We start from the raw sequence: 72,089 nt of genomic DNA, 5'->3' as shown, positions 1-72,089 counted from the left end.
GACAACCCACCATGGTATGATCGTTCCTTTTCCAATTTTAATTTTATTTAGTTTTGTTTGTTTTTGAATTTTATTTTATTTTATTGAACCTGGAATCATGCATAGCATTCACATTAAGCACTGTATTCTGCATATTGCATTCTGCATATTGCATTCCGCATTCTGCATATATAAAAAAAAGGGTACGCAACGCAACCGCATGCCCCATGCGATCGCGTCAAATGGCGAACTACACTTCCCACCATTGTGCGTCTAGCACAAAATGGCCCACGCGATCGCATGCCCCATGCGATCGCGTCACTTGCAAATAATCAATCCCACGCGACCGCGTGAGCGACGCGACCGCGTCGCATGGATTGCACGAACACCCCCAAAGAGACAGAGAGTTGCGCTGAAACGACGCTGGATTCGTGCGTTTAGCACAAATTCCAGCGACGCGATCGCATGCCCCACGCGATCGCGTCATTTACTCTTTTTTCCCTCCGCGCGATCGCGTCACCCACGTGATCGCGTCAACCACCTTTTTCGCTCCAGCTACGCGACCGCGTGCTCCACGCGGCTGCGTGGATTCAAAAATATAACACCCCAGTCACGCGAAACCCCATCAGTCGCGACACCCCCCCAACTCTTCTTCTCCCTCTCTTCTCCCCCAACCCTCAACCACCACCACCCAGCCACCACCGTGCCACCACCCAGACGCCGCCGACCACCCAGACGTCGCCGCCACCTACCCCCCTTCCTCCTTCCCCCTTCTTTCTTCTTCTTTCTTCTTTCTCCCTCCTCCTCCGCCACTGCTCACCACCGCACCACCACCCACCGCCGCCAACCATCCCACTGCACCCCACCAGCAACACCACCTCTTTCCCGAACAGCCGTGCCGCTGTGCCCACCACTGCCAGCCGCCGTGCCCACCACCGGACGCCACCATCATCACCACCCCCAGCCACCTTTCTGCCTATTCTCATTATTCGGCCTTCCAGGTTCCGCAACACGCAATCCCTTTTATCCGTTCGTAGTTTATTCTTATTTTTCCGTTTATGTTCATGTTTAGGCTAGTTAGATATGCATGTTGTAGTGGATTTTAGGTTGTTAGGTAGCCTAGGATGTGGTTAGTGGATTTAGGTATGTTTACTTGCAGTGTTCATGTTTCTCTTTTATCAAATCTGCTGTTGCTGTGATCTTGTTCATATGCTGTATTTCTTGTATATTGCTGCTCTTTACACTGAATTTTCATGTTTATATTCATTATATGTAACTACAGCTTGATTTTTTAATTCATATGAACTGTTTGATTGCTGTTTATTTTCCGGGAAAATCCAATTTTAGCCAGAATGCTGCCCAAATTTTTATAAATCTTTTTGACTTTCATTCATGTTTTGATTTTGGAATCTTGAACTCTGTTTTCCTCTGCTTTAACCCAACCATTCATGAATGCCAGGGCATGCATTCTTATCCTCTTTGATTTCCTGGTTCCTAAACTGCAATTTTGATGTTTGATTCCTATTTTTGCTTTCTTTATCTCTATTTGAATCATCATCAAATTGTTTTACTTGTTTGAATATGAGTTACCTATAGCTTCTACCTGTGATTACTTGTTACTTGGACTACTTTCATTATGCCTCTTACCTTAACCCATTTTTCACTAACTCACTAATTTTAACTCTAACTAACCTAACCTTTTCAAAACTTCTTTATTTTTTTTTTGCTTTTCTTTCACTTTCTTTTAACATTCTAACCAAGGCGTGATGTTAATTTTTCTATTTAATTTGCATTCAATTACATTTTGGATTGTGATTTCTTCTTTTCAGACTTTTCACTCCTATACAATCCTAAATGCACATTTTACTTAACTCATATTCATTATCCTATTGCTCCTTTGCCACTTTGTGTTTTCTTTGATTATTTGCCTATTTGCTTTCCTATTTTTATTATATCCTGGTTTTCTATTTTTCAGAATGTCAGATTCCCAGAGAAAGGGAAAAGGCAAGGCCACTACTGGCAAAAGGAAAAGAGGAGAAGCCTCAGTGTCTATCATCGACCTCATGCATGATGCCTCCTTGCGGGAGAAAGCCTTTACCCCGAAGGAGAAGGCCGACCAGCTACTTCCCGCCAATGACTCAGTAAAGTTTGCAAACCGATACTATGAGCTGAAGTATCCGGTGTTTGCAAACTCCAGAAACCTATACCTGGAGCAGACTTTGAAGATCCCAGAAGAACTCCAGCAATACACCTCTGATCAGATCAAACAAAGAGGCTGGTTCTTTCTGGAGAGACCTCTGACTGAGGTTAATGCATCTTGGGTTAGGGAATTCTACTGTAACTACTTCAAAACTTCCCTAGATGCAGTGAACCTCAGAGGAAAGCAGATTCTGGTTACTGAAGAGGTAATAGAAGAGGTTCTGAAACTTTTGCCTAAGACTGATCAGACAGATGGCTATCAGAAAGCTGAGGAGGATATGCGCTTTATGCGTTTTGACTGGGATGCAGTCAAGGCGAGGATCGCCCTTGACCCGTCAGTTCCTTGGATCATGGGTCAGAACACCACCATGCCCAAGGGGATCAAGCGGATTTACCTGAACGATGAGGCTCGGCTATGGCATCAGATATTCAGCAACTACAGTATGCCGAGTACTCAGAGACTGAGATACCAGCCGCTATGATCACCCTCATTTGGTGTGTGATGGAGGGTAAGGACCTATACCTGCCACGCTTTATCCGGCACTATATGGCCAAGGTCCACGTCCAAGGCACTCTTCCCTTTCCCTATCTGGTTACACAGCTGGGCCGTCGAGCTGACGTGCCATGGGAGGATGCTGATGAGAGGCCACCTGCTGCGGAATGCAAGAAGATTATCCCGCACAGCAGGAACTTCCTGGCCTTGGGCTACAAACCTCCATTCCTGACTGCCACTGCTAATGATACAGCTAAACCATCTGCCGGTCCATCTTCCTCCACTGTTGCACCACCTACCCCTGCCACCACCACTGCACCTCCACCTGCCACAGAGCCTGTCTATCATCTGGTGCACCGCTTGTTTTGACGACTTGACCAGATGGAGCGTCGCAACAAGCGACGCTATGAGCACCTGAAGCTGATGATACGATCCGGCGACATCCCCTCCGAGCCTGACACACCATCCGAGGCATCTGAGGAGGAGGCGGATGCGCCCGAGGCAGAGACCCATCCCCAGGGAGAGGCAGAGCAGGCTGCACCACAGGCAGAGGTCCCACATCAGATCCAGGCTGTAGATCCTGAGATCCCCATTCAGACAGCACCTCCTCTACAGCAGCCAGACCCCCAGCCAGCCACCACAGAGACCCTAGCTACCATCCCCTCCAGTGATGACACTCCTTCACACCCTGCTTGAGTGAGTATCGGGGACGATGCTATATTTTAAGTGTGGGGAGGTCGCCATCCCTGGCGTATTATTTTGGTTAACCACTACAGACTCTTTTTTTTTTATTTTGGATATTTTTCTGTATTTTTCTCTTTATTTTTATTTTTTTTATGAGTACTTATACATTGCTACTTTTATGTATTTTTACTCTATTTCTGCATTTTGCACTTTAGTTCATATTTTTAGTTATTTAGTTTAGTTGCAATTCTAAGTTATTAGTTATAGAAAATTGTGGATTAATTAGTATAATTTACACTTTTTAGCATAAGATAGCTTAGTTTAAATTGAAAATATAAAAAGGAAGTAAACTAGAAACTTGAACTTAATAGAAACAATCCACACACCTTGTATATATAGAATTACATGTTAGTTAGTTAACAACATTTCATCAAGGAGGAACACTAGAACTTTAAAGCCACCTTAAGTTTTACATTGAGAATAATGGGAATTTTTAACTAAACATGCATGACATACATAACTGATAAATGATTTTTGAGCTAGAGAACATACAGCCTGTGAGTTTTGAGCTTAATTGTATGGTTACATTTAAACCATAATTTTTATTCCTGTGTGTTCCGCCCTTCTTATTTATTCTGATGTTCTTTACTTTGTTTTAATCTATATGTCCAATTATAGAATATAGAATATAGAATATAGATATGCATACCAAAAGAGTGATTGAGGCCGTCATTTGATTTTAGCTCACTTATCCCAAATTAACCTACCTTTCACATCACCCTTGTTAGCCCCATTGAGCCTTTAAATCTCCTTTTATTCTATTAGCCACACTACTAGCCTTAAGCAGAAAAACAAAATAAAATCCTAAGTTGAATCCTTGGTTAGCTTAAGATAGAAAATTATGAATAGTTTAAAATGTGGGAAACCTATTGGGAACATGGATGATAAAAACAAAAGGTAGAAGAGTTGAAAAGAATAAAATAACTCAAACTAAGAAATTTTTGGGAAGCATGCTCATGAGAAATCAAAGTGATTAAATTACCATGTGCATTAAAAAAAACATAAAAATTTCAGTATTTAATAAAGGGGATACAAAAAGAATTCCCCAAATGCAAAAATAAAAGCAATGCACATGGAATAAGAACAAAAGTTGAAACATGAGCATGTAGCATCAAGTGGGAAAATATGGGAAAATAGGTAAAGAAGTTTTGTTTTACTAAATATGTATGTTAGGTGAGATCTTAGTCTAATTAAGGATTCACTTATTAGCTCACTTAGCCTTATACATATATCCTTACCTTTACCTTGGCCCCATTACAACCTTAATTAAAGACCTCATGATTTTTGGTATGACTGTATTCTATAATTGTTGATTGGTTAGATGAAGAACAAAGTTATAGAAAGGAAGAATAAAAAGAGGAATAGAGTGATTAACCCAATAAACACTGAGTGACTAGAGAGTAAACACAAATCCAGTGAGGGTTCAATAGCTCATTAACATTTATCTCTGTTTGAATTATCTAATTGTCTTAAAAGTTCATAAAATGCTTTTTCTCCCATCTCAATTGTAAAAGTGCTTATTGATTATCTAAGGCTTGGCTATATATACATATATGAATCCTTGAGAATGTGAATTAATTTAACTACCTGTAAGCTTTATATATGAGTGAATAAATTAGAATTGCATAATGCATTTAGGTAGTTGCATTTAGATTAGATTGCATTGCATGACATTCCATCACTTTAACCTTACTTATTACCTTGGATTTAGCATGAGGACATGCTATTGTTTAAGTGTGGGGAGGTTGATAAACCCATATTTTATGATATATTTTGTGCTTAGTTTGAGTGATTTATTCAATCTTTCACCCACTTATTCATGTTAATTGCATGGTTTTACTTTCCCTTCCTTATTATGTGATGTATGTGAAAAACATGTTTCCTATGCTTTTAAATTAATTATTTTAATCACCTTTAATTCCATTCGATGCCGTGATTACTGTGTTGAGTAGTTTTCAGATCTTCTAAGGTAGGAATGACTTAAAGGATGGAAAGGAAACATACAAAAATGGAAGGAAAGCACAAAATGGAGCTTCTAAAGAAACTGGCATCCACGCGATCGCATAGGCGACGCGGACGCATGCCAAGCGCAAAGAAGCAGCGACGCGGCCGCATGACTGACGTGACCGCGTGGCAAAAAAAGCTCCGAATGACACGACCGCGTGACCCACGCGGACGCATGACAGAGGCCATGCACCAGAAATTGCAGAAAACGCTTCCAGCGATTTCTGAAGCCCTTTTTGGCCCAATCCAAGTCCAGAAGGCATAGACCAGAGGTTATAAAGTGTGGGAACTCATCCATTCAGAGAGAGCTCGCCAATTTAGTTATTTCCCATGTTTTAGATCTAGTTTTGAGAGAGGTTCTCTCCTCTCTCTCTTAGGAGTTAGGACTTCTCTTAGTTTTAGGAGTAACTCTCAATCCCAGGTTCTTTATTTTTATTTATTCTTCCAATTTAGTTTATGAACTCTTCATGTTAGATTATAACTTCCTTTATTAATGTTATTTGAGATATTTCAATTCATGATTGCTTTCCTTAATTTATGTTATTGTTGCTTTACATCTGAAGGCATTTTTATTCCAGCAAATTTACTTTTTCCTCTTTTGGTCTTGGTTAAGAAAGCAGTAACTCAGGAGTTATCTTATCTCAACATAATTGATAACTGTTATCTTTGCTAATTGAACTGAGCTTCAATAATCCCAACATTTTCTTAGGAAATAAATAGGATTCGAAGATCAAACTAATTAGTCCCTTGACTTTCCTTTACTTTAGTAAAGGTTGACTAAGTGGAATTAAGATTCAACTTTCATTGTTATTGATAAGAATAACTAAGTCTGGACTTCCAATTTCTCATACCTTGCCCAAAAGTTTGCTTTACAGTATTTATTTATTTTTAATTGCCATTTAAATTATTTGTCATATTTGTTCCTTATTCTTGAAACCCCAAATTTACAATCTCCATAACCAATAATAAGAACATACTTCCCTGCAGTTCCTTGAGAAGACGACCGGAGGTTTAAATACTCAGTTATCAATTTTAAGGGGTTTGTTACTTGTGACAACCAAAACTTTTGTAAGAAAGGTTAATTGCTTGGTTTAGTAACTATACTTGCAACGAGAGTTTACTATAACTTCTAAACCATCAATCCTCAGTTCTTCAAAGATGTATTGAAGCATGGATGAGAGCAAATTGGAACCAAGAGAAGACAAAAAAATGGATGACTATATTTTCTTTGCGATTGTGTGAGCAATTTTGATAAAAAAAATGAAATTGTAAAATATGCTATATTTTAATTAGTGAGCCAAATTTTTTTGGTCAATTATTTATTTTATAATTTTAAATATTAAATTATATATTTTAAATTCTAAATTTCCAAAAAAATAAAGGTTAGAAAAAATAATTTATAAAATAATAATATTAACTATTTAAAAATTGATTCTCTGTATTTTTTACTATAAATTCATTATTTCTTTTTGTTACGGCCCAGCCCAGCTGGTACGTTGGCCGACCCGGTCCGAGGACAACCCGACCTACTCGGTCGGGTCAACTCGCACGACCTGTCCGGTCTGCGACCCAGACACGCACTCCGTTACTAGCTGCATGACAGCTGTAGGGAAGGAAATTTCCAGGAAGGTGGCCTCCTCCTGTGGGGCCCGCCTACTGACAGGGCATATAAGGGGAGGGTCCTACCCCTCTCCCAAGGTACATCATCATACCCCCTACTCTTATACCACCTGCACAGTTTCTGACTTGAGCGTCGAAGTGTCCTTACAGGAGGCACCCCCCTTCACCTCTCGAAGAGCTCGGGAAATTGGCAACTTCCACATCTCATGCCCCAGACCCAGATCGAGGCCGGAACCCACCTTCAAACCCAGAAGTCATCTCCAAACCGTCCGGGACCCGACCAACCGAATATTGGCACAATCTGTTGGGAAAGCCTGAATGGACTTTCTGTTGGGCCCCGTGGAGGCAGGCGATGGAATCGAGACACGAGGGGAGAAGGAGAACCCCAAAGCGGTAGGCCAGCCTCTATAGCTTCCTCCTGCGAATGAACCAGATCCCCCCTCCGATAACCCGACCTACCCTCGCGATCCCAAGAGAGGCGCCCCTTCGGAGGGACAGGTAGTGACAGCGCTAGGATAACGCAGGAGCTGCGGCACAGGGTACAAAACCTAGAACGTGACCTGGAAAATTGAGACCACCGCCAACGAATTACCAGGCAAGACTACTCCCGATCTCCCCAGCAGAGAGGGAGAAATCCCAAAAGAACCCGCTCTAGGCACACGCGGAGCCCCCAAACGGAGTCAGAAAGTCAAGGGGAGAGCAGGGAGGCACCGAGACGACGACGAGACCCCGTGATCTACACCTGACCTCCGATGAGGCAAACGGTGGAAGAAAACCGAGAAGAAAACAAAAGGGCAAGGAGAACGAGTCGTCCCATAATCATGAGGGCGACCCCTTTTCACCACTCTATCCTCGAGGTCCGGCTACTGAAACATTTCGACAAGCCAACGGACATGAGGTATGACGATAAGACATTTGCCAGTAAATAATTTTGTAAAAATAATCGCGTTGTAAGTATAGTTTCTAAACCAACAGAAAATCCTTTCGTACAAAAGTTTGGTTGTCACAAGTAACAAAACCCAATAAAATTTATAACCGAAGTATTTAAACCTCGGGTCGTCTCTCAAGGAATTGCAGAGAGCTGTATTTATTATTGGTTATGGAAAGGTATATTTTGGGGTTTTTTTGTATAAGATAAAAAGCAACAATAGTAAATGGCAATGGAAACAAACTAACTATAAAAACTCTTGGCAAGGTATGAGAACTGGAAATCCCATCCCAGTTATCCTTATCTGGTGTGATGAGAATTGTTTATTGTTCCCACTTAGTTAACCCTTACTAAATAAAGGAAAGTCAAGTGGACAAATCAACTTGATTCCTCAAGTCCTAGTCAACTCCTATGGAAAGACTAGCTTTAGAGGGATCCAAATCTATCAGCAAGTTCCAATTTTCAATCAACAGCTGAGTTTGACAACTCAAGTGTCACCAATTACTCAACCAGAGCCAAAAGAGAAAAATCCAAATTATTTATATAATAAATAGAAGAAAGCAATCATAAATCTGAAATACCTCAAATTGCATTTAAACATAAATTCAAATCTAACATGGGAATGTTCATAAGCCAATTTGGCAACATAAGTAATTAACAATTAAAAGCATTAGAGTAAATAAAAGTAGAAGAGAAACATAAATTAAAGGAACATTGAACCTGGAATTAGAGAAAACAAAGGAATCCTAATCCTAAAATCTAAGAGAAATCCTAATCCTAAATCCTAAGAGAGAGGAGAGAGCCTCTCTCTCTCTAAAACTACATCTAAAACCTAAAATTGTAAATAATGAATGTTGTTTTATGTTATATAAAAATTGATCAAGTCCCCCACTTTATAGCCTCTAATCTGTATTTTCTGGGACGAAAACTGGGTCAAAAACAGCCCAGAAATTGCTGGGGGCGAATTTTAATATGCTGATTTTTGCAGATGCAACGTGTGCGCGTGATACATGCCTCCGTGTCATCTATCTTCAGGGCAACTATAGAAAATTATATATCATTTCGAAGCCCCAGATGATAGCTTTCCAACTCAACTAAAATCGCCTCATTTGGACCTCTGTAGCTCAAGTTATGACCGTTTGAGTGCGAAGAGGTTAGGCTAGACAGCTTAGCAATTTCTTCAACTTCTTGTATTCCTTCCACTTTTGCATACTTCCTTTCCATCCTCTAAGCCATTCCTGCCCTATAAACTCTGAAATCACTTAACACACATATCATGGCATTGAATGGTAATAAGAGAGAATTAAACATAGCAAATTTAAGGCCTAAAGAAGCATGTTTTCAATCATAGCATAAAATTAGGAAGGAATTGTAAAATCATGCAATTAGTATGAATAAGTGTGCAAAGACTTGATAAAAATCACTCAATTGAGCACAAGATAAACCATAAAATAGTGATTTATCAATCTCTGCACACTTAAACATTAGCATGTCCTCATGCTAAGTTCAAGAGAAGCTATAAGAGAGTGAAGGGGAATGGTAAAACTTATGAAATGCAACCTATCTACATGAATACAACTAAATGCAAAATATTTCTACCTACTTGGTGAAAAGTAAATAAATCTTTCAAGAACAAATATGAACTGAATTTCACTAATTTAAATCATAAAAATGAAGTACAAGTGAACTTGCAGAAGAAAATAGCTTATGAAAGCCGGAAACAAGGAATCGAGCATCGAACCCTCACTGGAAGTGTATACACTCTAATCACTCAAGTGTTTAAGGTTCGATCTCTCAATTCTCTACTAATCTTGCTTTCTAAGGCTTGCTCTTCTTCTACCAATCAACAGAGAATTAATGCACAGATACACATATCAAGAGGTCTTTTAAGGGTTGTAATGGGGTTAGGGTCAAGGTAGGATTGTATTTGGCCAAGTGGACTAAAATCTGAATCCTTAATTAACTTAAACTTTTCACCTAACTTTAGACAATCCATGTAATCATAATACCACATCTAACTATCTATTAACCATGTTTTCCACATATTCATGCATCCTAATTTCGAGTACAGTACATATGCATTGCTTTCACCATTTACTTTGGGGCATTTTGTCCCCTTTTACTTATTTGCTCTTTTTCTTTTCTTTTTCTCTTTTTCTTCTCTTCTTCTTTTTTTTTCTCAATGCATATGATTAAATTATTGAATGCATGAACATGTCCTAAACATTTCTTTCACATTTTCATAAAGAAGTTTAACATACTTAATTTTCAAAACCAAATGTTTCCAAACCCACTTTTCCCACACTTAATTCATGAGCACTCTCACTAGTTTAAGCTAACCAAGGATTCAAATTAAGGACATTATTGTTTTTCGCTTAGAGTTAATGATGTGCTAAAGTAAAGAACAAAGGGGTATAATAGGCTCAACATTGGTTTGCAAAGGATAATGAAAGGGTAAGGCCATATGGGTATGTAAGCTCAGTGAAACAAAGGCCTCAATCATATAAGTGCATGCATACATCAATCAATGGAAATATAGAATTAAGCAAGACAAAGATCACAATTTTAGAGAGAACAACACACACCAAAAATAAAATATTGCTTGATAGAATGCAACCAATTCAAATAGGCTCAAAATCTCACAGGTTTTGTATGTCCGAGCTCTAAACCATGTTCCAGTATAATATTCCTTCAAACAAGTTTATCAAAAATTTTAAATCAAATTAGTGAAATGTTATAAAAAGTTTCTTGAAAAAGAAAATACTATTTTAACCAAGTGGTGGTAAAATATGCACAAAATCAAACAAACATGCAATCAAACATGCAAATGCAACAACTAACAAATTAACATTGGTGTTGAAAAAGGAAGTAACTAACCCACGGAAGTCGGTATCGACCTCTCCACACTTAAAGATTGCACCATCCTCAGTGCATGCTGAGATGTGCAAGTGGACGGGTTGCTATACTGATGCTTTTCTCCAAGGATTGTGCAGATGGAACTTGTCTGTCGCCCCATGTAAACGTTTTCTGTTTCTCTTCCTCGGTGGCCATCCTGAAAAAAGAAGAAAAAGAAGGAAAGTAACCCAAAAACAAGGATAAAAAACAAATAAAATATGGTTGGTTTAATGCCAAATAGTGAGAGTCTCAGTTACATGGTAGCTACAACATGCAATTGGGAAAATAGTAGAAGCACATGGCATACCAATGGTGCAAAATTTACAACAATGAAAGGGAGTGTCTGGGTAATGCAAGGTAGTATAGGTGCATATCAATGCAAATGGAATGCAAGTATCATAAAAGAATAGCATTGACTTATGAATAATAATACCCAATCAAAATAAAATAAGTCATGAAGCACTAGGATAATTCAAGAGAAGATGCAACAGTTAAATAAGAATATTTAACACCAACAGAAAAATAATAAATTTAGAAAAGAAAATAAAAATATGCACAAAATTAAAATGCAATGAATGAAAGTATGCAAATAAATTAAGTAAAATAGAATGAAATTGAAGAAGGATGAGAAGTTAAAGAGATGAAGAAGAAGAAATTAAGAAATGAAGAAGAAAGAATAAGAAAAGATAGAAGAAAGAAGAAAGAATGATAATAGAAAGATAAGTAGGATTGGAGAAGGAGAGATAGGAATTCTGGCGCTGATCTGGATAAACTGTGCGGCGCAGGCGACGCGGACGCGTGGAGCAAGCGTTCGCGTGATTAGCGCTATGTTCAAGTGACGCGGACGCGTGGGTCACGCGTTCGCGTGAAATGAATTGTGCCATTGGCGCGAGAGCAGCCTCGCGTACGCACAACTTTCTGTTTCATTCGCATTTTGTAAAAATTTTGGGTGACGCGTGCGCGTGGGTGACGCGCACGCGTGAATGGACTCTTTTTGAAAAATGATGCGAACGCGTGGGGCACGCGTTCGCGTGATAGGGCTTGTGCTTCCATCATCATTCCAGCATCACAGCATCACAACTTTCTTTCTAAACACATTTTTACGCCGATTTGTAGGGTCACGCGTACGCGTGGGTGACGCATACGCGTGGAAGGCTGATTTTGCAAATTGACGCGAACGCGTCTGGGACGCGTTCACGTGGGCATGTTTGTGCCTAAGGCATGCCTCCAGCCACGCTCCCACGTGACTCTCTGCCTTTTTTCTTCTTGGTTTGAAAGCACATATGACGCAGACGCGTCAGCGACGCTTGCGCGCCGCGTGCAAATTTTTTTTTAATCTAAATGCAAAATGCAGAATGCAAATGCTGATGCAGGCACTATGAATGAACACTAAGAAAAAAATAAAATAAAATAGAACTAAAATTAAAACAAAATAAAATAAAACTAAGACTGAAAAAGAATGATCATACCATGGTGGGTTGTCTCCCACCTAGTACTTTTAGTTAAAGTCCTTAAGTTGGACATTTTATGAGCTCCCTGTTATGGTGACTTGTGCTTGAACTCATCCAAAAATCTCCACCAATGTTTGTGATTCCAATGGCCTCCGGGATCCCAAACTAGGTGTATAAAGCCTTCAAGAAAGTCAAAGCAAGTGACAAGGCCCGAAGAGTGTTGATTGCTAGACTGAATTCTAGGGTCCCAAACCTTGCTTTTGCACTCGTCTTCTTGTTGATCATCATTTTTCCACTTGGGTGGTGAACAGTCAGAATTCTCACGGAGACATCCAAACAATTTCCTAGACCCATTCAATTGAGAATTATACCAACCTTTGTACTTTAATTTGGAGCATACAACCATATTGAACCTTGCATGACAATTCTTACCACTAACCATCTCCCTCTTACTCTTATAGCCACAAAGAGCTCTAAGTTGCCCATCCGTCTCAAGCAAAGCATATTCAAGTGAGCTAATTAAGCTTAGAGATGAGAGATTTACCCACTTGAATGAAGGGATGGATGGTGATGGCTTTGGGGGAGAGGTCTCCAACAACTTTGGCAAGGTGATTTCCAGCTTCATTCCCTTGAGCTCTTCCTTGACAACTCCCACCTCTTCGCAAGCTTCTTCAATATCAACCTCTTTCTCTTGGTAGCTTTCTTCCAATTCGATCTCTTCTTTATTATTCACCAAGGGCATGGGAGGTTGTGCTTCTTCTTCTTTAATCTCCATGTCAAGTCCAATGGGAGAGGATTCAAATGTAGATAAGAATTCATCAATGATTGAATCTATCTCTTAATCATCCCTTTCAAAGTCTTCAACCATGATATGCCTTGGAGGTTGTACACCCTCCTCAATATCAAATTTAAACTCCTTAGAAGGGGCTCTATGACTAGGCTTTCCCATGGACGTTCCGCATCTCCTAAGTCTTTGACCACTTCTTTTTCTTTAACGATTACGGCTTCCTCCAATTGTTCCAATACAAAGTCATGATGCTCACTGTCTACCGGAGTTTCTAGTGTCTCATTGAGTGTCCGAACGTCTGGAAGGTAATTGATTTATTGCTTGCTCCAGTTGGTGAAGGGTTGCATGAAATTGATCTACTGTTTCCTTGAGGCGAGCCTGTGATTCCTGGGTCGATGGAGATGGACATGGTGCATATGGAAGTAGTGCTTCTTGGGGGTAATTGGATTGGAATTGGGGTGGATAAGGGTTAGGTTCATATGGAGGTGAATGGTTATTGGTGGCTTGTGAGTATGGTGGTTCATTGGCATATGGTGGGGCTTGTTGGTAACTACAAGGTGGTCCACCATATCTATCATCTTGGTATGCACCTCGAAATGGTTCTTGACCATAGTAATTTGGTGGAGGTGGTTTGTCACGAAGGGGTCCACCATAACTGTTGTCTTGGTATGCATCACAGAATGGTTGTTGGTTATAGTGCATTGGAGGGGGTTGTTGCTAAGAGGGTTGATCAAATCCTTGTGACTCCTCCCATCTTTGATTCTTCTAACCTCGATGCCTATTTTCATTATAGTTTCCATTCCTTACAACAACATTGGAACCAAACTTAAAACCAGAGGGGTGAGAATTCATATTAACTAATAAAAATTAAAAACAAAAATAAAAACAAATAAACAAGCAAAATAAAATATTTACAATAACCAATAATAAGGTACACAATTGCAATTCCCCGGCAACGGCGCCATTTTGACGATTGGATTTTCTGCTATTAAGAATTTTATGAAAATAATCGCGTTGTAAGTATAGTTTCTAAACCAACAAAAAATCCTGTCGTCCAAAATTTTGGTTGTCACAAGTAACAAAACCCAATAAAATTTATAACCGAAGTATTTAAACATCGGGTCGTCGCTCAAGAAATTGCAGGGAGGTGTATTTATTATTGGTTATGGAAAGGTATATTTTGGGATTTTTTTGTATAATATAAAAAGCAACAATAGTAAATGGCAATGGAAACAAACTAACTATAAAAACTCTTGGCAAGGTATGAGAACTGGAAATCCTATCCCAGTTATTCTTATCAGGTGTGATGAGAATTGTTTATTGCTCCCACTTAGTTAACCCTTACTAAATAAAGGAAAGTCAAGTGGACCAATCAACTTGATTCCTCAAATCCTAGTCAACTCCTATGGAAAGACTAGCTTTAGAGGGATCCAAATCAATCAGCAAGTTCCAATTCTCAATCAATAACTGAGTTTGATAACTCAAATGTCACCAATTACTCAACTAGAGCCAAAAGGGAAAAATCCAAACTATTGATATAATAAATAGAAGAAAGCAATCATAAATCTGAAATACCTCAAATTGCATTTAAACATAATTCAAATCTAACATGGGAAGGTTCATAAGCTAATTTGGCAACATAAGTAATTAACAAGTAAAAGCATTAGAGTAAATAAAAGTAGAAGAGAAACATAAATTAAAGGAACATTGAACCTGGAATTGGAGAAAACGAAGGAATCCTAATCCTAAAATCTAAGAGAAATCCTAATCTTAAATCCTAAGAGAGAGGAGAGAGCCCCTCTCTCTCTAAAACTACATCTAAAACCTAAAATTGTGAATAATGGATGTTGTTTTATATTGTATATGAATTGATTGAATCTCCCACTTTATAGCCTTTAATCTGTGTTTTCTGGGCTAAAAACTGGGTCAAAAATAGCCCAGAAATCGCTGGGGGCGAATTTTAATACGCTGATTTTCGCAGATGCGATGCGTGCGCGTGATGCACGCGTCCGCGTCGTCTATCCTCAGGGAAACTATAGAAAATTATATATCATTTTAAAGCCCCGGATGTTAGATTTCCAACGCAACTGGAACTGCTTCATTTGGACCTCTGTAGCTCAAGTTATGACCGTTTGAGTGCAAAGAGGTCAGGCTGGACAGCTTAGCAATTTCTTCAACTTCTTGTATTCCTTCCACTTTTGCATGCTTTCTTTCCATCCTCTAAGCCATTCCTGCCCTATAAACTCTGAAATTACTTAACACACATATCATGGCATCGAATGGTAATAAGAGAGAATTAAAATTAGGAAAGAATTGTAAAATCATGCAATTAGTATGAATAAGTGTGCAAAGACTTGATAAAAACTACTCAATTGAGCACAAGATAAATCATAAAATAGTGATTTATCAAGGTACGACGGGACCCAGGATCCCCAGGAGCATCTAACGGCCTTCGAGGCCAGGATGAACTTAGAAGGGGTCGGTGATGAGGTAAGATGTCGCGCCTTTCCCGTGACCCTAGCCGGCCCGGCAATATGCTGGTTCAACTCTCTTCCCTAAGGCTCTGTGACGACCTTTGGAGATATCACTCGTACTTTCCTAGCTCAGTTCACCACGTGGATTGCCAAGGCCAAGCACCCGATTAACCTGCTCGGGGTGACTTAAAGAAGCGGCGAGCCGACCAAAAAGTACCTGGACAGGTTCAATGATGAGTGCTTGGAAATTGATGGCTTAACTGACTCGGTGGCCAGTTTGTGCTTGACAAACGGATTGCTCAATGAGAATTTCAAAAAGCACCTGACCACTAAACCCGTGTGGACCATGCAGGAGATTCCAAACGTGGCCAGGGAGTATATTAATGATAAAGAAGTTAGTCAAGTTGTCGCGGCCAACAAACGGCAGCCCGCCTACATCCATACTCGTCAACACGGTAATGGAGAAAGGCTTAAGGAACACTCCAAGGATGGAGTTCCAGCTAGAATCTCCAGGCCATTTCCCCGGGTCGGTAGGTTTACCAATTACACCCCCTGGCAGCCCCGATTGTTGAGGTCTATCAGCAAATAGCCGATAAGGGCATTCTGTCGAAGCCCCGACCTCCAAAGGATAGGACCGGAGGGAACAAAAACCTCTATTGTGATTACCATAAGGGTTTTGGTCACAAGATCTAGGACTGTTTTGATCTCAAAGACGCCCTGGAATAGGCAATCCGAGATGGCAAGCTGGCATAACTCTCCCACCCTATAAGAGAACCGAGAAGGCGGGATAAGGACCGACCAGGTGACGACAAGGATTGGGCCGTGAGACAAAGACAGGAAACCGAGGAAGACAGTGAACGAGGACTCACGGTAGTGAATGTTGTAGTTGGAAGGGATGCCGCCCCCAGGTCAAGGTCGGCGTGTAGAAAGGACACCAAAGTCTTGGCAGTATCCTCATCTAGTGTCGCGCCTTCCCCCAGGAAAGTACCACTAATCTCGTTTGGACCTGAAGACCAATAGATTTAAGGCCTGCAAGAAAACCCTCCTATGGTGATCACGGCTAGGGTGGGAACCGGGCTGGTTAAGCGAATCCTAGTAGATACCAGCGCAGATTCGAACATCATGTTCCGCAACGTATTCGATGTCCTAGGTCTCCGAGATACCGACCTAAAGACCCACCAGCACGGTGTGGTCGGTCTTGGAGACAATTTTATTAATCCTGATGGGATAATCTCTTTGCCAGTCTCCATAGGAAGTGGCCGGGAAAGGAGGACTGTAATGACGGTGTTCGTTGTTCTGGGGGACTCCACGGCTTACAACATCATCATGGACAGAGAAACCATCAATGAGCTCAGAGCAATAATCTACACCAAGCTGCTGGTAATGAAGTTTGTTTCTGATAATGGGTCGATTGGATCTATCAAGGGAGATTTAGAAACGGCGGTCGCATGCGACAACGCTAGCCTCTCCCTAAGAAAGAAATCCAAGGAAGTAGCCGGGGTCTTCTTGGCCGACTTGGACGCAAGAGTCGATGAAAAGCCCAGGCCAGAGTCTGAGGGAGACCTCCAGAAAGTCAGGGTCGGTGATTCGGAAGCAAAGTTCACCTTTGTAAACAGAAACCTCCCCCATGAGTTAAAGGAATCACTGGTGGAGATAATCCGGAAAAATGGCGACCTGTTCGCCTGGACACCAGCTTACATGCCGGGGATTGACCCTATAGTCATGTCGCACCACCTAGTGGTGAGAGCGGAGGCTAAGCCAGTGGCGCAGATGAGGAGGAAAATATCCCAAGAAAGAGCCGACGAAGTGGCCAGGCAGACGGCCGGCCTCTTAGACGCGGGGTTCATCCGAGAGCTGGAATACTCAACATGGCTATCAAATGTTGTCCTGGTCAAGAAACCTAGCGGGAAATGGAGAATGTGCATAGACTATTCTGACCTCAACAAAGCATGCCCCAAGGACTCTTTCCCCTTCCCCAATATTGATGCACTGGTTGATGCGGCTTCGGGATACCGGTACCTGAGCTTCATGGACGCATATTCCAGCTACAACCGGATTCTGATGCATCGACTAGATGAAGAAAAGACGGCGTTCATAACGCAGGGGAATGTACTGCTACAAGGTGATGCCGTTTGGGCTAAAGAACACGGGAGCTACATACCAAAGGCTGATGAACAAGATATCTTGTGATCTCATCGATAAGTCGGTGGAGGTGTACGTGGACGACATTCTAGTAAAGACCATCAAGGCCGACGACCTCATTGGTAATCACTTCAAAAGCATCATCTCGTCATCGTCCATCCTCGGTAAGCCCAAAAGGGGGAAATACTATTCTTATACCTGTCGGTGACGGATGAGGCTTTGGCAACTGTCTTGGTACGAGAAGAAGGGAAAGTCCAGCAACCGGTTTACTTCGTAAGCAAGGTTCTACAAGGGGCAGAATTGAGATATAGCAAGTTAGAAAAGCTGGCTTACGCGCTCCTGACCTCATCCCGCAGGCTCCGGCAATATTTCCAAGGGCACCAGATAACAATCAGAATGTACTAGGCGATTCAATAGATACTGCAGAAACCCGACCTGGCGATCACACTTTTCACAACTCCGCACAACTAACCAACAAGTGCACTGGGTCATCCAAGTAATACCTTACGTGAGTAAGGGTCGATCACACGGAGATTGTCGGCTTGAAGCAAGCTATGGTCATCTTGTAAATCTTAGTCAGGTGGATTCAAACGATTATTAGGTTTTGATAATTAAAAGATAAATAAAACATAAAATAAGATAAAGATACTTATGTAATTCATTGGTGGGAATTTTAGATAAGCGTTTAGAGATGCTTTGTTGCTTTCGAACCTCTGCTTTCCTATTGCTTTTTTCCAACCATGCGTGCTCCCTTCCATGGCAAGCTGTATGATCATCTCAGTGAAAATGGTCCAACTACAGTTTCTGCACGGCTAATCAACTGTCGGATTTCTCGTCTCGGATGAAAAATACCAGGCACAGCTACTGCAAGGCTAATCATCTATCGGTTCTCACTTCTGTCGGAATAGGATCCATTGATCCTTTTGCACACTGTCACTGTGCCCAACAGCCGCGAGTTTGAAGCTCTTCACAGTCATCCCTTTCCAGATCCTACTCGGAATACCCCAGACAAGGTTTAGACTTTCCGGATCTCAGGAATGCTGCCATTGTTCTAGCCTATACCATGAAGATACTAATCTCACGGACTCGATCCGTGTATTAGATACCCAAGAGAATATACTCCGGCTGTCATCCAATGACTACGTTGAACATCATGTAGACCGCTTGTGGTTGTTAGGCACGCGGATCTTGGCTAAGCGAGTAATGAAGATAGTGGGTGATTGTCACTGGTCACCCCTTCAATCTGACTTAACTGAATTAAGTACAAGAGTATATCTTGGAGAAGAAGTAGGCATGAATTGAAAGAAAAATCATAGTACTTGCATTAATTCATGAAGAACAGCAGAGCTCCTCACCTTAATCTATGAGGTGTAGAAACTCCACCGTAGAAAATACATAAGAACAGAAGGTCTAGGCATGGCCGTGAGGCCAGCCTCCAAACGTGTATGATAGGTCTATGATAGCATAAGATGATCAAAAGATCAAAAGATGATCCAAAGATATAAAATAAATCTCTAAAAGTAGTTTTTATACTAAACTAGTTACTAGGATTTACAGAAAATGAGTAACTAAGTGCAGATATCCACTTTTGGAACCCACTTGGTGTGTGCTTGGGCTGAGCATTGAGCTTTACACGTGCATAGGCCATTCTTGGAGTTAAACACCAACTTGGGCGCCAGTTTGGGCATTTGACGCCAGTTTTAGTGCCAGTTCTGGCGTTTTACGCCAGAATTCTCAGGTGGGCGTTTGAACGTCAATTTGGGCCATCAAATCTCGGGCAAAGTGATAAACCCCGATTTTGTGGTTTATCTTGTGCTTATTTTGGGAGATTTTATCACCTTTTCCCACATTTATTCAATGAAATAGCATGGTTTTGCAATTCTCCCTTGATTTGTGCTTAAATGTGACAACATATTTTTTAGGCCTTAAAATAGCTAAATTTAATTCACTTTAATTCCATTCGATGCCTTGATGTATTTGTTGAGTGATTTCAGGTTCATAGGGCAAGTATTGGATGGAAGAAGTGAGGAGAAAAGCATGCAAAGTGGGAGAACTCATGAAGAAATGAATGAACCGTAAAGCTGTCAAGTCCGACCTCTTCGCACTCAATCGACCATAACTTGAGCTACAGAGGTCCAAATGAGGCGGTTCTAGTTGCGTTGGAAAGCTAACATCCGGGACTTTGAAATGATATAAAATTTGCCATATGTTGCCTGACGCATAGGGGCGCGCACGCGCCATGTACGCGAGCGCGCCGATTCTGCCGTGGGTCCACTTTAATGAAATTGCCCCCAGCAATTTTGCAGTTCATTTTGGGCCCAATTCAACCCATTTCTGATGCTATTTCATGCAGAATTCAAGCTTGGGCAAGGGGGGAGCAATTGTTTGGTAGTATAGCATCATGTAGGTTAGTTTCTAGAGAGAGAAGCTCCCTCTTCTCTCTAGAATTAGGTTAGGTTAATCTTTCTTAGATTTTGGTTCAATTACATGTTTTCATCTTGTTTCTTTTATGAATTCTTGCTTCTACTCTTTCATTCTCATGATTTGTAGTGTTAATTTCCCTTTTTGCTCTCTTTTATGTTCATGAATGTTCATGTTGAATTTGATTTTCTTTTAATGAAATTTATGTTTGATGTTTCTTTTATTGATGATTTGAGTTATGATCTTGTTTCCTTGCAATTTGTAGTTAGTAGATTTTACTATTCTTGCACATTTTACTATGCTTTCCATTTGTACCCACCAAGTGTTTGACAAAATGCTTGGTTGGGCCTTAGAGTAGATTTTTGAGCATTCTTGGCTTGGAGAGAGTAATTAGGCAATCTTGAGTCATGAAAACCCAACTCATGTTGGTGATCTAGAGTTGTTAGCTAATATTGTTTCCATTGACGCTAATCTTTTGCTAATTAAATTAGTGAGTGGATTAGGACTTTTGGATTGAGATTAGCTAGTCTTGTTAGACTTTCTCTCATGGAAGATAATATGATACCTTCTTCCAATGTTGGAGATGACGTAATAAGATAAATTCTTGTTATTATTGTGGTATGATTGATTAATCTTGTTTGACTTTCTTCCTATTTGTTGGAGTTGACTAAATAAGATGAATTAATCATTGCATGACTAGGATAGAAAGCCTATGATCTCAACCCTTGCCATGAATGTCTCTCTTTATTAATTGTTTTCTTTAATTGCTCTCTTTACTTTCCTTGTCATTTATTTTAGTGCCCCTCTTATCAATCAAACCCCTCTTACATCTTCATAGCCAATAATTGAGCACTTCATTGCAATTCCTTGTGACAACCAAAATCTTCATTTGGGGTTTGTACATGTGACAACCAAATTTTTTATTTGGAGGATTGTTTGTTGGTGTAGAACTATACTTGCAACGAAAATTCATTCATTTGAGGAAATTCTATACCGACACGACAATTTTCTTTAAATCAAAATGGCGCCGTTGTCGGGGAGTTGCAATGGTGTTATAATGTTGGCTATTGTATATATGTTAATGTGCTTCTTTGCTAGTTTTTGCTTGTTTTAGGAGTTAGTTCTTATTAGTTCTTACTAGTTTAGTTTTTATTTTCTCTTTGCTATTATGAATTCTCACCACTTTGGCTATGAGTTTGGTTCAAACTATGTTGTAGGAAATGGGAGCTACAATGAAGATGTGCATCAAGGATGGAACAATCAAAGGTGGGAGGAGCCTCAAGTGATTGATCAACACTCTTGGCAACAACAACCTCCGGATTCTTATGGGTATAACTCTCATCCTAATGCATATCAATCTAATGGATGTGGTGACCCTTATTGTGATTGTCAACAACCACCACAATATGCCTATGAACCACCCCCTCAACATGACTTTGAACCACCTTACTCACAAGCCCCATACCACCAAACACCCCCATATGACCCTAATCCTTATCCACCATATTAACCACCTTATGAACGATATGAACCATACGTAGAACCACCACAATCCCAACACAACTACTCTCAAGAACCACCTCCATATACACCAACTTCATACCCTTACCAAGATGAACCAACTTCCAAACATGATACCTTCCTCCCAAACAATGAACCTTCTCTTCCACCATCACCTCCCGATGAAGCCCCCATGCATGAATTGAGAGATCTTGAATCTCATATCTTAAGGCGACAAGAGGAGGATGAAAAGAAGTTTAAAAAGCTAGGAGCCAAGATGGCTATCCTAGTGGAAGCTGTTAGCAATATGGCCTCCTCTCGACTAAGCCTAAGCAACCAAGACACTCCCATTGACGAATGTGGAGAGGCAATTAAGGAGCATAGTGAGGGAGTGAGTTTCGAGCTTCAAGGTGAAGAAGAGGAGTTGAAGCAAGGAGTGCAACAAGAGGAGGAAGTTAAGACAATTGAGCCGGAAGAAGTGGTTGAAGCCTTTGAAGAGGTTAACCAAGAGATGGATTCAATCATTGAAGAATTCTTATGTATAATTGAATCCTCTCCGATTGAGTTTGACATAGAGGGTAAGGAAGAAAATACCTCACCTCCCATACCCTTGGTAAGCAATGAAGAAGAGATTGAATTGGAAGGAAGCTACCAAGAGGAAGAGGTTGAAATTGAAAAAGCTTGTGAAGAGGTGGAAATAATCAAAGAAGAGCACAAGGGAGTGGAACTTGAAAGACCATTGGAGACATCCCTTCCTAAGTACAATATTCAAGTGAGTAAAATTCTTATCCCTAAGCTTTAATTTCTCACTTGAATATAGTTTGATTGAAAATGATGGTCAACTGAGAGCTCTTTGTGGAGTTAAGAGTAAGAGAGAGTTGTGTAGTGGTCAGAAACATCATTCTAGGTTCATTATGGTTGCTTGCTCAAAGTTTGATTGCAAGGTTTGGTGTGGAGCTAAATTATATGGGTCTAAGAAGTTGTTTGGAGGCTTCTTTGAGAATTCCAAGGCTAAACCACCCAAGTGGAATCATGATGATCAATTTGAAGATAGGTGTCAAAACAAAGTGTGGGATCCCGGATCGCACAAGGAGAATCAAATTTGGTAGCTCATGGTTTGTGAAGAACTCCATCAAAATTTGAAGATATTAAAATTGAAGAATGGAGCTTATTGGAGACTCAAGCATTGGTGGATGTTCAAGGATAGCTTCAAGCACAAGCCACCTTAAGAGGAGCTCCCTGATGAGCGGATAATTTATACGCTTTTTGGCATTGTTTTTAGTATGTTTTTAGTAGAATCTAGTTACTTTTAGGGATGTTTTCATTAGTTTTTATGTTAAATTCACATTTCTGGACTTTACTATGAGTTTGTGTGTTTTTCTGTGATTTCAGGTATTTTTTGGCTGAAATTGAGGGACTTGAGCAAAAATCAGATTCAGAGGTTGAAGAAGGACTGCTGATGCTGTTGGATTCTGACCTCCCTGCACTCAAAATAGATTTTCTGAAGCTGCAAAACTCAAAATGGTGCGCTTCCAATTACGTTGGAAAGTAGACATCCAGGGCTTTCCAGCAATATATAATAGTCCATACTTTACTCAAGTTTAGACGAGGCAAACTGGCGTTCAACGCCAGCTCTCTGCCCAATTCTGGCGTCCAGCGCCAGAAACAAGTTGCAAAGTGGAGTTCAACGCCCAAACTGGCACAAAAGCTGGCGTTCAACTCCAAGAATGACCTCTCCACGTGTAGACTTCAAGCTCAGCCCAAGCACACACCAAGTGGGCCCCGGAAGTGGATTTATGCATCAATTACTTACTTCTGTAAACCCTAGTAGCTAGTTTATTATAAATAGGACTTTTTACTATTGTATTAGACATCTTTGGAATCATCTTTTGAATATATTTAGATCATTCTTAGATCTCTAGACCTCCATGGGAGGCTGGCCACTCGGCCATGCTTACCCTATATTCACTTATGTATTTTCAACGGTAGAGTTTCTGCACTCCATAGATTAAGGTGTAGAGCTCTGCTGTTCCTCATGAATTAATACAAAGTACTACTGTTTTCTATTCAATTCGACTTATTCCACTTCTAAGATATTCATTCACACTTCAACATGAATGTGATAAACGTGACAATCATCATCATTCCCTATGAACGCGTGCCTGACAACCACTTCCGTTCTACCTTAGATTGAATGAGTATCTCTTAGATCTCTTAATCAGAATCTTCGTGGTGTAAGCTAGATTGATGGCGGCATTCATGAGAATCCGGAAAGTCTAAACCTTGTCTGTGGTATTCCGAGTAGGATTCAGGGATTGAATGACTGTGACGAGCTTCAAACTCGCGAGTGCTGGGCGTAGTGACAGACGCAAAAGAAGGGTGAATCCTATTCCAGTATGATCGAGAACCTCATATGATTAGCCGTGTTGTGACAGAGCATTTGGACCATTTTCACAAGAGGATGGGATGTAGCCATTGACAACGGTGATGCCCTTACATAAAGCCAGCCATGGAAAGGAGTAGGATTGATTGGATGAAGGCAGCAAGAAAGCAGAGGTTCAGAGGAACGAAAGCATCTCTATGCGCTTATCTGAAATTCTCACCAATGATTTACATAAGTATTTCTATCCTTCTTTTATTATTTAATTTCGAAAACTCCATAATTATTTTATATTCACCTGACTGGGATTTACAAGATGACCATAGCTTGCTTCATACCAACAATCTCCGTGGGATCGACCCTTACTCACGTAAGGTTTATTACTTGGACGACCCAGTGCACTTGCTGGTTAGTTGTATCGAAGTTGTGACAAATCATGAATTGAGAGTAGAGCACCAAGTTTTTGGAGTCATTACCAGAGATCACAATTTCGTGCACCAAGTTTTTGGCGCCATTGTCGGGGATTGTTCGAGTTTGGACAACTGACAGTTCATCTTGTTGCTCAGATTGGGTAACTTTCTTTTCGTTTTCTTTTTAAAAAATTTTCAAAAATTTTTCAAAAATTTCTCCTTTGTTTTCGAAAAAAAAAATTAAAATAAAAAGTTTTCAAAAATATATTTTTCTTCAAAATTTTTAAGAATGAATTCTAGTGTTTCATGAAGCGTGTTGAAGCCTGGCTGGCTGTAAAGCCATGTCTAATTCTTTTGGATAGGGCATGTTAGGCGTGTCATATCTGAGTTACATACTAAAGCTTGGCTGGCTATTAAGCCAAGCCTGACCCTTTGATTGAAGCTTTAGATTAAGATTGTAAGATTCCTGGAATTCATATTAAAAATTTTGGAATCCTTATTTTTCTTTTTCAAAATGATTTTCGAAAAAATTAAAAGAAAATACAAAAAAATTTCATAAAATCATAAAAATCAAAAATATTTTTCATGTTTCTTATTTGAGTCATGTGTCATGTTATAAGTTTGGTGTCAATTGCATATTCATTTTGCATTTTTAGAAAATTCATGCATTCATGGTGTTCTTCATGATCTTCAAGTTGTTCTTGGTAAGTCTTCTTGTTTGATCTTGATGTTTTCTTGTTTTGCATCTTTTCTTGTTTTACATGTGCATTTTTGCATCCATAGAGTCTAAACATGAAAGATTTCTAAGTTTGGTGTTGTTCCGAGGGTTACCTGAATTTGTAGGTCGATCTCGGTCGAGATCTTCTGTGCTAGTCGGAACCGAGGTGTCCGGTTGGTGAATAGCGACCGGAGCTGGTGCGTCCGACTTGTTGGACTGGTTGTGCTGTTGATCCTTTGCCACCGAAGGGTGGGGGTACCTGCAAGAGACTCCGATGCTTAAGTTAGCAAGGGTATTGAGCAGGTTTTTTGTAGAATCAGAGTATGAGTTATACCTGGGTGCTCCAGTGTATTTATAGTGGTTGTAGAGTGACCTTTCTAGATAAGATAAGTTAGTTATCTTATCTTATCTTTATCTTTGATGGTGAGGTCAGCTTATCTTCAAGGGAACAGCCCTTATCTCTATAGGCTTGGACCGCCTTTGGATTTGTGTCGTGTTCCTCTATTTGGGCCCTTTATTGGGCTCTCCTGTTGATTTGGCCGACCTCCTTGAGAAGAGGTCGGGTAGCCTGACCTAAAGAGGTCTGTTGCTTTGTTGCCAGTCATCCCAGGTCGGGTAGCTCGACCCAGGGTATGAACAGTGCCCCTGCTTGAGCTCGGTCTTTTTGCTGAGGTCGAGTCTTTGACTTCGGTCCATCTCTGGCGAAGCCGAACTCAAGCATTTTGTCGATTCTTTTCTTTTTAGAATCTTTTTGAATGTGGAACGTTTTCCTTTAAAAGCGCGCGCCTTTATATCGGCGCTTTGGAAACGTGCGAGGGTTTAATACCCTCATTAATTGACTTCAAATGCCCCGTTTCCCTTGGTTTTATTTTGAAATTTGCCATCGGAAATGGTTTCTCTTCTTCATTCCTCTTCGTAACTTCTCCCTTTACTCTCTCGCTCTCAACTTTTCTTTGTGTTTGTTCTTGCTTCGCCTCCGTTGGTGCTTCACTTTTGAGAGACGATTTCCTGCCCCGGCTTTCATCTTTCTTCAGAACTTTCCTCCTTTTTCCAGGTTTGGTTTCTACTTTCTGCTTCCTTACATCTTTTGCGGCTTTGGCCTTCGGTTTTTGATAAAGTTTTGGTTTCGCTTGAATGCTTGTTTGAAAAACTTGAATCTTTTTGCATTTGTCGTGCCTGTTTGTCACCGTGTGTTCTGGAGTTTCTTCATCTTCTGCATGATTGCTTTTGCTTAATGCTTTTAGGGTTTTTGCACGCTATCGCCTTTTCTGTTTGTGCTTTTGATGGTGGTTTTTCGCCTAATTCTAAGAAAGGTTGTGTCTTTTGGTGATTTTCTGTTTGGCATTTGTTGACGTTGACAGTGCTTTCGCTGGTAGACTGTAGAAAGATAGTTGCTTTGATGACTTTTGCATTTTTTAACTTGATGGACGAAATGTTTGCTGCTTTAGGCCTTCTTTCCTTGTTTTGAACGATACTGGGGTGTAGATTTTTCCTAGAAACCTTGCTTTGTTATTACCTCCAAAGGATGCCCCAGAACTTTTGGTTTGAGTCTTGGGGTTTTCCTTTTGTTTATCCGTCCGTCGAGATGTTTTGACCCGTGCCCGAGATGTTTTTGAGTAATCCGCTCTTCTTTTCTTTTGTAGGATCTTAATTGTCCTCATGTCTTCCCGAAATAACGTCGTAGTGGTGCCTTCCCAGGTCCCTGCGGGTATGGCCGATTGGGTGGACTCCATGGTTCTCATGTGTGTCTCGCTGGTTGACTTTGAGTTTTGTTCTCAGCTTAGGCAGTTTCACAGCGTCTGTAGTAACTCTGGTGATGAGAAGAATTATGAGCTTGTTCCTCCTTCCTCTGACGAGAGAGTCTTTTTCTCGACTCTAGTTGTTGACAATCGCCCTTTCTTTTATGCCTACGATTTTTTCTTTGGTCAACTTGGAATTACTCTTCCCTTTACTCAATTTGAAATCGACCTATTATGGTCTTGTAATGTTGCCCCTTCTCAACTTCACCCCAACTCCTGGGGTTTTATTAAAATCTTCCAATTGTTGTGTAATGGTTTTGGTATTCCTGCTTCCCAATCTCTCTTTTTCTATTTGTTTGTCTTGACTAAGCCTGGTGTGGTGAAAAAGAAGTCAGCTTGGGTCTCCTTCCGTTCTACCCAAAGAAAGAAAGTTTTTTCCATGTTTGATGAATCGTTTCGGGATTTTAAAAACTATTTTTTCAAGGTCCGAGCTGTTAAAGGATCTCGGCCCTTTTTCTTGGATGAAAATGATGACCTCGCCTTTCCCCTAGAGTGGCAGAAGGATGTTAGGGTCTCCAGGTACTCTTGGGACATGTTGGATGAGGCTGAGCGAGCCTTTGTGACTGTTTTGGAGGAGCGTTGGGGTCAGCCTCCCCATCTCGACACAAAGAAATTTCTAACCAATCCTTCTCTTCTTCAATCTGAACTGGGTATCTTGTGTTTCCTTCGCTGTTTGTCTTATGATGCTTGTAGCTATATTTTCGACTTGTTTGATTTGTAGCTTGACTTCTATTTTATTTGCAGAGGCAATGAAGAACAATGAGTCTATGAAAGCTTTTAAAAGGGCACAGAAGGCGACTGCTGCCAGGAATGTTGCCGCCCGGGCTGCTGGGGAGGGGTCCTCTCAGCCCCGCGAGAAGCCGGCTGTGCCGAGCTCTCCCGGGGTGAAGAAGGCGATCCCGATACCTCGGGTTCGTTTAGTGGATCCTCCTTCTTCTTCTGCCGCTCCATCCGCCGCTCCTCCAAGTAAAAAGCAAAAGACTTCTGAGCCTTTTGACCTCAACGCTCCTGACTTCAACGCCATTGAGTTTATAGATCAACAAATTGGGCCATATGGTACCATTCCCATGGATGATGTGTCCATTCTCCATCATTTGGAGTTTATGGCTCAGAATCATGTGAGGATGGCCTTTATGTCGGCTGCACTTCATCGTACTGCCCAGAATCTTCCTCTCCACGCTACCAAGGCGTTTATGGAGGAGGCGAAATGAGAGTTTGACCGGATGAAGGGGTTGAAGGAGGAGCTCGAGGTGAAGGTGGTCAAATTGGAGAAGGACCTCAAAAATGAGAAGGCGAGTTCTGAGGCGCTGGCTGCTTCCTTGAGGTTGGCTAAGGATGCGGCCATGATGCACAAGGACAGCTATGTGACTTCCTATAGGGAGGGGAGGCGCCTGAGGGAAGAGCTCGACAATGCCCGAGAGGATTATGCTGAGCTCCAAGGTCATCTTGTTGGCAGCGTAACTGCTGCTTACGGGAACTTGAAAGAACAAGTCCGAATTATTGCTCCCGAGGCCGATCTCACCCTTTTTAGCTTGGATAATGTTGTCAGAGATGGCAAGATTGTCCCTGATGATGAGGGTGATGATGATGAGGGTGATGATGATGAAGTTGTTCCTCCCCTTGTGTCTACCACCAAAGCGCCGACTTCTTCTGTTCCTCCTGTTGTGCCTGACCTGGGTTGCCAGATCCTGAATCAGGAGGATGGGACTGTTGATGCGGTGCCAATTCAAGCTCGCCCTCCTTCTCCTAGTTCTGATGTCGTCAGGAAAGCTCATGATGCTGCCGAGAAAACTTCTGATGTTTGTTGATTGTAGTTGGCCCGACTTGTGGGCGTTTTTTGAAACTTTATTAAGATGTTGACTTTTTAGTTGCTTTCCTAGCAACTTTTTATTTTGAAAAACAGACAAGTAGCTTGTTACCTTTTGGGTAGTAAGTGTTGGTGGCCCTTCGAGGCCTTTATAACTTTATATAAAACATGTTGATGTTGAACTCTCGCAATTCGAACTTCTTGAGTTTTTGACTCTTTGTAGCTATAGGGGTCCAATTTAGTTTTCTTGCTTTGCGTGTGTTCTTTAGTGCTTTGTAACTGACTTCTTTGTGTTGGTCCCCTGATAGACTCCTTTTTGTAATCCTCTTTCTTGGACCTTCGTGAGGTCTCTTTCAGGGATTGCTTGGATTTTTGTAGTGGATCAACTTCGTCGGGTCGACTTCCTCTAAGTTATTTCGTAATCCTCTTTCTTGGACCTTTGTTAGGTCTCTTTCAGGGATTACTTTTATAACTTATCTTTTGTAGGAGGTCGACTTCCTTAGGTCGATCTCTTCTAAGTTATTTCGTAATCCTCTTTCTTGGACCTTTGTTAGGTCTCTTTCAGAGATTACTTTTATAACTTGTCTTTTGTAGGAGGTCGACTTCGTTAGGTCGATCTCTTCTAAGTTATTTCGTAATCCTCTTTCTTGGACCTTTGTTAGGTCTCTTTCAGGGATTACTTTTATAACTTGTTTTTGTAGGAGGTCGACTTCGTTAGGTCGATCTCTTCTAAGTTATTTCGTAATCCTCTTTCTTGGACCTTTGTTAGGTCTCTTTCAGGGATTACTTTTATAACTTGTTTTTGTAGGAGGTCGACTTCGTTAGGTCGATCTCTTCTAAGTTATTTCGTAATCCTCTTTCTTGGACCTTTGTTAGGTCTCTTTCAGGGATTACTTTTATAACTTGTTTTTGTAGGAGGTCAACTTCGTTAGGTCGATCTCTTCTAAGTTATTTCATAATCCTCTTTCTTGGACCTTTGTTAGGTCTCTTTCAGGGATTACTTTTATAACTTGTTTTTGTAGGAGGTCGACTTCGTTAGGTCGATCTCTTCTAAGTTATTTCGTAATCCTCTTTCTTGGAACTTTGTTAGATCTCTTTCAGGGATTACTTTTATAACTTGTCTTTTGTAGGAGGTCAACTTCGTTAGGTCAATCTCTTCCTAGGTTATTTCTGTAATCCTCTTTTTTGGACCTCTGTCGGGTCTCTTTCAGGGATTACTTTTATAACCTTTTCGTCTTGGGCTGACTTTGCTAGGTCGAGCCCTTCTAAGTTAAAGTAATCCTCTTTAATAGGGTTGGCCAGACCTCTTTCCAGGGTTTACTTGTAACTTGGGTTGACTTGGTCCGACTTCTGAACGCCGGCCAGTCTTTAAGTTATTTTATTAGCTATCCGTAAGACCTCGTCAGGTTCTTTTTTAGATTGCTTTCTATAACTTCTTACATTATTTTGTGTTCATCTTTGCCGATTTGTAGAAAGTGGTTGGCATCTCTAGCTCGTCCTTTGGGTGAATCGCGTTTTCACCTTTATCGGACGACTCATCTTTATCGTGGTCGTGCAGTGAAATTGTTTTTTACTTTCTGCCGACCTGTAGCTTTATAATCGGACGATGAATACTTCAGATTAATGCGTCTTGAAATCTTTGTAGAATACCTAGATAAATTTTATTCAAAGAAAATGCAAATATATACATATGGGAATTTTCTCATCCTCTTAAGTTGGGTATGATCTATGTCTCAACCTGGTGCCTCATTAAAAAAAACCTTTTCAGGAAAAAGAGCGCATCCACTGGTGAGATCTTTTACCTTTTCTAACTGTAGTACCTTCTTAGGTTGCAGGCGTGCCATGACCTTGGAAGCTCCCGTCTGTTGAGTTCGGACACTCTGTAGTAGCCTTTCCCGAGTACTTCTATGACTCGGTATGGTCCTTTCCAATTGGCTGCCAGCTTTCCCTCTCCAGGTCGAGTTGTTCCGATGTCGTTTCGGATTAAGATGAGGTCATTTTGAGCGAAACTTCTTGGTACTACCCTTTGGTTATATCTAGAAGCCATTCGGCGTTTTAGCGCTTCTTCTCTGATCCGAGCTCTTTCCTGAACCTCAGGTAGTAGGTCGAGTTCTTCCCTCTGGAGTTGGGAGTTTGCTCCCTCGTTATAATGGACTGCCCTATGTGATCCTTCCTCAATTTCTACTGGAATCATTGCCTCCGTTCCGTATGTTAGCCGGAATGGGGATTCCTTTGTGGTGGAATGTGGCGTCGTTCGATATGCCCATAGGAGTTGTGGGAGCTCCTCTGCCCAGGCTCCCTTCGCATCCTGCAATCTCCGTTTTAACCCTGTCAATATGACTTTGTTGGCGGCTTCGGCCTATCCGTTAGCTTGGGGGTGTTCGACAGAGGTGTACTGGTGCTTTATATTCAAGTCGGCTACTAATTTTCTGAAGCCCGCATCTGTGAATTGGGAGCCATTGTCTGTGGTTATTGAGTACGGAACCCCAAATCTTGTGACAATGTTTCTGTATAAGAATTTTCGGCTTCTTTGGGTAGTGGCATTGGCTAATGGTTCTGCTTCGATCCACTTTGTAAAGTAATCTATCCCTACTATGAGGAATTTAACTTGCCCTGATCCCTGGGGAAAGGGGCCGAGAAGGTCGAGTCCCCATTTCGCAAAAGGCCAAGGCACAGTCACACTGATGAGTTCTTCTGGCGGGGCGATGTGGAAATTGGCATGTTTCTGACATGGTGGACATGTCTTTACGAATTCTGTAGATTCTTTCTGTAAAGTTAGCCAGTAAAACCCTGCCCGGAGTATCTTTTTGGCAAGAGCCCGTGCTCCGAGATGATTGCCGCAAATGCCGCTGTGTACCTCTTCCAACACTTTCCTGGTGTGGGAGGTCGGCACGCACTTTAGTAATGGTACCGAGATCCCTCTTTTGTACAGGATGTTGTTTATGACGGTGTAGTACTGTGCCTCCCTTTTTAGCTTCTTCGCTTCCTTTTCTTCTGCGGGGAGCGTTCCTGTTTTGAGGTAGTTAATTATGGGGATCATCCATCCTTGGTCCTGGCCTGTTATGGTTAGGACTTTTTTTGTTTCCGAGATTGATGGGTTCTGTAGCATTTCCTGGATGAGGCTTCTATTATAGCCCCCTGGTTTGGTGCTGGCCAGTTTTGAGAGTGCGTCAGCTCGAGCATTTTGCTCACGGGGTATGTGGCAGATCTTGTATTCCCCGATTTGTTCGAGCTGTTGCTTGGTTTTATCCAGATATCTTTTCATGGTGGGATCTTTAGCTTGGTAGCTTCCTGCTATCTGTGATGTGACCACTTGCGAATCACTATAAATGTTAAGTTTTCGAGCTCCCACCTCTTCAGCCAGTTTTAGACCAGCTAGCAATGCTTCGTATTCCACCTGGTTATTTGAAGCCGAGAATCCGAACTTGAGGGAGAGCTCAACTTGGGTTCCCTGGTTGCTTTCTATTATAACTCCTGCACCACTTCCCATTTTATTTGAAGAACCATCCACATACAGATTCCACTCTATGGGGGCTTCTAGGGCATCTGTGAATTCGGCGATAAAATCGGCCAGGTATTGTGATTTGATGGTGGTCCGAGCTTCATATTGGAGGTCAAATTCTGACGGCTCGACTGCCCATTGTAGAATTCTGCCTGTTAAATCTATTTTCTGTAGTATTCCCTTTAAGGGCTGATTAGTTCGAACTTTAATGGTGTGGGCCTAGAAGTAGGGGCGGAGTCGCCGAGATGTTAAAACGAGAGTGTAAGCAAATTTTTCTATTTTCTGATAGTTCAGCTCGGATCCCTGCAGTGCTTTGCTAATGAAGTAGACAGGTTGTTGCCCGTTTTCACTTTCTCGGACCAGTGCTGACGCTACTGCCTTGTCTCCTACTGCAAGATATAGTATGAGTGGTTTTCCTTCTTGAGGTCGGGATAGGATAGGTGGTTGTCCTAAGAACTTTTTAAAGTCTTGGAACGCTTGTTCGCATTCTGTCATCCACTCGAACTGTTTTCCCTTTCTTAAAGTAGCATAGAAGGGGAGAGATCTTATTGCGGCTCCTGCTAAGAATCGGGATAGGGCGGCCAACCTCCCGTTGAGTTGCTGTACTTCTTTTACGCAGGTTGGGCTTTTCATGTTGAGTATGGCCTGGCATTTATCTGGATTTGCTTCAATTCCTCTTTGTGTGAGCATGAAGCCTAAGAATTTGCCTGCTTCTACCGCAAAGGTGCATTTTGCTGGATTGAGTCACATATCATGCTTCCTGATGGTGTCGAACACCTGGGCTAGGTCGGTCAACAGTGTTTGTTCGCTTTTTGTTTTAATTAGCATGTCGTCCACATAAACTTCCATGATTTTCCCGATGTGATCCGAGAAGACTTGATTCATCAACCTTTGATAAGTGGCTCCTGCGTTTTTAAGGCCGAAAGGCATTACGATGTAGCAGTAGTTCGCCTTTGGCGTTAAAAATGAGGTCTTTTCCTGATCCGGTGGGTACATGGGGATTTGGTTGTATCCTGAATACGCATCCATAAACGAGAGATATTTATATCCAGAGGAGGCATCTACCAGGGCGTCAATACTCGGGAGTGGGTATGGATCTTTTGGGCAAGCTTTGTTGAGATCTGTGTAATCGGTGCACATTCGCCACTTCCCATTTGATTTTTTCACCAAAACGACGTTGGCTAGCCATAGTGGGTATTTGACTTCTCTTATAAATCCGGCTTCCAGCAGTGCCTGCACTTGCTCTTCCACAGCTTTGGATCGCTCTGGCCCGAGTTTTCTTCGTCTCTGCTGGACCGGTCAAGATCCTGGATAAACTGCCAACTTGTGACACATTAGTTTAGGGTCTATGCCGGGCATGTCTGCGGCTTTCCATGCAAACAGGTCGGCATTATCTCGCAAGAATTGTATTAGCAGTTCTTTTAAATTTCCTTTGAGGATTGTGCCGATATTAGTTGTTTTTTCCGAGGTGTCCCCGATCTGAATTTTTTCTATCTCGCCCTCTGGTTGGGGGCGAAACTCCTCTCGTCGTTAAACTCCGCCCAGCTTGATTGTGTGGAACTCTTCTCCTTTGCCCTTGAGGTTGAGGCTCTCATTGTAACAGTGACGCGCCATCCTCTGGTCTGCTTTTATCGTGGCTATCCCTTTTGGAGTTGGGAATTTCATGCATAGGTGTGGGGTCGAGACTATTGCACCGAGTTGGTTGAGCGTGGTCCGGCCTATGAGAGCGTTGTAGGCTGAGTTTACGTTGACTACAATGTAGTCTATTTTGAGGGTCCTGGATTGGTCTCCCTTTCCAAAGGTTGTATGCAGTGGTATGTATCCTAGTGGTCGAACCGGAGTGTCTCCTAGCCCGAACAAACTGTTTGGATATGCTTTAAGTTCTTTTTCTTCTAAGCCGAGTTTATCAAAGGCTGTTTTGAATAAGATGTCGGCAGAACTCCCTTGATCTATTAGCGTCTGATGTAGGTTGGCGTTTGCCATTATGATAGTGATAACCATGGGATCGTCGTGTCCTGTAATGATGCCGGTTGTGCCTCTTTAGTGAATGTTATCGTTGGGATGTTGAGTGTTCCTTCCTTTCCTTCGACATGGTATACTTCTTTGAGGTATCTCTTACGAGAGGATTTGGAGATCCCTCCTGCTGCAAAGCCACCATGTATCATGTGGACATGTCTTTCTGGGGTCCGAGGTGATCGTTCCGCTCGTTCAATGTCATCATCCCTTCGTCTCTTTCTTTGCTCGTCATCTCGGGTGGCCAGGAATCGATCTAGTTTTCCTTCCTTCACCAATTTTTCTATGATGTTTTTCAAGTCGAAGCATTCGTTAGTGGAGTGTCCCCGGATCCGATGATATTCACAATACTCCTTTCGGTTTTCTCCTCCCTTCTTGCCTTTGAGTGGCCGTGCTAGGGGAATTTTTTCCGTATGGCAGACTTCTTTGTATATTTCGACCAAGGATGCCCTAAGAGGAGTATAGTTATGGTACTTCTTAATTTTCTCCCCTTGTCTGTCGTCTTTTCTTTTGGATTCCTTGTCTCTGTCACGGTAGGAAGCTCCCGATTTCGAGGATTCTCCTAACCGAGTGTTTTCTTCCATATTGATGTATTTTTCTGCTCGCTCCTGTACTTCGTCGAGGGTAGTCGGGTACTTTTTTGATATAGATTGGCTGAAAGGTCCCTCTCGTAGGTCGTTGATGAGTCCCATGATTGCGGCCTCCGTAGGTAAACTTTGTATGTCCATGCATGTTTTGTTGAATCTTTCCATGTAGTTGCGAAGGCTCTCCCGATCTCCTTGTTTGACTCCTAATAAACTGGGGGCGTGTTTAGCTTTATCCTTTTGAATGGAAAATCTGGCTAGGAATTTCTTAGCTAAGTCGTCGAAACTTGAGATGGATTTTGGGCATAAGTTGTCGAACCACCGAATAGCTGTCTTTGTGAGAGTTGTTGGGAAGGCTTTACAGCGAACAGCATCTGGGGCGTCAGTGAGGTACATTCTGCTTCTGAAGTTACTGAGATGGTGGTTGGGATCCATGGTGCCGTCATATAGAGCCATATCCGGGAGTTTGAAGTCCTTTGGAATTTTGGTTTTCATGATTTCCCTAGTGAAGGGGTCTTGCTCTTTGTGTGAATTCTCCTCGAGATTAGCGCGAGGGGCTTTTGATTTGAGATCGGCTTCCAATTGCTGCAGTTTTTCTTCCAACTCCCGACGTCGCCGCATCTCTCTTTGTAGATCTCTTCTGATTTCCCGTTGTTGGTGGGTTTCTTTTTCCAGTTGTTTTAGGCGATCTTGGAGTGCTTCTATGGCCCCTGAATTTGGTGAGTCTTTGTCTTGGTTGGTCTCCGGAGTGTCTTGTAGCGTGACATTTGTGCTTTTGTGCGGTGTTCGATCCTCCAAACCTGAATCGTGATCGTTGTCATGGTTGTCCGCCATGGTGATGGGATGACTTCCAGGTCCCCAGCAACGGCGCCAATGTTCCGAGGGTTACCTGAATTTGTAGGTCGATCTCGGTCGAGATCTTCTGTGCTGGTCGGAACCGAGGTGTCCGGTTGGTGAATGGCGACCAGAGCTGGTGCGTCCGACTTGTTGGACTGGTTGTGCTGCTGATCCTTTGCCACCGGAGGGTGGGGGTACCTGCAAGAGACTCCGGTGCTTAAGTTAGCAAGGGTATTGAGCAGGTTTTTTGTAGAATCAGAGTATGAGTTATACCTGGGTGCTCCAGTGTATTTATAGTGGTTGTAGAGTGACCTTTCTAGATAAGATAAGTTAGTTATCTTATCTTATCTTTATCTTTGATGGTGAGGTCAGCTTATCTTCAAGGGAACAGCCCTTATCTCTATAGGCTTGGACAGCCTTTGGATTTGGGTCGTGTTCCTCTATTTGGGCCCTTTATTGGGCTCTCCTGTTGATTTGGCCGACCTCCTTGAGAAGAGGTCGGGTAGCCTGACCTGAAGAGGTCCGTCGCTTTGTTGCCAGTCATCCCAGGTCGGGTAGCTCGACCCAGGGTATGAACAGGTGTCTTGCATGCTTTCTTTGCATTAAAAATTTTTCAAAAACATGTTCTTGATGTTCATCTTGACATTCAAAGTGTTCTTGGTATTCATCTTGACATTCATAGTGTTCTTGCATTCATCACATACTTTGATCCAAAATTTTCATGCATTGAGTCTTTTTCATGTTTTTCTCTCTCATCATTAAAAATTCAAAAATCAAAAAAATATCTTCCCCTTTTTCTCTCTTAAAATTTTGAAAATTAGATTTGACTTTTTCAAAAATTTTTAAAATCTAGTTGTTTTTATAAGTCAAATCAAATTTTCAATTTAAAAATCTTATCTTTTTCAAAATCTTTTTTCAAAAATCAAATCTTTTTCATTTTTCTTAGTTATTTTCGAAAATTATAAAAATATTTTTCAAAAATCTTTTTCTTAATTTTATATCATAATTTTCAAAAATAACATCATCAATTAATGTTTTGATTCAAAAATTTCAAGTTTGTTACTTACTTGTTAAGAAAGATTCAAACTTTGAGTTCTAAAATCATATCTTGTGATTTCTTGTGAATCAAGTCATTAATTGTGATTTTTAAAATCAAATCTTTTCCAAAACTAATTTCAATCATATCTTTTCAAAAATATCTTCTTATCTTATCTTTTTCAAAATTTGATTTTAAAATATCTTTTCTAACTTCTTATCTCCTTATCTTTTCAAAATTGATTTTCAAATTTGTTTTATCTAACTAACTAAATTTTTGTTTGTTTCTTATCTTTTTCAAAACTACCTAACTAACTCTCTCTCTCTCTCTAATTTTCGAAAATATCTTCCCTCTTTTTCAAAAATTCTTTTTAATTAACTAATTATTTTAATTTTTGATTTTTTTATTTTCGAAAATTACTAACCTTTTTCAAAAACTATTTTCGAAAATCACTAACTCTTTTTCAAAAATTATTTTCGAAATTTTCCCTCTCTCATCTTATTCTATTTATTTATTCATCTACTAACATCTCCTCACCTCACATCTTTGCTCTCCTCACCCTTGTGTTTCTTTCCTTTCATTACATTCTTTGTCCCCTTCCTTTCTTCCACTCACACAGGGACTTCTATACTGTGGTATAAAGGATCCCTATTATTATTATTATTATTATTATTATTATTATTATTATTATTATTATTATTATTATTATTATTATTATTATTATTATTATTATTATTATTATTATTATTATTATTATTATTATTATTATTATTATTATTATTATTATTATTATTATTTCTGTGCCCTCTTCTTTGTCATATGAGCAGGAGCAAGAATAAGAGCATTCTTGTTGAAGCAAATCCAGAACCTGAAAGGACTCTGAAGAGAAAACTAAGAGAAGCTAAATTACAACAATACAGAGAGAACCTTTCAGAAATTTTCGAACAGGAAGAGGAGATGGCAGCCGAAAATAATAATAATGCAAGGAGAATGCTTGGTGATTTTACTGCACCTAATTCCAATTTACATGGAAGAAGCATCTCCATTCCTGCCATTGGAGCAAACAACTTTGAGCGGAAACCTCAGCTAGTTTCTCTGATGCAGCAGAACTGCAAGTTTCATGGACTTCCATCTGAAGATCCTTTTCAGTTCTTAACTGAATTCTTGTAGATCTGTGATACTGTTAAGACTAATGGAGTAGATCCTGAAGTCTACAGGCTCATGCTTTTCCCTTTTACTGTAAGAGACAGAGCTAGAGTGTGGTTGGACTCTCAACCCAAAGACAGCCTGAACTCTTGGGATAAGCTGGTCACGACTTTCTTAGCCAAGTTCTTTCCTCCTCAAAAGCTGAGCAAGCTTAGAGTGGATGTTCAAACCTTTAGACAGAAAGAAGGTGAATCCCTCTATGAAGCTTGGGAAAGATACAAGCAGCTGACCAAAAAGTGTCCTTCTGACATGCTTTCAGAATGGACCATCCTGGATATATTCTATGATGGTTTATCTGAGCTATCAAAGATGTCATTGGATACTTCTGCAGGTGGATCCATTCACCTAAAGAAAACGCCTGCAGAAGCTCAAGAACTCATTGACATGGTTGCTAATAACCAGTTCATGTACACTTCTGAGAGGAATCCTGTGAATAATGGGACACTTATGAAGAAGGGAGTTCTTGAAATTGGTACTCTGAATGCCATAATGGCTCAGAACAAAATATTGACTCAGCAAGTCAATATGATTTCTCAGAGTTTGAATGGAATGCAAGCTGCATCCAACAGTACTCAAGAGGCATCTTCTGAAGAAGAAGCTTATGATCCTGAGAACCCTGCAATAGCAGAGGTGAATTACTTAGGTGGACCTTATGGAAACACCTATAATCCATCATGGAGAAATCATCTAAATCTCTCATGGAAGGATCAACAAAAGTCTCAACAAGGCTTTAATAATGGTGGAAGATACAAGTTTAATAATAGTAAACCTTTTCCATCATTCACTCAGCAACTGACAGAGAACTCTGAACAAAATACTTCTAATCTAGCAAACTTAGTCTCTGATCTATCTAAGGCCACTGTGAGTTTCATGAATGAAACAAGATCCTCCATTAGAAATTTGGACGCACAAGTGGGCCAGCTGAGTAAAAGGATCACTGAAATTCCTCCTAGTACTCTCCCAAGTAATACAGAAGAAAATCCAAAAGGAGAGTGCAAGGCCATTGAATTGATCACCATGGCCAAACCTGTAAAGGAAGGAGAGGACGTGAATCCCAGTGAGGAAGACCTCCTGGGACGTCCAGTGATCAATAAGGAGCTTCCCTTTGAGGAACCAAAGGAATCTGAGACTCATCTAGAGACCATAGAGATTCCATAAAACCTCCTTATGCCATTCATGAGCTCTGATGAGTATTCCTCTTCTGAAGAGAATGAGAATGTCACTGAGGAGCAAGTCACCAAGTACCTTGGTGCAATCATGAAGCTGAATGCCAAATTATTTGGCATTGAGACTTGGGAAGATGAACATCCCTTGTTCACCAATGAACTAAGTGATCTGGATCAACTGACATTGCCTCCGAAGAAACAGGATCCTGGAAAGTTCTTAATACCTTGTACCATAGGCACCATGATCTTTAAGGCTCTATGTGACCTTGGTTCAGGAATAAACCTCATGCCCCTCTCTGTAATAGAGAAACTGGGAATCTTTGGGGTGCAAGCCACTAAAATCTCATTAGAGATGGCAGACAATTTAAGAAAATAGGCTTATGGACAAGTAGAGGACGTGTTAGTAAAGGTTGAAGGCCTTTACATCCCTGCTGATTTTATAGTCCTAGATACTGGGAAGGATGAGGATGAATTCATCATCCTTGGAAGACCCTTCCTAGCCACAGCAAGAGCTGTGATTGATGTGGACAGAGGAGAATTGATCCTTCAAATAAATGAGGACAACCTTGTGTTTACAACTCAAGGATCTCTCTCTGAATCCATGGAGAGGAAGCATAATGAGCTTCTCTCAAAGCAAAGTCAAACAAAGCCCCCATAGTCAAACTCTAAGTTTGGTGTTGGGAGGCCACAACCAAACTCTAAGTTTGGTGTCAAACCCTCATATCCAAACTCTAAGTTTGGTGTTGGGAGGTCTCAACAAAGCTCTGAACACCTGTGAGGCTCCATAAGAGGCCACTGTCAAGCTATTGACATTAAAGAAGCGCTTGTTGGGAGGCAACCCAATGTTTATTTATCTAATTTTCATTGTTTTTCATGTTTTATTAGGTTCATGATCATGTGGAGTCACAAAATAAATATAAAAATTAAAAACGGAATCAAAAACAGCAGAAAAAAAATCACACCCTGGAGGAAGACCTTACTGGCGTTTAAACGCCAGTAAGAAGCATGTTTTGGGCGTTCAACGCCAGAACAGAGCATGGTTCTGGCACTGAACGCCAGAAATGGGCAGCATCTGGGCGTTTAAATGCCAGAAATGCACCCTGAAGAAGAGCTGGCGCTGAACGCCCAGAACAAGCATGGTTCTAGAGTTCAACGCCAGAAATGGGCAATAAATGGGTGTTCAACGCCCAGAACAAGCACCAATCTGGCGCTGAACGCCCAGAGTTGTGTGCAAGGGCATTTTGCAGGCCTAATTGGGTGCAAGGTTGTAAATCCTTGAACACCTCAGGATCTGTGGACCCCATAGGATCACCTCAGGATCTGTGGACCCCACAGGATCCCCACCTACCTCCACTTACTTCTTCTCACCCCTCTTTCACACAATCCCATAAATACTCTTCCCCAAAACCCTTCACCAATCACCTCAATCTCTCTTCCCCATCACCTCTTCACCACTCACATCCATCCACTCTTCCCCATAAACCTACCTCATAAACTCCACCTACCTTCAAAATTCAAAATTAATTTCCCACCCAAACCCACCCTAAATGGCCGAACTTACCCCCCTCCCTTCCCTATATATACCCCTCCATTCTTCCTCATTTTCTCACAATACAGCCCTCCTTTCTCTTCTTGGCCGAAACACACCTCCCCCATCCTCTCCATATTTTCTTCTTCTTCTTCATCTATTCTTTCTTCTCTTGCTCGAGGGCGAGCAAAATTCTAAGTTTGGTGTGGTAAAAGCATAAGCTTTTTGTTTTTCCATTGATGGCACCTAAGACCGGAGAATCCTCTAGAAAAGGGAAAGGGAAGACAAAAGCTTCCACCTCCGAGTCATGGGAGATGGAAAGATTCATCTCCAAAGCCCATCAAGAGAAATGAGTATCCGGAGATCCGACATGAAATCCAAAGAAGATGTTGGGAAGTTCTAACAAACCCCATCCAACAAGTCGGCATCCTAATGGTTCAAGAGTTCTATGCCAATGCATGGATCACTAGGAACCATGATCAAAGTAAGAACCCGAATCCAAAGAATTATGTTACAATGGTTCGGGGGAAATACTTAGATTTTAGTCCGGAGAATGTGAGGCTGGCGTTTAACTTGCCTATGATGCAAGGAGATGAGCGCCCCTACACTAGAAGGGTCAACTTTAATCAAAGGTTGGACCAAGTCCTCATGGACATATGTGTGGAAGGAGCTCAATGGAAGATTGACTCCAAAGGCAAGCCGGTTCAACTAAGAAGACTGGACCTCAAGCCTGTGGCTAGAGGATGGTTGGAGTTCATCCAACGCTCCATCATCCCCACTAGCAACCGATCTAAAGTTACTGTGGATCGGGCCATCATGATCCATAGCATCATGATTGGAGAGGAAGTAGAATTTCATGAAGTCATCTCCCTTGAACTCTACAAAATAGCCGAAAAGCCCTCCCCTGGGGCAAGGCTAGCTTTTCCCCATCTTATTTGCCATCTATGTTACTCAGCTGGAGCTTTCATAGAAGGAGACATTCACATTGAGGAAGAGAAGCCCATCACTAAGAAAAAGATGGAGCAAGTAAGAGAGCCCATTCATGGAGCTCAAGAGGCGCAGGAAGCTCATCACCATGAGATCCCGGAGATGCCTCAAATGAATTTTTCTCCTCAAAACTATTGGGAGCAAATCAACACCTCCCTAGGAGAATTAAGTTCCAACATGGGACAACTAAGGGTGGAACATCAAGAGCACTCCATCATCCTTCATGAAATCAGAGAAGATCAAAAAGCAATGAGGGAGGAGCAACAAAGACAAGGAAGAGACATAGAAGAGCTCAAGGACATCATTGGTTCCTCAAGAAGAAAACGCCACCATCACTAAGGTGGACTCATTCCTTGTTCTCACTTTCTGTTTTTCATTTTCTCTATGTTAAGTGCTTATCTATGTTTGTGTCTTCATTACATGATCATTAGTAGTTAGTAACTTTGTCTTAAAGTTATGAATGTCCTATGAATCCATCACCTCTCTTAAAATGAAAAATGTTTTAATTCAAAAGAACAAGAAGTACATGAGTTTCGAATTTATCCTTGAACTTAGTTTAATTATATTGATGTGGTGACAATGCTTCTTGTTTTCTGAATGAATGCTTGAACAGTGCATATGTCTTTTGAAGTTGTTGTTTAAGAATGTTAAATATGTTGGCTCTTGAAATAATGATGATAAGGAGACATGTTATTTGATAATCTGAAAAATCATAAAAATGATTCTTGAAGCAAGAAAAAGCAGCAAAGAACAAAGCTTGCAGAAAAAAAAATTTAGAAAGAAAAAGAAAAAACAAGCAGAAAAAGCCAAAAGCTCTTAAAACCAAGAGGCAAGAGCAAAAAGCCAATAACCCTTAAAACCAAAAGGCAAGGATAAATAAAGAGGATCCCAAGGCTTTGAGCATCAGTGGATAGGAGGGCCTAAAGGAATAAAATCCTGGCCTAAGCGGCTAAACCAAGCTGTCCCTAACCATGTGCTTGTGGCGTGAAGGTGTCAAGTGAAAACTTGAGACTGAGCGGTTAAAGTCGAGGTCCAAAGCAAAAAAAGAGTGTGCTTAAGAACCCTGGACACCTCTAATTGGGGACTTTAGCAAAGTTAAGTCACAATCTGAAAAGGTTCACCCAATTATGTGTCTGTGGCATTTATGTATCCGGTGGTAATACTGGAAAACAAAGTGCTTAGGGCCACGGCCAAGACTCATAAAATAGCTGTGTTCAAGAATCATCATACTGAACTAGGAGAATCAATAACACTATCTGAACTCTGAGTTCCTATAGAAGCCAATCATTCTGAACTTCAATGGATAAAGTGAGATGCCAAAACTATTCAAGAGGCAAAAAGCTACAAGTCCCGCTCATCTGATTAGAGCTATGTTTCATTGATAGTTTGGAATTTATAGTATATTCTCTTCTTTTTATCCTATTTGATTTTTAGTTGCTTGGGGACAAGCAACAATTTAAGTTTGGTGTTGTGATGAGCGGATAATTTATACGCTTTTTGGCATTGTTTTTAGTATATTTTTAGTAGAATCTAGTTACTTTTAGGGATGTTTTCATTAGTTTTTATGTTAAATTCACATTTCTAGACTTTACTATGAGTTTGTGTGTTTTTCTGTGATTTCAGGTATTTTCTGGCTGAAATTGAGGGACTTGAGCAAAAATCAGATTCAGAGGTTGAAGAAGGACTGCTGATGCTGTTGGATTCTGACCTCCCTGCACTCAAAATGGATTTTCTGGAGCTACAGAACTCAAAATCGCGCACTTCCAATTGCTTTGGAAAGTAGACATCCAGGGCTTTCCAGAAATATATAATAGTCCATACTTTGCCCAAGTTTAGACGATGCAAACTGGCATTCAACGCCAGCTCTCTGCCCAATTCTGGCGTCCAGCGCCAGAAACAAGTTGCAAAGTGGAGTTCAACGCCCAAACTGGCACAAAAGCTGGCGTTCAACTCCAAGAATGACCTCTCCACGTGTAGACTTCAAGCTCAGCCCAAGCACACACCAAGTGGGCCCCGGAAGTGGATTTATGCATCAATTACTTACTTCTGTAAACCCTAGTAGCTAGTTTATTATAAATAGGACTTTTTACTATTGTATTAGACATCTTTGGAATCATCTTTTGAATATCTTTTGATCATTTTTAGATCTCTAGACCTCCATGGGAGGCTGGCCACTCGGCCATGCTTACCCTATATTCACTTATGTATTTTCAACGGTAGAGTTTCTGCACTCCATACATTAAGGTGTGGAGCTCTGCTGTTCCTCATGAATTAATGCAAAGTACTACTGTTTTCTATTCAATTTGACTTATTCCGCTTCTAAGATATTCATTCGCACTTCAACATGAATGTGATGAAGGTGAAAATCATCATCATTCCCTATGAACGCGTGCGTGACAACCACTTCCGTTCTACCTTAGATTGAATGAGTATCTCTTAGATCTCTTAATCAGAATCTTCGTGGTGTAAGCTAGATTGATGGCGGCATTCATGAGAATCTGGAAAGTCTAAACCTTGTCTGTGGTATTCCGAGTAGGATTCAGGGATTGAATGACTGTGACGAGCTTCAAACTCGCGAGTGCTGGGCGTAGTGACAGACGCAAAAGGAGGGTGAATCCTATTCTAGTATGATCGAGAACCTCAGATGATTAGCCGTGCTTAGACAGAGCATTTGGACCATTTTCACAAGAGGATGGGATGTAGCCATTGACAACGGTGATGCCCTTACATAAAGCCAGCCATGGAAAGGAGTAGGATTGATTGGATGAAGGCAGCAGGAAAGCAGAGGTTCAGAGGAACGAAAGCATCTCTATACGCTTATCTGAAATTCTTACCAATGATTTACATAAGTATTTCTATCCTTCTTTTATTATTTAATTTCGAAAAATCCATAATAATAAACAAAAGTGCTAGGTGGGAGACACCCCACCATGGTAAACTCTTTTCATTTTTCTCTTTTGTAAATATTGGTAGAATAGGTTTGATTTCATGTTTTGTTTTGTTTGTTAAGTTTATTTGGTAGTATAATATGTTAAATAAGGTTTTATGGTGTTTGAGTAGCTGTTTGGAGGTTTGGAATGCTTGGATTGGTGCAAGAACACGGAAAAAAATTTTTGAAAAACAGAGAGTTATGCCCAGTTTGTGCCCATCCTGTGCCTGCAACCCACGCGTGCACGCACCTGGCGCGTACGCGTCCTTTAGCCAAACTGTGCATCGGCATGGAAGCGTGCATGACGCGTCCGCGCCGGTAAAAAGAAATTTTTACCCTTTTCTTCCATTTTCTTTTATTACATTTGCTTATTTTCATTTATTGCATTTTAATTTTGTTTTTATAGCTTGTTCTTATCCTCTTTTCTAGGTTTCTTATTTTAATAATGGTGTTGAATTCTCTTACTCAATTGTTGAGAATTTCTTGGTTAATCTTGGTGCTTCTAGACTTGTTTGATATTGATGGGTAATGAAATATTTAATTCAATGCTTAACCTTTGATGATCCTTATATTCTTTGTGCATTGATATGAGCTTACATGTCTTTCATGACCCACTCTTTCTAATTGAACTTGATGCTTTTGAGTGCTCTTCATGCCTTGACTTTACTCTTGCATCAAGTATTAATTGATATGCCCTTTGCCTATATTGCTTCCTCACTCACATGCGTAGCTAACATGTAGTGAGAACCCTACTCTTAATTGGCATTAGCCCCCGCCTATGTTCTACTGCTTTCATATCTTTGTTGTAGGCTTAATTTTCTTTCTTTTTCTCTCCTTTGAGGTTGGCCACCAAGAAGGAAAGAAAAGGAAAAGCTTCTAAATAGGGCAACAAACAAGTCCTTCCGCACAACCTTTTAGAGGAACTCATCAATTGTAGCAACCCATCCACCTTGCTCTTCTTTGCATGCACCGAGGACGGTGCAAATTTCTAAGTGTGGGGAGGTCGTCCGACCGACCTCTATGGGTAACAACTTCCTTTTTCAACACCAAATTCTTAATTTTTGTCCTTGTTAGTTAGTTGTTGCATTGCATGATAGGTTGCATGCTAGTTAGAAATTGTACATATTTTACCACTTCTTTTTATGTTAGGACTACTTGGTTAGGGTGATGATTTCTTTTCCAAGAAACTGTTTTTAGGGAACGCTACTGATGAGCGGATAATTTATACGCTTTTTGACATTGTTTTTAGTATGTTTTTAGTAGGATCTAGTTACTTTTAGGGATGTTTTCATTAGTTTTTATGTTAAATTCACATTTCTAGACTTTACTATGAGTTTGTGTATTTTTCTGTGATTTCAGGTATTTTCTGGCTGAAATTGAGGGACTTGAGCAGAAATCAGATTCAGAGGTTGAAGAAGGACTGCTGATGCTGTTGGATTCTGACCTCCCTGCACTCAAAGTGGATTTTCTGGAGCTACAGACCTCAAAATGGCGCGCTTTCAATTGCGTTGGAAAGTAGACATCCAGGGCTTTCCAGAAATATATAATAGTTCATACTTTGGCCAAGAATAGACGATGTAAACAGGCATTCCACGCCAGCTTTCTGCCCAAATCTGGCGTCCAGCGCCAGAAAAGGAGCCAAAACCAGAGTTGAACGCCCAAACTGGCACAAATACTGGCGTTCAACTCCAAGAAGGACCTCTACATGTGCAACACTTAAGCTCAGCCCAAGCACACACCAAGTGGGCCCCGGAAGTGGATTTATGCATCAATTACTTACTTCTGTAAACCCTAGTAGCTAGTTTATTATAAATAGGACCTTTTACTATTGTATTAGGTATCTTTGGTCTCAGTTTTAATCCATTGTTCATCTTAGGAGACTATTGATCACGTTTTAGGGGGCTGGCCATTTTGGCCATGCCTGGACCTTCACTTATGTATTTTTAACGGTAGAGTTTCTACACTCCATAGATTAAGGTGTGGAGCTCTGCTGTTCCTCAAAGATTAATGCAAAGTACTACTGTTTTCTATTCAATTCATCTTATTTCGCTTCTAAGATATCCATTCGCACCCAAGAACGTGATGAAGGTGATGATTATGTGTGACGCTCATCACCATTCTCCCCTATGAACTCGTGCTTGACAAACACTTCCGTTCTACATGAAATAAGCTAGAATGAATATCTCTTAGATCTCTTAATCAGAATCTTCGTGGCGCAAGCTAGAATGATGGCGGCATTCAAGAGAATCCGAAAACTCTAAACCTTGTCTGTGGTATTCCGAGTAGGATTCAATGATTGAATGACTGTGACGAGCTTCAAACTCGCGAGTGCTGGGCGTTAGTGACAGACGCAAAAGGAGGGTGAATCCTATTCCAGCATGATCGAGAACCGACAGATGATTAGCCGTGCTGTGACAGAGCATGTGAGCATATTTTTCACTGAGAGGAGGGGATGTAGCCACTGACAACGGTGATGCCCTTGCATAAAGCCAGCCATGGAAAGGAGTAAGACTGATTGGATGAAAATAGCAGGAAAGCAGAGGTTCAGAGGAACGAAAAGCATCTCCATTCGCTTATCTGAAATTCCTACCAATGATTTACATAAGTACCTCTATCCCTATTCTATTAATTATTATTCGAAAACACCATTATCAATTTATATCTGCCTGACTGAGATTTGCAAGGTGACCATAGCTTGCTTCATACCAACAATCTCCGTGGGATTCGACCCTTACTCACGTAAGGTATTACTTGGACGACCCAGTACACTTGCTGGTTAGTTGTATCGAAGTTGTGAACCATGGTATTGGCACCATGTTCTTGGCGCCATTGCCAGGGAAAGAAAGAGCCATGAATTTTACATAATCAAAGTGTAATCACGATTGCGTGTACCAAGTTGCTCACGTTGCCAGGGATTGTTTGAGCCTGGACATCACAATTTCGTGCACCAAGTTTTTGGCGCCGTTGCCGGGGATTGTTCGAGTTTGGACAACTGACGGTTCATCCTGTTGCTCAGATTAGGTAATTTTCTTTTTGTTTTCTTTTCAAAAATTTTGCAAAAATTTTTCAAAAATTTCTCATCTGTTTTCGAAAAAAAAAAATATATATATATATATATAAATGTTTTCAAAAAAAAAATTTATTCAAAATTTTTAAGAATGAATTCTAGTGTTTCATGAAGCATGTGAAGCCTGGCTGGCTGCAAAGCCATGTCTAAATTCTTTTGGACTGAGGCTTCCAACCATCACTTTTATACGACTGTAGGGTATGTCAGGCATGTCATGTCTGAATTACATGCTGAAGCTTGGCTGGCCATTGGCCATGTCTAGTGTTTTGGACCGGAGCTTTCATTGAAAGCTTGGCTGGCTAGTGAGCCATGTCTAATTCCTAGACTGAAGCTTTAGACTAACATGGCAAGATTCCTGGAATTCATCTTAAAAATTTTGGAATCCTTATTTTTCTTTTTCATATAATTTTCGAAAAAATCCAAAAAAATTAGAAAATCATAAAAATCAAAAACATTTTTTGTGTTTCTTGTTTGAGTCTTGAGTCATGTTATAAGTTTGGTGTCACTTGCATATGCATCTTGCATTTTTCGAAAATTTCATGCATTCATAGTGTTCTTCATGATCTTTAAGTGTTCTTGGTAAGTCTTCTTGTTTGATCTTGATGATTTTTTGTTTTGTGTCTTTTATTGTTTTTCATATGCATTCTTGAATTCTTAGTGTCTAAGCATTAAAGAATTCTAAGTTTGGTGTCTTGCATGTTTTCTTTGCATTAAAAATTTTTCAAAATTGTGTCTATGATGTTCATCTTGACATTCATAGTGTTCTTGGTTTTCATCTTGACATTCATAGCATTCTTGCATGCATTCATTGTTTTGATCTAAAAATCTCATGCATTGCATAATTTTCATGTTTTGTAAAAAAAATTCAAAAATCAAAAAAATATCTTTCCCTTTTTCTCCCATCAAATTCAAAAATTTGAGTTGACTTTTTCAAAAATTTTTAAAATCAAGTTGTTTTTCATGAGTCAAATCAAATTTTCAATTTGAAAATCTTATCTCTTTCAAAATCTTTCTCAAAAATCAAATCTTTTTCAAATTTCTTAGTTATTTTCGAAAATTCCAAAAATATTTTTCAAAACTCTTTTTCTTAAATTTACATCATATTTTCGAAAATAACATCACCAATTAATGTGGTGATTCAAAAATTTCAAGTTTGTTACTTACTTGTTAAGAAAGATTCAAACTTTGAGTTCTAGAATCATATCTTGTGATTTTTTATGAATCAAGCCATTAATTGTGATTTTAAAAATCAAATCTTTTTCAAAATTAATTTATATCATGACTTTTTCAAAAATATCTTCTCATCTTATCTTTTTCAAAATATCTTTTCTAACTTCCTAACTTCTTATCTTTTCAAAATTTGTTTCAACTAACTAACTAACTTTTTGTTTGTTTCTTAACTTTTTCAAAACTACCTAACTAACTCTCTCTCTCTAATTTTCGAAATTATCTTCCCTCTTTTTCAAAAATTTCTTTTTAATTAACTAATTATTCTTATTTTTATTTTTGATTTTAAAAAAAAATTCGAAAAATACTAACACTTTTCAAAAACCATTTTCGAAAATCACTAACTCTTTTTCAAAAATATTTTTCGAAAATTCTCCCTCTCCCATCTTATTCTATTTATTCATTCATTTACTAACATCTCATCTCACATCTCAACCATCCTCACAGTTGTGTTTCTTCCATTATAATACATTCTTTGTCTACCCCTCTTCTTCTACTCACACAGGGATCCCTATACTGTGGTATAAAGGATCCATATTATTATTATTATTTTTTCTGTGCCCTCTTCTTTGTCATATGAGCAGGAGCAAGGACAAGAATATTCTTGTTGAAGCAGATCCAGAACCTGAAAGGACTCTGAAGAGAAAATTAAGAGAAGCTAAATTACAACAATCCAGAAATAACCTTTCAGAAAATTTTGAACAGAAAGAGGAGATGGCAGCCGAAAATAATAATAATGTAAGGAAGATGCTTGGTGACTTTACTGCACCTAATTCCAATTTACATGGAAGAAGCATCTCCATTCCTGCCATTGGAGCAAACAACTTTGAGCTGAAACCTCAATTAGTTTCTCTGATGCAGCAGAACTGCAAGTTTCATGGACTTCCATCTGAAGATCCTTTTCAGTTCTTAACTGAATTCTTGCAGATATGTGATACTGTTAAGACTAATGGAGTAGATCCTGAAGTCTACAGGCTCATGCTTTTCCCTTTTGCTGTAAGAGACAGAGCTAGATTATGGTTGGATTCTCAACCCAAAGACAGCCTGAACTCTTGGGATAAGCTGGTCACGGCTTTCTTAGCCAAGTACTTTCCTCCTTAAAAGCTGAGCAAGCTTAGAGCTGATGTTCAAACCTTCAGACAGAAAGAAGGTGAATCCCTCTATGAAGCTTGGGAAAGATACAAACAGTTGACCAAAAAGTGTCCTTCTGACATGCTTTCAGAATGGACCATCCTGGATATATTCTATGATGGTTTATCTGAGCTATCAAAGATGTCACTGGACACTTCTGCAGGTGGATCCATTCACCTAAAGAAAATGCCTGCAGAAGCTCAAGAACTCATTGACATGGTTGGTAATAACCAGTTCATGTACACTTCTGAAAGGAATCTTGTGAGTAATGGGGCGCCTATGAAGAAGGGAGTTCTTGAAGTTGATACTCTGAATGCCATATTGGCTCAGAATAAAATATTGACTCAGCAAGTCAATATGATCTCTCAGAGTCTGCATGGAATGCAAGCTGCATCCAACAGTACTCAAGAGGCTTCTTATGAAGAAGAAGCTTATGATCCTGAGAACCCTGCAATAGCAGAGGTGAATTACTTAGGTGAACCTTATGGAAACACCTATAACTCATCATGGAGAAATCATCCAAATTTCTCATGGAAGGATCAAAAGCCTCAACAAGGCTTTAATAATGGTGGAAGAAACAGTTTTAACAATAATAAACCCTTTCCATCATCCACTCAGCAACAGACAGAGAACTCTGAACAAAATACTTCTAATTTAGCAAACTTAGTCTCTGATCTATCTAAGGCCACTGTAAGTTTTATGAATGAAACAAGGTCTTCCATTAGAAATTTGGAAGCACAAGTGGGCCAGCTGAGTAAAAGGATCACTAAAATCCCTCCCAGTACTCTCCCAAGCAATACAGAAGAGAATCCAAAAGGAGAGTGCAAGGCCATTGACATAAGCAAAATGGCCGAACCTAATGAGGGAGAGGAGGACATGAATCCCAAGGAGGAAGACCTCCTGGGACGTCCAGTGACCAATAAGGAGCTTCCCTCTGAGGAACCAAAGGAATCTGAGGCTCATCTAGAGACCATAGAGATTCCATTGAACCTCCTTATGCCCTTCATGAGCTCTGATGAGTATTCCTCTTCTGAAGAGAATGAGGATGTTACTGAAGAGCAAACTGCCAAGTTTCTTGGTGCAATCATGAAGCTGAATGCCAAATTATTTGGCATTGATACTTGGGAAGTTGAACCTCCCTTGTTCATCAATGAACTAAGTGATCTGGATCAACTGACATTGCCTCAGAAGAGACAGGATCCTGGAAAGTTCATAATACCCTGTACCATAGGCACCATGATCTTTGAGGCTCTATGTGACTTTGGTTCAGGAATAAACCTCATGCCCCTCTCTGTAATAGAGAAACTGGGAATCTATGGGGTGCAAGCTGCTAAAATCTCATTAGAGATGGCAGACAGTTCAAGAAAACAGGCTTATGGACAAGTAGAGGACGTGTTAGTAAAGGTTGAAGGCCTTTACATCCCTGCTGATTTCATAGTCCTGGATACTGGAAAGGAAGAGGATGAATCCATCATCCTAGGAAGACCTTTCCTGGCTACAGCAAGAGCTGTGATTGATGTTGACAGAGGTGAAATAGTCCTTCAATGGAATGAGAACTCCCTTGTGTTTAAAACTCAAGGATCTCCCTCTGCAACCATGGAGAGGAAGCAGAAAAATCTTCTCTCAAAGCAGAGTCAACCCAAGCCCCCACAGTCAAACTCTAAGTTTGGTGTTGGAAAGTTTCAACAAAGCTCTGCACATCTGTGAGGCTCCATGAGAGCCCACTGTCAAGCTATTGACATTAAAGAAGCGCTTGTTGGGAGGCAACCTAATTTTTATTTATCTAACTATATTTTCCTTAGTTATATGTCTTTGTAGGTTCATGATCATGTGGAGTCACAAAATAAATATAAAAATTGAAAACGGAATCAAAAACAGCAGAAGAAAAATCACACCCTGGAGGAGCATCTGACTGGCGTTCAGCGCCAGAACAGAGCATGGTGCTGGTGCTAAATGCCCAAAATGGGCAGCTTCTGGGCGCTGAACGCCAGAACAGGCATGGTTCTGGCGTTCAACGCCAGAAATGGCACACAAATGGGCGTTAAACGCCCAAAATGGCCACCAACCTGGCGCTGAACGCCCAGAGTTGTGTGCAAAGGCATTTTTACATGCCTAATGGGTGCAGGGATGTAAATCCTTGAACACCTTAGGATCTGTGGACCCCACAGGATCCACTCAGGATCTGTGGACCCCACAAGATCCCCACCTACCTTCACTTACTTCTTCTCACCACTCTCTTTCACACAACCCCATAAACACTCTTCCCCAAAACCCTTCACCTATCACATCCACCCACTCTTCCCAATAAACCTACCTCATAAACTCCACCTACCTTCAAAAATTCAAAACCAATTTCCCACCCAAACCCACCCATATGGCCGAACCTTAACCCCCCTACCCTCCCTATATAAACACCTCCATTCTTCATCAAATTCACACAACACACCCCTCTACACCCTTCTTGGCCGAAAACACTTCCCACTCTCCCTCTCCTCCATTTCTTCTTCTTCTTCATCTTTTCTTTCTTTTATTGCTTGAGGGCGAGCAAAATTCTAAGTTTGGTGTGGTAAAAGCATAAGCTTTTTGTTTTTCCATTACCATTGATGGCACCTGAGACCGGAGAATCCTCTAGAAAGGGGAAAGGGAAGACAAAAGCTTCCACATCCGAGTCATGGGAGATGGAAAGGTTCATCTCCAAAGCCCATCAAGACCACTTCTATGATGTTGTGGCCAAGAAGAAGGTGATCCCTGAGGTCCCTTTCAAACTCAAAAGAAATGAGTATCCGGAGATCTGACATGAAATTCAAAGAAGAGGTTGGGAAGTTCTAACAAATCCCATCCAACAAGTCGGCATCCTAATGGTTCAAGAGTTCTATGCTAATGCATGGATCACCAAGAACCATGATCAAAGTAAGAACCCGGATCCAAAGAACTATGTTACAATGGTTCGGGGGAAATACTTAGATTTTAGTCCGGAGAATGTGAGGTTGGCGTTTAACTTGCCCATGATGCAAGGAGATGAACGCCCCTACACTAGAAGGGTCAACTTTAATCAAAGGTTGGACCAAGTCCTTATGGATATATGTGTAGAAGGAGCTCAATGGAAGATGGACTCCAAAGGCAAGCCGGTTCAACTAAGAAGATTGGACCTCAAGCCTATAGCTAGAGGATGGTTGGAGTTTATTCAATGCTCAATCATTCCCACTAGCAACCGATCTGAAGTTACTATAGACCGGGCCATAATGATCCATAGCATCATGATTGGAGAAGAGGTGGAAGTTCATGAGATTATACCTCAAGAACTCTACAAGGTAGCTGACAAGTCTTCCACTATGGCAAGGTTAGCCTTTCCTCACCTCATTTGCCACCTATGCAATTCAGCTGGCATTGACATAGAAGGAGATATCCTCATTAAAGAGGACAAGCCCATCACTAAAAAAAAGATGGAGCAAGCAAGAGAGCCCATTCATGGAGCTCAAGAGGCGTATGAAGCTCATCACCATGAGATCCCGGAAATGCCTCAAATGCACTTTCCTCCACAAAACTATTGGGAGCAAATCAACACCTCCCTAGGAGAATTGAGTTCCAATATGGGACAACTAAGGGTGGAACATCAAGAGCACTCCATCATGCTTCATGAAATAAGAGAAGATCAAAAAGCAATGAGGGAGGAGCAACAAAGACAAGGAAGAGACATAGAAGAGCTCAAGGACATCATTGGTTCCTCAAGAAGGAAACGCCACCATCACTAAGGTGGATTCATTCCTTGTTCTTATTTCTCTATTTTTCGTCTTCTATGTTATGTGCTTATCTATGTTTGTGTCTTCATTACATGATCATTAGTAGTAGTAACTATGTCTTAAAGTTATGAATATCCTATGAATCCATCACCTCTCTTAAATAAAAACTGTTTTAAATCAAAAGAACAAGAAGTACATGAGTTTCGAATTTATCCTTGAACTTAGCTTAATTATATTGATGTGGTGACAATGCTTCTTGTTTTCTGAATGTATGCTTGAACAGTGCATATGTCTTTTGAAGTTGTTGTTTAAGAATGTTAAATATGTTGGCTCTTGAAAGAATGATGACTAGAAGACATGTTATTTGATAATCTGAAAAATCATAAAAATGATTCTTGAAGCAAGAAAAAGCAGCAAAGAACAAAGCTTGCAGAAAAAAAAATAGGCGAAAAAAAAAAGAGAAAAAGCAAGCAGAAAAAGCCAAAGCTCTTAAAACCAAGAGGCAAGAGAAAAAAGCCAATAACCCTTAAAACCAAAAGGCAAGGGCAAATAAAAAGGATCTCAAGGCTTTGAGCATCAATGGATAGAAGGGCCTAAAGGAATAAAATCCTGGCCTAAGCGGCTAAACCAAGCTGTCCCTAACCATGTGCTTGTGGCGTGTAGGTGTCAAGTGAAAACTTGAGACTGAGCGGTTAAAGTCAAGGTCCAAAGTAAAAAAAGAGTGTGCTTAAGAACCCTGGACACCTTTAATTGGGGACTTTAGCAAAGCTGAGTCACAATCTGAAAAGGTTCACCCAATTATGTGTCTGTGGCATTTATGTATCCGGTAGTAATACTGGAAAACAAAGTGCTTAGGGCCACGGCCAAGACTCATAAAATAGCTGTGTTCAAGAATCATCATACTGAACTAGGAGAATCAATAACACTATCTGAAATCTGAGTTCCTATAGATGCCAATCATTCTGAACCTCAATGGATGAAGTGAGATGCCAAAACTATTCAAAAGGCAAAAAGCTATAAGTCCCGCTCATATGATTGGAGCTATGTTTCATTGATAGTTTGGAATTTATAGTATATTCTCTTCTTTTTATCCTATTTGATTTTTAGTTGCTTGGGGACAAGCAACAATTTAAGTTTGGTGTTGTGATGAGCGGATAATTTATACGCTTTTTGACATTGTTTTTAGTATGTTTTTAGTAGGATCTAGTTACTTTTACGGATGTTTTCATTAGTTTTTATGTTAAATTCACATTTCTGGACTTTACTATGAGTTTGTGTGTTTTTCTGTGATTTCAGGTATTTTCTGGCTGAAATTGAGGGACTTGAGCAGAAATCAGATTCAGAGGTTGAAGAAGGACAGCTGATGCTGTTGGATTCTGACCTCCCTGCACTCAAAGTGGATTTTCTGGAGCTACAGAACTCGAAATGGCGCGCTTCCAATTGTGTTGGAAAGTAGACATCCAGAGCTATCCAGCAATATATAATAGTCCATACTTTGGCCAAGAATAGAAGACGTAAACTGGCGTTCAACGCCAGCTTTCTGCCCAAATCTGGCGTCCAGCGCCAGAAAAGGAGCCAAAACCAGAGTTGAACGCCCAAACTGGCACAAATACTGGCGTTCAACTCCAAGAAGGACCTCTACACGTGCAACACTTAAGCTCAGCCTAAGCACACACCAAGTGGGCCCCGGAAGTGGATTTATGCATCAATTACTTACTTCTGTAAACCCTAGTAGCTAGTTTATTTTAAATAGGACCTTTTACTATTGTATTAGGTATCTTTGGTCTCAGTTTTAATCCATTGTTCATCTTAGGAGACTATTGATCACGTTTTAGGGGGCTGGCTATTTTGGCCATGCCTGGACCTTCACTTATGTATTTTTAACAGTAGAGTTTCTACACTCCATAGATTAAGGTGTGGAGCTCTGCTGTTCCTCAAAGATTAATGCAAAGTACTACTGTTTTCTATTCAATTCATCTTATTTCGCTTCTAAGATATCCATTCGCACCCAAGAACGTGATGAAGGTGATGATTATGTGTGACGCTCATCACCATTCTCCCCTATGAACACGTGCCTGACAAACACTTCCGTTCTACATGAAATAAGCTAGAATGAATATCTCTTAGATCTCTTAATCAGAATCTTCGTGGCGCAAGCTAGAATGATGGCGGCATTCAAGAGAATCCGGAAACTCTAAACCTTGTCTGTGGTATTCCGAGTAGGATTCAATGATTGAATGACTGTGACGAGCTTCAAACTCGCGAGTGCTGGGCGTTAGTGACAGACGCAAAAGGAGGGTGAATCCTATTCCAGCATGATCGAGAACCGACAGATGATTAGCCGTGCTGTGACAGAGCATGTGAGCATATTTTTCACTGAGAGGAGGGGATGTAGCCACTGACAACGGTGATGCCCTTGCATAAAGCCAGCCATGGAAAGGAGTAAGACTGATTGGATGAAAATAGCAGGAAAGCAGAGGTTCAGAGGAACGAAAAGCATCTCCATTCGCTTATCTGAAATTCCTACCAATGATTTACATAAGTACCTCTATCCCTATTCTATTAATTATTATTCGAAAACACCATTATCAATTTATATCTGCCTGACTGAGATTTGCAAGGTGACCATAGCTTGCTTCATACCAACAATCTCCGTGGGATTCGACCCTTACTCACGTAAGGTATTACTTGGACGACCCAGTGCACTTGCTGGTTAGTTGTATCGAAGTTGTGAACCATGGTATTGGCACCATGTTCTTGGCGCCATTGCCAGGGAAAGAAAGAGCCATGAATTTTACATAATCAAAGTGTAATCACGATTGCGCGTACCAAGTTGCTCACGTTGCCAGGGATTGTTTGAGCCTGGACATCACAATTTCGTGCACCAGCTACCAATTTGAAAAAAAAAAATTTTGTGTTGAACTTGCTTGAAGAATGTATTTTGGAACATGTTTTTTGAGCTAAGAACACAAGCATGTGAGTTTTGAGCCCAATCGTGTGGTTACATCTTATAACCACTTATTTTCATTCTAATGTGCATTGTTCTCTTTCTATGATTGTGATCTTTGATTTGTTTGATTCTATATGTCCATTATTCCATGTATACATGCATTTATATGATTGAGGCCATCATTTCATTTAGCTCACTTACCTAAATAGCCTACCTTTCATCAACCATTGTTAGCCAATTTTGAGCCTATTTAATCCCTTTTGTTCTTAATTTTAGCACATCACTACCCCTAAGTGAAAAATAATAAATGTCCTTAATTTGGATCTTTGATTAGCTTAGGCTAGTGAGGGTGTGTATCATTTGGGTATTGGAAACTTGGGACATTAGTTGAGAGAAAAAAAATGTGTTTTTGTATTTTGTTGAAGATTTTTGAGAATTGGGTACATACTTATGCATTAAATATGTAAAAGCATATGCATTGATACGTTTGTATATACTTTAGAAAAAAAATAAAAATATAAAGAAAAAAATATATCAAAAAGAAAAAAAATATAAAAAAATAAATAAAAACGGGACAAAAATGCCCCAACGTAAAGTTCAATAAAAATCAATGCATATGGAATATGAATTAAAGAGAATGCATGAGTATGTGAAAAAGTGGGAATCATGGGTAGCTAGGTTATGTATTAGAGTTGTATAGGTTGTTATATAGGTTAGGTGAGAGCTTAGTTTAATCAAAGATACAAATTTCAAGCTCACTTGACCATATGCTTCCTTACCTTTACCCTAACCCCATTACAACCTATGAATAAGTCCTCATGATAAATGTATGCATGCATTGAATAATTGTTGATTGTTAGATAAAAAACAAATCATAAAAAGCATGATTAGAAGAGAATTGAGTGATCGACCCTATACACTAGAGCGACTAGAGCGGATACACTTCCGGTGAGGGTTTGATGCTCAATTCCTTGTTCCCAGCTTTCATGAGCTTTCTTCTTGCAAGTCTATTTGAACTTAATTTTGATATTTGAATTGGTAGAGTTTATGAGTCGTCATATGACCTTTGCCCTACTTGCTTATATATGTTCTTGGAGATTGATTTACTTTTAACCAAGTAGGTAGAATCATATTGCATTTAGTTGCATGGATGTAGATAGGTTTATATAGTTTATTTGCATTGAATAAATGTTCATACCCCTTTCTTGTCCTTCTTTATTCTTAGCATGAGGACATGCTTGGTTTAAGTGTGGGAAGATTTGATAAACCCCAATTTGTGGTTTATCTTGTGCTTATTTTGGGAGATTTTATCACCTTTTCCCACATTTATTCAATGAAATAGCATGGTTTTGCAATTCTCCCTTGATTTGTGCTTAAATGTGAAAACATGCTTTTTAGGCCTTAAAATAGCTAAATTTAATTCACTTTAATTCCATTCGATACCTTGATGTATTTGTTGAGTGATTTCAGATTCATAGGGCAAGTATTGGATGGAAGAAGTGAGGAGAAAAGCATGCAAAGTGGGAGAACTCATGAAGAAATGAAGGAACCGTAAAGCTGTCAAGTCCGACCTCTTTGCACTCAATCGACCATAACTTGAGCTACAGAGGTCCAAATGAGATGCTTTCAGTTGCGTTGGAAAGCTAACATCCGAAACTTCGAAATGATATAAAATTTGCCATATGTTTTCTGACGCATAGGGGCGCGCACGTGCCATATACGCGAGCGCGCCGATTCTGCCGTGGGTCCACTTTAATGAAATCGCCCCCAGCGATTTTGCAGTTCATTTTGGGCCCAATCCAATCCATTTATGATGTTATTTCATGAAGAATTCAAGCTTGGGTAAGGGGGGAGCAATTTTTTGGTAATATAGCATCATGTAGGTTAGTTTCTAGAGAGAGAAGCTCCCTCTTCTCTCTAGAATTAGGTTACGTTAATCTTTCTTAGATTTAGGTTCAATTACATGTTTTCATCTTGTTTCTTTTATGAATTCTTGCTTCTACTCTTTCATTCTCATGATTTGTAGTGTTAATTTCCCTTTTTGCTCTCTTTTATGTTCATGAATGTTCATGTTGAATTTGATTTTCTTTTAATGAAATTTATGTTTGATGTTTCTTTTATTGATGATTTGAGTTACGATCTTGTTTTCTTGCAATTTGTAGTTAGTAGATTTTACTATTCTTGCACATTTTACTATGCTTTCCATTTGTACCCACCAAGTGTTTGACAAAATACTTGGTTGGGCCTTAGAGTAGATTTTTGAGCATTCTTGGCTTGGAGAGAGTAATTAGGCAATCTTGAGTCATGAAAACCCAACTCATGTTGGTGATCTAGAGTTGTTAGCTAATATTATTTCCATTGACGCTAATCTTTTGCTAATTAAATTAGTGAGTTGATTAGGACTTTTGGATTGAGATTAGCTAGTCTTGTTAGACTTTCTCTCTGGAAGATAATATGATACCTTCTTCCAATGTTGGAGATGACGTAATAAGATAAATTCTTGTTATTATTGTGGTATAATTAATTAATCTTGTTTGACTTTCTCCCTATTTGTTGGAGTTGATTAAATAAGATGAATTAATCATTGCATGACTAGGATAAAAAGCCTATGATCTCAACCCTTGCCATGAATGTCTCTCTTTATTAATTGCTTTCTTTAATTGCTCTCTTTACTTTCCTTGTCATTTATTTTAGTGTCCCTCTTATCAATCAAACCCCCCCTTGCATCTTCATAGCCAATAATTGAGCACTTTATTGCAATTCCTTGTGAGACGACCCGGAGTCCAAATACTCCAGTTAATTTTCATTTGGGGTTTGTACATGTGACAACCAAATTTTTGATTTCGAGGATTGTTTGTTGGTATAGAACTATACTTGCAACTATGGACTATTATATATTTCTGGAAAGCCCAGGATGTCTAATTTCCAACGCAATTGAGAGCGTGCCAATTAGGCTTCTGTAGCTCCAGAAAATCCATTTCGAGTGCAACAGGGTCAGAATCCAATAGCATCTGCAGTCCTTTCTCAGCCTCTGAATCAGATTTTTGCTCAGGTCCCTCAATTTCAGCCAGAAAATACCTGAAATCACAGAAAAATATACAAACTCATAGTAAAGCTCAGAAATATAATTTTTGAATAAAAACTAATAAAAATATAATAAAAAGTAATTAAAACATACTAAAAATTACATAAAAACAGTGCCAAAAAGGGTATAAGTTATCCGCTTATCACAATACCAAACTTAAATTGTTGCTTGTCCCCAAGAAACTAAAAACAAAATAGGATAAAAAGAAGAGAATATACAATAAATTCCAAAAATATCTATGAAGATCAGTTTTAATTAGATGAGCGGGGCTAGTAGCTTTTTACTTCTGAACAGTTTTGGCATCTCACTTTATCCTTTGAAGTTCAGAATGATTGGCATCTATAAGAACTCAGAATTTAGATAATGTTATTGATTCTCCTAGTTCAGTATGTTGATTCTTGAACACAGCTACTTTTATGAGTCTTGGCCATGACCCTAAGCATTTTGTTTTCCAGTATTACCACTGGATAGATAAATGCCACAGACACATAACTGGGTGAACCTTTTCAGATTGTGACTCAGCTTTGCTAAAGTCCCCAGTTAGAGGTGTCCAGAGCTCTTAAGCACACTCTTTTTGCTTTGGACCACGACTTTAACCGCTCAGTCTCAAACTTTTTACTTGACACCTTCACGCCACAAGCACATGGTTAGGGACAGCTTGATTTAGCCGCTTAGGCCAGGATTTTAATCCTTTGGGCCCTCCTATCCATTAATGCTCAAAGCCTTGGATCTTTTTTACCCTTGCCTTTTAGTTTAAAGGGTTATTGGCTTTCTCTGCCTGCTTTTTCTTTTTCTTTCTTATATTTTTTTTGCCTTTTTTTTCAAGCCTTTGCTATTCAGTACTTTTTCTTGCTTCAAGAATCAATTTTATGATTTTTCACATTATCAAATAACATTTCTCCTTTTTCATTATTCTTTCAAGAGCCAACAATTTTAACATTCATAAACTTCACTATAAAAAATATGCACTGTTCAAGCATTCATTCAGAAAAACAAAAAGTATTGCCACCACATCAAAATAATTAAACTATTTTAAAATTCGAAATTCATGTACTTCTTGTTCTTTTTGAAGTAAAAACATTTTTTATTTAAGAAAGGTGAAGGATTCATAGGACATTCATAACTTTAAAGCATAGGCACTAGACACTAATGATCATGTAATAAAGACACAAACATAGATAAACATAAAGCATAAAAAATCAAAAAACAGAAAAATAAGAACAAGAAAATTAAAGAACGGGTCCACCTTAGTGATGGCGGTTAGTTCTTCCTCTTGAAGATCTTATGGAGTGCTTGAACTCCTCTATGTCTCTTCCTTGCCTTTGTTGCTCCTCTCTCATGGCCTTTTGGTCCTCTCTGATTTCATGGAGGATGATGGAGTGCTCTTGGTGCTCCATTCTTAGTTGCTCCATGTTGGAACTCAAATCTTCTAAGGAGGTGTTGAGTTACTCCCAATAGTTGTATGGAGGGAAATGCATCCCTTGAGGCATCTCAAGGATTTCTTGATGAGGAACTTCATCATGCTCTTGTTGAGGTCCATGAGTGGGCTCTCTTGTTTGCTCCATCCTTTTCTTAGTGATGGGCTTGTCCCCTTCAATAAGGATGTCTTCCTCTATGACAACTCCAGCTGAATTGCATATGTGACAGATGAAATGAGGGAAGGCTAACCTTGTCAAAATGGAAGGCTTGTCAGCTACTTTGTGTAGTTTTAGAGATATGATCTCATGAACTTCCACTTCCTCTCCAATCATGATACTATGAATCATGATAGCCCGGTCCACAGTAACTTCAGACCGGTTGCTAGTAGGAATGATAGAGCATTGGATGAACTCTAACCATCTTCTAGCCACGGGTTTGAGGTCAGGCCTTCTCAATTGAACCGGCTTGCCTCTTGAGTCTCTCTTCCATTGTGCTCCTTCCACACAGATGTCCATGAGAACTTGGTCCAACCTTTGATCAAAGTTGACTCTTCTAGTGAAAAGGTGAGGATCTTCTCTCATGATTGGCAAGTTGAATGCCAACCTTACAATTTTCGGACTGAAATCCAAGTATTTCCCCCGAACCATTGTGAGCCAATTCTTTAGGTTCGGGTTCACACTTTGATCATGGTTCTTAGTGATCCATGCATTAGCATAGAACTCTTGAACCATTAAGATCCCGACTTATTGAATGGGGTTGGTGAGAGATTCCCAACCTCTTTTTCGAATCTCACGTCGGATCTTCGGATATTCACTCTTTTTGAGCATGAAGAGGACCTCGAGGATCACCTTTTTCTTGGCCACAACTTCATAGAAGTGGTCTTGATGGACCTTTGAGATGAATTTCTCCATCTCCCATGACTCAGATGTGGAAGTAATTGCCTTCCCTTTCCTCTTTCTAGAGGTTTCTCCGGCCTTAGGTGCCATTAATGGTTATGGAAAATTAAAAAGCATAGCTTTTTCCCACACCAAACTTAAAATGTTTTCTCGTCCTCGAGTAAAAGAAGAAAGAAAGGAGGAGAAGAAGAAGAAATGGAGGAGATGGAGGGGAGGAGTGGATTCGGCCAAGGGGGGTATGAGTGTATATGATGTGTGAAATTGAAGGTGGTAAGGAGGGGTATTTATAGGGTAAGAGAGAGAGTGGATTCGGTTATGAAGGGGTGGGTTTGGGAGGGAAATAGTTTGAATTTGAAAGGTGAGGTAGGTAGGGTTTTATGATGGATGGATGTGAGTGGTGAAGAGAGTATGGAGAAGAGGGTAGGATTTGATAGGTGAATGGTGTTTGTGGAAGAGGTATTGATTGGATTGGTCAAGGGTATTTGGGGAAGAGTGTTATGGAAAGGTTTGAAGAGGGGAGAAAGAGAGGTGGGGTAGGTGGGGATCCTGTGGGATCCACAGATCCTGAGGTGTCAAGGAATTTGGGTCCTTGCACCATTCTGGCGTTTAAACACCCATTATGTGCCAATTCTGGCATTTAACGCCAGCTCTGCTACCTTTTCTGGCATTAAACGCCAGGCTGATGCCCCTTTCTGGCGTTTAACGCCAGGCTGATGCCCCTTTCTGGCGTTTAACGCCAACCAGACACCCTTTTCTGGTGTTAAACGCCAGTCTGCCTGCCAATTATGGTGTTTAACGCCCAGAATGCTGCCAGGCTGGGCGTTAAACGCCCATTTTGCTATCCTTATTGGCGTTTAAATGCCAGTAAGCCTGCCCTCCATAGTGTGCTATTTTTGATGCTATTTTTTATTCTGCTTTAATTTTTGCAGTTGTTTTTGTGACTCCACATGATCATCTACCCAAAAAAAAATATAAAATGACAATGAAAAACAAATAAATATAATTAAATAACATTGGGTTGCCTCCCAATAAGCGCTTCTTTAATGTCAATAGCTTGATAGTGAGCTCTTAGAGAGCCTCACAAAGACTCAGAGCTTAATGGTGGCCTCCCAACACTATACTTAGAAGTTGAGTGTGGAGGCTCAGTTTGACTCTGTATTGAGAGAAGCTTTTCATGATTCCTCTCCATGGTTACAGAAGAAGATCTTTAAGCCTTAAACACAAGGTAGTTATCATTCAATTGAAGGACTAACTCTCCTCTGTCCACATCAATCACAGCTTTCGCTGTGGCTAGGAAGGGTCTTCCAAGGATAATGGATTCATCCTCTTCCTTTCCAGTGTCTAGGACTATGAAATCAGTAGGGATGTACAGGCCTTCAACCTTCACTAAGACATCCTCTACAAGTCCATAAACCTGTTTTCTTGATTTGTCTGCCAATTCTAGTGAGAATCTTGCAGCTTGTACCTCAAAGATCCTTAGTTTCTCCATTACAGAGAGTGGCATGAGGTTTATTCCTGACCCGAGGTCACACAGAGCCTTCACAAAGGTCATGGTGCCTATAGCTCAAGGTATTAAGAACTTTCTGGGATCCGGTTTCTTCTGAGGTAATTTCAGTTGAACCAAAGCATTCAGTTCATTGATGAGCAATGGAGGTTCATCCTCCCAAGTCTCATTACCAAATAGCTTGGCATTCAGCTTCATGATTGTTCCTAGATACAGAGCAACTAGTTCTTCAATAATGTCTTCATCCTCTTCAGAGGAAGAATACTCATCAGAGCTCATGAATGGCAACAATAAATCTAATAAAATCTCTATGGTCTTTGTATAAGCCTCAGATTCCTTTAGTTCCTCATGAGGGAACTCCATAGTGGCCAGTGGACGTCCAGTGAGGTCTTCCTTAGTAGAATTCACTGCCTTTCCCTTCTCTCCAGGTTCGGCCATGTTGGACATATTGATGGCCTTGCACTCTCTTTTTGGATTCTCTTATGTATTGCTTAGGAGAGTACTTGGAGGGAGTTCAGTAACTCTTTTACTTAACTGACCCACTTGTGCCTCCAAATTCCTGATGGAGGACCTTGTTTCAATCATGAAACTGTGAGTGGTCTTAGATAAATCAGAGACTATAGTTGCTAAGTCAAAGAGGCTCTGCTTAGAATTCTCTGTCTTTTGCTGAGAAGATGATGGAAAAGGTTTGCTATTGCCAAAACAAATTCTCCCACCATTATTATTATTGAAGCCTTGATTAGGCTTCTGCTGATCCTTCCATGAGAAATTAGGATGATTCCTCTATGAAGGATTGTAAGTGTTTCCATAGGATTCTCCCATGTAATTCACTTCTTCCATTCCAGGATTCTCAAGGTCATAAGCTTCTCCTTCAGAGGAGGCTTCTTTAGTACTACCAGATACAGCCTGCAATCCAGTCAGATTCTGAGAAATCATATTGACTTGCTGAGTTAATATTTTGTTCTGAGCCAATATGGCATTCAGGGTATCAACCTCAAGAACTCCTTTCTTCTGAGTCATCCCATTATTCACAGGATTTCTTTCAGAAGTGTACATGAACTGGTTATTTGCAACCATCTCAATGAGTTCCTGGGTCTCTGCAGGCGTCTTCTTCAGATGAAGAGATCCACCAGCAGAGTGGTCCAACGATATCTTGGACAATTCAGATAGACCATCATAGAATATACATAAGATGCTCCATTCTGAAAACATGTCAGAAGGACACGTTTTGATCAATTACTTGTATCTTTCCCAAGCTTCATAGAGGGATTCACCTTCCTTCTATCTGAAGGTTTGGACTTCCACTCTAAGCTTGCTTAACTTTTAAGGTGGAAAGAACTTTGCCAAGAAGGCATTGACTATCTTTTCCCAAGAGTTCAGGCTTTCTTTAGGTTGTGAGTCCAACCATGTCCTAGCTCTGTCTCTTACAGCAAAAGGAAAAAGCATAAGTCTGTAGACCTCGGGATTAACCCCATTGGTCTTAACAGTGTCATAGATTTGCAAGAATTCAGCTAAGAACTGATGAGGATCTTCCAATGGAAGTCCATGAAACTTGCAATTATGCTGCATTAGAGAAACTAATTAAGGCTTAAGCTCAAAGTTGTTTGCTCCAATTGCAAGAATTGAGATGCTTCTTCCATAGAAGTCAGAAGAGGGTGCAGTAAAGTCACCAAGCATCTTCCTTGCATCTCCACCATTGTTGTTGGGTTCGGCCATGTCTTCTTCTTTTTCGAAAATTTCTGTCATGTCCTCTCCAGAGTGTTGTGCTTTAGCTTCTCTTAGCTTCTTCTTCAGAGTCCTTTCAGGTTCAGGATCAGCTTCAACAAGAATGTTTTTATCCTTGTTCCTGCTCATATGAAAAAGAAGAGAACAAAAAAGAGTAGGAATCCTCTATGTCACAGTATATAGAGATTCCTTTATGTGAGTAGAAGAATAGAAGAATGAGGTAGAGAGAGAATGAAAAGAATTCGAACAGAGAGAAGAGAGAGGGGTTCAAATTATAATTAGAAGAGAAGTGTTAGTAATTAAATAAAATAAATAGAAAGAGAAGAGAGAGAAGAAATTCGAAAATTAATTTAAAAAAAAGAAAAATATTTTTATTTTTATTTTAATTATTGGTTAGAATTTGAAATTATTAGAAGAAGTAAAATAAAACTAAAATTTAAAACAATTAATTAATTAAAAAGAATTTTAAAAAAGAGGTTAATTATTTTTGAAAATTGGAGAGAGAGAAAAGTAGTTAGATGATTTTGAAAAAGATAAGAAATAGTAAACTTTTAAAATTAAAACAAACAAGTCAAGTAGTTAATTGAAAAAGATTTAAAAATCAATTTTGAAAAGATAAGAAGTTAGAAAAGATTTTGAAATTGATTTTGAAAAAGATATGATTGAAATTTATTTTGAAAAAGATTGAAAAGGAAATTAAAAAGATTTTATTTTTGAAATTAAAGTTGATGACTTGACTAACAAGATACTAAAAGATATGATTCTAGAATTTAAAGATTGAACCTTTCTTGATAGGCAAGTAACAATTTGAAATATTTTTTGAATCAAAACATTAAATGTTAGTAATAATTTCGAAAATTATGAAATAAAATTAAGAAAAAAAATTGAAAATCAATTTTTAAAATTTTCGAAAATATTAAGAAGAAAAATGAAAAAGATTTTGAAAAATTTTAAGAAAGAATCCAAAAATATAAAAAGGAAATTGAAAAAGATTTGAAAAGATAGAATTTTTAAATTGAAATTTATGAGTAAAATAAGGAAAGATATGTTTTTTATTTTTGAATTTTTTTATAATAAGAAAGAAAAACACCAAATTGAAACAAAACACAAAAATTTAAGATCAAAATAACTAATGCATGCAAGAATACTTTGAATGTCAAGATGAACACCAAGAACACTTTGAAGATCAAGATGAACATCAAGAACTTATTTTTGAAAATTTTTAAGAAAAGAAAGACATGCAAGACACCAAACTTAGAAATTTTTAATGTTTAGACCCTATGAATTCAAAAATGCATAAGAAAAATAAGAAAAAGACACAAAACAAGAAAATTTAAAGATCAAACAAAGAGAATCATCAAGAACAACTTGAAGATCATGAAGAACACAATGCATATATTTTCGAAAATTAAAGAGAAATTAAAACATGCAATTGACACCAAACTTAAAATTTGACACTAGACTCAAACAAGAAACATAAAAAAATTTTTGGTTTTTATGGTTTTATTAATTTTTTGTATTTTTCGAAAATTATTTTAGAAAAAGAAGTTAAAGAAATTCAAAATTTTAAATAAGAATTCCAGGATTCATGCCATGTTAGTCTAAAGCTCCGGTCCAAAAGAATTAGACATGGCCAGATGGCCAGCCAAACTTTAACATACCATCATGAAGCTCGAAGATGGAATTCATTCTTAAAATTTTTGATGAATTTTTAGAAAACAAATATTTATTGTTTTTTTTTCGAAAATAAAATTAAAAGGCTTAAACATAAAATAAAATTACCCAATCTAAGCAACCAGATGAACCGTCAGTTGTCCAAACTCGAACAATCCTCGGCAACGGCGCCAAAAACTTGGTGCACGAAATTGTGATCACACTTTTCACAAGTCTGCACAACTAACCAGTAAGTGCACTAGGTCGTCCAAGTAATACCTTATGTGAGTAAGGGTCGATCCCACGGAGATTATCGGCTTGAAGCAAGCTATGGTCATCTTGTAAATCTTAGTTAGGTGGATTCAAATGGTTATGAGGTTTTGATAATTAAAAGATAAATAAAACATAAAATAAGATAAAGATACTTATGTAATTCACTGGTGGGAATTTCAGATAAGCGTTTGGAGATGCTTTGTTGCTTCTGAACCTCTGCTTTCCTATTACTTTCTTCCAACCATGCGTGCTCCCTTCCATGGCAAGTTGTATGATCCTCTCAGTGAAAATGATCCAACTACGATTTCTGCACAGCTAATCAACTGTCGGATTTCTCGTCTCGGATGAAAAATACCAGGCACAGCTACCGCAGGGCTAATCATATGTCGGTTCTCACTTGTGTTGGAATAGGATCCATTGATCCTTTTGCACACTGTCACTGTGCCCAACAGTCACGAGTTTGAAGCTCTTCACAGTCATCCCTTTCCAGATCCTACTCGGAATACCACAGACAAGGTTTAGACTTTCCGGATCTTAGGAAAGCTGCCATTGTTCTAGCCTATACCACGAAGATACTGATCTCATGGACTCAGTCCATGTATTAGATACCCAAGAGAATATACTCCAGCTGTCATCCAATGATTACGTTGAACATCATGTAGACCACTTGTGGTTGTCAGGCACGCGGATCTTGGCTAAGCGAGTAATGAAGATAGTGGGTGATTGTCACTGGTCACCCCTTCAATCTGACTTAACTGAATTAAGTATAAGAGTATATCTTGGAGAAGAAGTAGGCGTGAATTGAAAGAAAAATCATAGTACTTGCATTAATTCATGAAGAACAGCAGAGCTCCTCACCTTAATCTATGAGGTGTAGAAACTCCACCGTAGAAAATACATAAGAACAGAAGGTCTAGGCATGGCCGTAAGGCCAGCCTCCAAACGTGTATGATAGGTCTATGATAGCATGAGATGATCAAAAGATCAAAAGATGATCCAAAGATATAAAATAAATCTCTAAAAGTAGTTTTTATACTAAACTAGTTACTAGGGTTTACAGAAAATGAGTAACTAAGTGCAGATATCCACTTTTGGGGCCCACTTGGTGTGCGCTTGGGCTGAGCATTGAGTTTTACACGTGTATAGGCCATTCTTGGAGTTAAACGCCAGCTTGGGTGCCAGTTTGGGCGTTTTACGCCAGCTTTAGTGCTAGTTCTGGCGTTTTACGCCAGAATTCTCAGGTGGGAGTTTGAACGTCAGTTTGGGCCATCAAATCTCGCGTAAAGTATGGACTATTATATAATGCTGGAAAGCCCAGGATGTCTAATTTCCAACGCAATTGAGAGCGCGCCAATTAGGCTTCTGTAACTCCAGAAAATCCATTTCGAGTGCAGTAGGGTCAGAACCCAACATCATCTGCAGTTCTTTCTCAGCCTCTGAATCAGATTTTTGCTTAGGTCCCTCAATTTCAGCCAGAAAATACCTGAAATCATAGAAAAATACACAAACTCATAGTAAAGTCCAGAAATGTGATTTTTGAATAAAAACTAATAAAAATATAATAAAAAGTAATTAAAACATACTAAAAACTATATAAAAACAGTGCCAAAAATGGTATAAATTATCCGCTCATAAGCTGGCTACTACTGGCCTTCAATGATGGTAGACTCCAAAGCATTCGTGGAAAAATGCAAGAGGTGTCAGGAGAACGCCAACTTCCACAAAGCGCCGGCAGTGAAACTAAGCCTTCTAATGGCCTCCCGGCCATTTTCGCAATGGGGAGTCGACCTCTTGGGGCCTTTTCCGGTGGGACCCGAACAGGTGAAGTACCTAATTGTTGCCATCGACTACTATACCATGTGGGTGGAGGCCGAGCCGCTAGCCGGCATATCATCGGCCAATTACCGAAAGTTCATGTGAAGGCAAATGATAACCAGATTTGGGATCCAGAGGTCGTCATCTCGGACAACGGCACTCAATTCGCTGACAAGAAGTTTGGAGAATTCCTGGCCGGCTTGGGCATAAAGCAAATGTTCTTGTTAGTTGAACATCCCCAAACTAACGGCCAAGTCGAGGCTGCCAACAAGGTCATCTTACAAGGCCTCAAAAGGCGACTTGACCATAAGAAAGGAGCATGGGCAGACGAGTTAGCCTCGGTCGTCTGGTCCTACCGCACAACTCAGCAATCGTCTACCGGGGAGACCCCCTTTACCTTACTTACAGGGTAGACGCGATAATACCTGTGGAGATTGGCGAGCCGAGCCCACGACTGATTTTGGTAGGAATAGAAGAGGCTGTGGAAAAAGACCTAGTAGACGAGGCTAGGGAGATGGCCCACTTGTCAGAAATAGCGTTGAAGCAAAGAATGGCCCTGCGCTACAACGCCAAAGTGCTCAAGAGAGAGTTCGAGCAGAATGACCTGGTCCTACGGCGTAACGACATTGGGCTCCCGACTCCGGGGGAAGGAAAGCTGGCGGCAAACTGGGAAGGCCCGTACAGGGTAAAGGAGGTGATCGGCAGAGGCGCCTACAGGCTGGAACGACTGGATGGCAAGGAAGTTCCGAGAACATGGAATGCGGGTAACCTAAGAAGATTCTATTCCTAAGCCAAGCACACCGACCAAGTGACCTACCAGCCTAACAGGCTTAGTAAGATCCGTATTACTTTATGTTGAATCATTTGCCTTTGTCATATATTTGTTATCGCTATGTGTTTGACCAGTTACCGATTAATGTTCACTTTATGTTGAATTACTTCTTTCCTTCTATATTCTGTATTATTAACAAAACTATCATGTTGAGTAATAAATGCTACGACAACACGGTAACCCGGGACTGATCACCCCGGGAACCACCAAAATAATACACCATAGTGAGCGGCTATTAAAGCGATAAAAGCCACGACCTGGCTTCGTTAATTACCAGCAAAACAGTAAACGAATAAAAGAAAATAGCCAATGCCAATAAAACGGTAAGAAAACATAATATAAGGAGATTATCGACTAAGCGGGGAATGCATAGTATATTACAAGCCGACCAAGCGGCAAACAGTTTCAACAAAAGCAGTTCAAAAGCTTACAAAGTTCGCAAGTTACAAGAGTACAAATTACTTCTTCGGCATGTCAACGATCTTGCCATCCCTAATGGTCTTGAAAACGCCAACTGCCGAGGTGTCGAAATCGGGAGCCAACAGCTTCACTTGAGCCTTGAGAGCCTCTTCGGTCATCAGAATGGCATTCTTGCCCTGCTTCACGGTCTCTTTGTACTTCTTCTTAAACTCAGCAGTTTCAGCTTGAGCCATCTTAACCGACGAGAGCGCCTCATCACGCTCCTTCTCCAGCTCAGCCACCCGACCTTTAGAAGAGTTAATCTGACCCTCTAGGGTGAGCTCTCGCTCAGTAAGGCGGGCCACGGTAGCGTCAGAGGTCTTGACTTTTTCCTCGGCAGTCTTTACCTTCTTGTCAGCAACCTTGACCTTCTCCTTGGCTGTCTTGGCCTTCTCCTCGGCAGTAGTGAGCTGCTCCCGAAGCAACTTCACCTCCTCTCTATACTTGGCGTTAGCCTTGACAGGGGACTCAAGCTTCACCACCAGAGATCGCGTCCCCGCCAAGGTAGTGTGGTACATCCACCTCGCTTGAGAAGAGAGGTCCCCACCATAGAAGAAGTCCTCCGTGCTGGGAAGCAGTTGGGAATCGATAAAGTTCTCGGCATCAAAGTTCTTCTCTATGACGGTGAGAACCCCCTCAGGGCTGGAAGATGGCTTCCTTTTCCTGGGGTTGTCAATGACAACCACCTCCTCCTCCAGTTTCGCCTTTGCTCGGGGCACTGGCTCAACTTCCACCTCTGGCCAGGGACCAGAACTAGAGCTGGTGCCGATCACATCCCCCTGGGCAGGTTGGGACTGAACCTCAGGATTGATGGTATCCTCGGGTGGCACCTCCTGAGCAGGAGTAGCGGAGTCATCGTCGCTACCAGCCAAAAAAGTGTTGAACAAAGCATCACGACCTGTTACCTTGGCAGACATTGACGCTGCAACAAAACACGGAAGCCAGTTAGTCGTCAAATCGGGTAGATAAATGAGAGCAATAGTAAGCATAGGTAAATTGCTAAACGACCACTCACATATATAATTTCTAGTCATGTCCCGATCACCCATAAGAAGATGAGGGTTAACGAGGTTCTTCCTAAAAACAGCCAACAATACGTCGGCAACCCTCTTATTTTCAGGGGACAACCCCTTATACGTTATTTTGGTAAAGGCGTTAGCTCCCGCCCCAAAACTCCAGTAAGTCGGTATGCGGCGTTCCCCTTCTAACGTCAGCCAAAAGGGATGCCGACCTTCGGCCGGGCGGACCTTGAAATACTTGTTCTTAAATCCATGGTAGGAATCTTCGAATACGCTGAAGCTCCTCCAGCCTTGGACCGCCCGGAAGGACATGAAGCCCTTTTTAGCCCTCCCCTCCTTTGAAGGATTTGTTAAAGTAAAAAGAAAGAGAAACACTTCAACAGAGACCGGCAGCTCCAGATGCTCGCACACCATCTCAAAACAGCGGATATAAGCCCAACTGTTCGAATGCAATTGCGACGGCGTCACGTCACAACGGTTAAGTAGCGCCATTTGAAAGGAGGAGAAAGGGAGGTGAACTCCCAGGCGAGTAAACATGGCTGGTGCACGAAATTGTGATGTCCAGGCTCGAACAATCCCTGGTAATGGCTCCAAAGCTTGGTGCTTTGATCTTAATTCATAATTTGTCACAACTTCGATACAACTAACCAGCAAGTGCACTGGGTCGTCCAAGTAATACCTTACGTGAGTAAGGGTCGAATCCCACGGAGATTGTTGGTATGAAGCAAGCTATGGTCACCTTGTAAATCTCAGTC

General features: G+C 40.3%; 1 protein-coding gene and 3 non-coding genes across 4 annotated transcripts; 2 read left to right on the top strand and 2 right to left on the bottom strand.

Annotated features, from left to right (window-relative positions):
- Nucleotides 1-38,076: 38,076 nt before the first annotated feature.
- Nucleotides 38,077-38,184, bottom strand: LOC148547987 (small nucleolar RNA R71). Its single transcript, XR_015897780.1, has one exon. It is a non-coding gene; the product is annotated as a small nucleolar RNA R71 (small nucleolar RNA).
- An 11,759-nt stretch (nucleotides 38,185-49,943) lies between these two features.
- On the bottom strand, nucleotides 49,944-50,051 carry LOC148547986 (small nucleolar RNA R71). Its single transcript, XR_015897416.1, has one exon. It is a non-coding gene; the product is annotated as a small nucleolar RNA R71 (small nucleolar RNA).
- Nucleotides 50,052-64,768: 14,717 nt separating this feature from the next.
- LOC148547985 (small nucleolar RNA R71) lies at nucleotides 64,769-64,872 on the top strand. Its single transcript, XR_015898369.1, has one exon. It is a non-coding gene; the product is annotated as a small nucleolar RNA R71 (small nucleolar RNA).
- A 4,112-nt stretch (nucleotides 64,873-68,984) lies between these two features.
- LOC148547984 (uncharacterized) lies at nucleotides 68,985-69,941 on the top strand. The gene is made up of 3 exons (XM_088495570.1): nucleotides 68,985-69,355; nucleotides 69,433-69,788; nucleotides 69,931-69,941. Exons 1-3 carry the CDS (start codon nucleotides 68,985-68,987, stop codon nucleotides 69,939-69,941), a joined length of 738 nt encoding a protein of 245 aa, XP_088351696.1.
- Nucleotides 69,942-72,089: the final 2,148 nt, after the last annotated feature.

Source organism: Arachis ipaensis, chromosome B8 (genome assembly GCF_059453495.1).
Source record: "Arachis ipaensis isolate K30076 ecotype BB chromosome B8, ASM5945349v1, whole genome shotgun sequence".
NCBI classification, from domain to species: Eukaryota; Viridiplantae; Streptophyta; class Magnoliopsida; order Fabales; family Fabaceae; genus Arachis; species Arachis ipaensis.
Note: the sequence above shows the minus strand (reverse complement) of the source record. Positions and strands in the feature narration are given on the sequence as shown.

Coding starts and splice junctions, on each gene's coding strand:
- LOC148547984 (XM_088495570.1), top strand. CDS start 68,985: ATGGGGAGTCGACCTCTTGGGGCCTTTTCCGGTGGGACCCGAACAGGT. Junction 69,356..69,432: donor AAAGGAGCATGGGCAGACGA/GTTAGCCTCGGT, acceptor CCTTACTTACAG/GGTAGACGCGATAATACCTG.